This window comes from Chionomys nivalis, chromosome 15, assembly GCF_950005125.1.
Source record: "Chionomys nivalis chromosome 15, mChiNiv1.1, whole genome shotgun sequence".
NCBI classification, from domain to species: Eukaryota; Metazoa; Chordata; class Mammalia; order Rodentia; family Cricetidae; genus Chionomys; species Chionomys nivalis.
Genome location: NC_080100.1, coordinates 65,842,544 through 65,913,700, shown reverse-complemented (window position 1 = coordinate 65,913,700; position 71,157 = coordinate 65,842,544). Strand labels below are relative to the sequence as shown.

General features: G+C 43.5%; 2 protein-coding genes and 1 long non-coding RNA gene across 13 annotated transcripts in view; 2 read left to right on the top strand and 1 right to left on the bottom strand.

Annotated features, from left to right (window-relative positions):
* Positions 1-4,361, top strand: part of Fam172a (family with sequence similarity 172 member A) — a 428,434-nt gene extending 424,073 nt beyond the window's left edge. For 3 of the 5 annotated variants that reach the window (XM_057790095.1, XM_057790097.1, XM_057790093.1), the window contains one exon: positions 1,564-4,360. In XM_057790095.1, coding sequence (XP_057646078.1) covers positions 1,564-1,706 — 143 coding nt within the window. In that variant the 3' untranslated portion in view covers positions 1,707-4,360. Of the gene's footprint in view, positions 1-1,563 lie in introns of all 5 variants that reach the window. The other 2 variants (XM_057790094.1, XM_057790096.1) reach the window with 1 other exon arrangement.
* Positions 4,362-26,424: 22,063 nt separating this feature from the next.
* Nr2f1 (nuclear receptor subfamily 2 group F member 1) lies at positions 26,425-36,139 on the bottom strand. Of its 2 annotated transcripts, none has more exons than XM_057789717.1 (3): positions 35,379-36,139; positions 32,429-32,956; positions 26,425-27,451 (listed from the first exon to the last, which is right to left on the bottom strand). In XM_057789717.1, exons 1-3 carry the CDS (start codon positions 35,830-35,832, stop codon positions 27,171-27,173), a joined length of 1,263 nt encoding a protein of 420 aa, XP_057645700.1. In that variant the 5' UTR covers positions 35,833-36,139; the 3' UTR covers positions 26,425-27,170. The 2 variants fall into 2 exon arrangements, with proteins under 2 accessions (XP_057645700.1, XP_057645701.1); XM_057789718.1 differs by lacking the exon at positions 35,379-36,139 and adding an exon at positions 33,633-35,091.
* Positions 35,306-67,989, top strand: LOC130887333 (uncharacterized). Of its 6 annotated transcripts, none has more exons than XR_009058364.1 (6): positions 35,306-35,481; positions 60,670-60,811; positions 61,388-61,551; positions 62,708-62,762; positions 63,914-63,960; positions 67,646-67,989. It is a non-coding gene; the product is annotated as an uncharacterized LOC130887333 (long non-coding RNA). The 6 variants fall into 6 exon arrangements; XR_009058366.1 differs by having other exon boundaries at positions 35,306-35,536; XR_009058362.1 differs by lacking the exon at positions 35,306-35,481 and adding an exon at positions 39,198-39,356.
* The last annotated feature ends 3,168 nt before the right edge of the window (positions 67,990-71,157 follow it).

The following is a 71,157-nucleotide window of genomic DNA, read 5'->3' as shown; positions in this document are numbered from 1 at the left end:
TCCCCCTAAAAATTCTATTAGAAATTATCAGAATTCATTCAGACCCTTGAGGATTTACCAGTAAAACCTATTCTCATCAATCCCTCCCACTGAAGAAATTGAATTTTGCCAAAAATGTGCAAGCATATAAGAAATGACCTCATTTTTCAGTCTGAATACAGTGATGTGGATATATTTCCAGAGTGCGACTTCAATATTGGATCTTAGTTCCAAGTACAGGTTCATAAGGCCAGCGAAGAGGGAGGTGAAGCCACCCTGTGAAGAGAGGAGTCTTCAGTAAGGACACTTTCCTCAGTTGAGTCACGTGTGCAAACTGGCCAGCCAGTGCAGCCACAGCATCTTTATTGTTAGAATTCCCAGATTGTGATACTGTCACAAAGCTGTTGCTAGGCAACAAATGTGGTTACCAGGTCTCAGCGAATAGCTGAAGGGGGAAGGCAAAGTGTTGCACCATTGTAGAGTAACCATAGCAATGACCTACTATTACAGACTAAAGAATTATCATTAACAATGTTAAAGTATCAGAGGCCCTGAATTCGGAGACTTCTGAGCAGTATCTGCATAATTAAGTGATAGAGGATGAGATTCTGTTTCAAAGCTAACCACTCATAATTTCTATACGAGGGGAGTATTTATAATTATATTTAATTAAAAATCTATTATGAAGTTATTGATTGAATTATTTATCCTATCAAAAATATTTTTTAAAGCCAGGGTTATTCGTATATTTCAATGCATACATGTTACTTGCTGTTTTTGTAAAACTAAAGGTTCCATTTGATTCGAAAAATAGTGTATAATGTTCAACCCAAGTCAAAGACAGAAGCTGTAGTAAAATAACCGGGTAAATGAAAATCTACAGCTCCTCTGAACACCCCGACTGAATAGGGGACAAAAATGCTTTCAGTGGTTCCGCTTTGAAACACTTTTCTGTCTGGTTTTTCTAGCTCTCTCCTCCTAAATTCTGTAAAGTGTAAAGCGTGTGGCCCGCCTAGGATACTTTCAAGGCCCCTGGTCTTCTTTTGAATCTGTCCTTGCATTAAATATCTACAGTGATTTGGTCCCGGTGACCTCTCTGAAGCAGTCGTGTCCAGCATCAGAGACTGTGACGAGCCAGAAAAAGAACGATTTCCCCTCCTCTCCAACTCCCCCCCCCCCCCCCCCCACACACACACACACACGTACACGCTGAGCCTGGGAGCCGAGCCTCCGGGGCACTCTGGGGTGGGTGTGGTAGACTCGGGATCCTGCACGCTAGGGGAAACCAATCCCGTGCCTGGGGAAGTGGGTGGTTTGTAGGCGGGAGAGGGAGTGGCCCTCCCGCCGAGCTACTCGATTGGCCCGGAGCGCCGGAGGCCAGGGCGCTCCTGGCCGCTCCCCCAGGGGCCCTGCGGGCGGGTCCTGGCCCCCGCGGGGAGGCGTGGACGAGCGGAACCCGGGTCCCTGGGCTGGCGGGTGAGCTCGCCGGTGGCTGGGCGCTCCCCGGGAGGGCGGGGCTCCTCGCCGCCTGCGGGTGGCTACACCCCCGCGAGACACCTTGTAATCCCGCGTGTGTCTCCGCAGGCACTGACCGCCACGAGCTAACTTCCTGGAAGAGCTTCCCGTCCATCTTCAAGTTCTTCGCGGAAGCCTCGGAGGCCAGGAGCAGCTCACAGAAGCCCGCCCTGACGCGGCGCTCGCACCGGATCAAGCACGAGGAGCTGTGAGCTCGCCGCCGCCCTCCGCCCGCCGCCCCGCAGCCTGGGGCCCCCTTGAGATTGCTCTCTTCCTCCAGCACAGGGTCGTCCTGTGTTCGTCTAAATAGCATTTTGCATTATTTCTAGATGAGTGCAACTGTCAAAGCAATATGGACTCGGCGGCCGCATTTTCTGCGGGCTAAGCCGGGGCTTCGCGCCGGGATTTCGCGCCCGGGTTGGCGGCCCGCGAGGCTGAGAGCGCCCCGAGCCCCACGGTACCCCGCTTCCACCCGCCCCGCCGAGTCGCGGGCGCTGCTGCCCAAGCGGCGGCGTCTGCGCGGTCCTACAGCCCGCTGCAGCGCGGCCACTGCTGCCCAGCCTCAACCGTGCCCATTTTTACTCCCCCTTAACTTAGCAAGCTTTTACTCTAGACTTCAAACTTTAACTGTAACCAGGTTTTTCCCGCGGGTCATCTTGTGAGCACTCTCTTTTATAGAAGGCCACACTCCCGGCCTTCCCGGTACTCCTGGGTCCCAGAAATGCCAACTTTAAATTGAGAACATGACCGCCGTGATGTACTGTGTAGTTTGGGGAGTACAAATTGTTCTCTCCCAGTAACGACCTATTCCCATTTCAAGACCAAAAGAAAAACTTTGCATAAAATGTTCATAAAGTACTGAATCCGAATTATTTTTTCTGAACATACCTGCCGAGTTGAACAAGAGTTCAGGAAGATGTTCAAATATTTTAGATGTAGGTAAAAGGCCCTGTGTTCACTGAAATTTCTATCTTTCTTGTAAGAACTGACCCTCCTGTTAACTATGTAACATAAGGAGTACATTTAGATGATACACCGAAAGTTTGCTGTCTGTGTACTACCACTGCGCAGCGTCAGTGGTGGTTAGTAATCCGTACTAAGTGTACTTGTACCTTTCATGTAGTAAACCCTTTCAGATACAAGATTTGTTTTTCTTTTTACTGTCGACAAAAAAAAAGAAAAGAAAAGAAATTCATGCCCTCGTCCTTCTGAAAAGCTAAGTAAGGTTAAACTGCTTCAGTTTCCATCTACACTAGGACAAGAGAATCATTCTCTCTTTTAGGTCCAAATATTTAGTGTCCCACTTCCTGTGATAGGGTTTTTCCCTATCCGCGGTTAGGTTCTCTAACCTAACTGGGATCTGGCCAACACTGACATACAGAAGATAAAATAAGTCGACATTTTACTGACTTTCAAATTAAAAAAGAACATTAGTTACTTGAAGGATTTAATTAATGAAGATTATATCCAGTGGGTGAGATTGTGAATTTAATACTAACAGTTCTTTCTTAAGTAAATTCAACAAGTAATGCATCTGCCTTCTTTGAGAACATGTAAAAGAATGTTTGAAATGATTCTGTGGCACTGGCTAAGGCCTCAGAAGGGTAACCTGCACCCAACAAGCTTATGGAGAATTTGTCTTAATATTATGAACTAATTTCAGCAAGTTTTAAAACTGGTTATATCTCGTGTTCTTTGGCATATACATGCATTCAATAGTTCTGTTTTCAGTGCCAGGGAAGTAAAGTGGCTAGTGGTCATGTCTGGCCATCTTCTGAGATTACTTAAACAGAAGCAACTCAAGATGAATCAAAATTGCATTTTATTCAGCTCCTGGGCAGTTTAAAATGTGTTACTTCAACAATGTTAAGCACATTGCTCTGTCATAGTGACCCTTACATTTCTAATTGTAAAAATGATATCTTTCTAATGACTGGGTTTGAAAAATTGCTGTTGATTGATGTATCTTACCAAATGTTATACATTATATGATGTTTTCAGTATATGAAAATATTCACAAGAAACTAACTTTGTGACATTAAAACAAAATCCAACACTTATGCAGGAATAAATTTGCTAAGCTTCGACAGCTGAGTTAAAGCAAAGTAAATGCACTCAGCTTATGAACCAAAGGATTCTTGGTCCTTCTCTCCAGATTTCTCACTTATATAGAGAAAGTCACTGTTTCCTTGGGATGAGTACTTACAATCACTGAATTGTTACCTTGTTACTTGTCTGGTAGAGCGATTTACAAAGTTGTGTTTTGTAAATGTCTGTTACTATATGTAGATCTGCACTGTAGCAACCCAGAGGGAGCAAAGCAAAGCACTTCCTTATAATACAGGATTTCTTAACCTGTGGATTGGGATGCTATTGGTATTTGCTAACAGCTAGCTAACAGTGAGCAGTTGACAGTACCCCGCCTGCAGAGTGGTGGCCAATGGTAATATTTCTTCTCTGGTCTTCTCCCTGTTATTTTCTTTAAAAGATTCTAGGCATGTAATGGTTTAAAAGTAGGCTGTGTCGTCCCCCCCTCCTTAATCATATGCTTAGTTCTTAGAATAAGTAGGTTGAGAAAGACATGAATTGGAGATTCAGAACAGTCCCGTTGAAGCTTCTGTGCCAGGCAGTCGCTTTGGAACTTTCTAAAGGGACCTAATATGCAGTCCTTGAAAGTCACCCTAGGTATCTGGAAGACCATTTATTTGTAATAATTGTTCTTTCCTCAGAGTTCTGCCTTGTGCTTCCTGGAATGCATTTTTGTTTCTATATCAAAAATAAATAAATAAAGCACAAGAGTCTCCTATCATCTCTTTTCTGTTTAACATTTTAAAATAAATAAGGTTGTCAACAAGCAGCTGTGTTTTATTTCTCTTCAGCTCTTTTTTCACCACCTGCACAGAGGCTTTCAAAGCTGAGACCTTGAAGTGACTGGACCATATACATCAACATTATAGGCGTTCGAGCTACTTATTATTACTATTGCTATTGCTATACAACAATATCCTAACATTAGTTGACGATTTACCTGGCTCACATATGTCATAAAGATAACATTTTTAGCCAAGTGTTTTTAATATGTAGATAAGGAAGTTAGAACAACTTGTCTTCAAAATGCTTTAAAAATAACCATTTATATACAGTAAATATGTTTCTTAAAGGGAGCCTAGTAAGATTAAGTTGGCCAAACTGCTAATGATCCGACCTTGATAAAGTGTGTCCAGTTCAAAACTGACCTGTTTCCATTTGTTACAGCCTTTCCTTCCAATGCCTTCCACTACTTTGAAGGGGCTTTGGGTGACAGAGTGTGGCAACTAAATTAGCACTGCTAATTTAAAATTAGATTTTTTTCCTGTTTCTCTGGATTGCACAGTTCCAATTCAAACATGTACCTTACATGTTGTAATCATTGTTTAGATTGTTAACTTATAGGCTCCTGTTAGAAACTGTACTCCAAACTCATTTAAGAAAAATTACTATTAAGTAGTTTTCACAGTATAAAGTAACACACTGCCAAATTTTTTGGAAATTTTTCTCATGTCTTGTGGGGGACAGGCTAAAAAAATAAACATGAAACAGTCATGTATTTGAAATAGGATTGCAAACGGGGGGATAATTGTGGTGACTACTTATATCCACTTTGTCATAATACTGTAAAAGACTCTAAGACATACCCCTTTCAAAAAATGTAATACTTTCCTTACTTCCCTGTATAGAATGACTAAGTAGGAGTCTCTTGAACTGTTCATCTTCATTTTATCTAATATTCTATTAATCTCCAGAAAAAACTGATCAGGTTGAGTCTGAGAAAGGGTTTTTAATCAACACTTCTCAGAGCTTAAAGCTACCCCACCTAAAGCATTAGCTTTGTGAGGTGGTTTGAGATTTAAACCATTGCAACTGCCATACACTGTACTCAGAGGATACTCACCGACTGGAAGATGTTGGAAGAGGGTAGCACAAAATGCATTAAGAGAGGTCCAAGAATAGAAACAGTTATCAAAACAATCCCGCATTTCTCCTGAAATCTGCATTTTTAAATGACAATGATAATTTTTAAACCTCACCCTAGATGGAGTGGATGTTGATTTAATTGATTCATTTGGGTCAATGTCTTCAAAGTTTCACATCACTGCTTTCATGGAGTGACGTCTTTAGCAGTCAGTGGTTTGACAAGAGACTTCTCAGATTTCATCAGTGGGACCCTTCATGACATCTAAAACCATGCAACCACCTCACAATGGTAACTTTGGGACTGGGAAATCTCAAGAAGACTCATGTGACTGATCGAATGAAGAATTGTTGTTAATTCTCAGTATTAAGGTTTGTAGGAACTATAATGGAAAATGAGTCACAAAACCTTAAGAGTTGCTGTTTAGAGAAAACTGTCCTGAAGGTTTGATCACTAACTGGACGTCATAGAATGGCCAGTATTTTCTTGTAAATGTAAAACTTAGAAGATGAAAATTTTACTTACTCCTTGATATCTTTCCAGGCAACTTTTCCTGGCCCTTTGCCTTGAAGGTTGTAAAACCTTTCATTATACTCTTTGTAGTTTTGAAACCGAACATTGTCTATGTTGCTGTGAAACATGTTTCTAGGAAGAAATGTATGAAGGTCCCACACCTGCCTGTCCAGGTCACTCAGCTTTTTCTCCTGTGGCTGTTACACTGGGTGACATACGAAACTCTCATGGATAAAATGATATTGAACTTACTTTGTGACCAAAACAAAGAATCTGAAGTGAAAGACACCCAACACCCCAAGAACGATATGTCTCTTTAAAGTTTACGATTTGAATAATGAACTCAGATGGAAAGTTGGCAGGAAAGCAAACCACGGCACACACATCACAAACCATTTTCCCTTTTCTGTCCAATTTCAGAGTGCATGTGTTTGTGAGTATTTCACTAGATCAGTGACAGCTCTTTATTTGCATAATTATATGCTCTGGTCTGAAGAGAAAACTAACCCCCAAATTTCATGGGTCACCAGACTGCAACAATCAATGTTTTATCACGTATGTGAAGCAAAATCTAAGAAGCTATATGAAGTTTCTTGGGGAGTTTTTACTCCTCAGAAAATTAAAGAGTTTTCCTCTCCTGAATAGATTCAAAATCTTTCCAAGTCCTTTGTAACAGAATTCTGTTTGAAGGCAAAACCAGAGATTACCATGTAGATGTGACTACTGTAGACTCACTAACATCACTTCAAAGTGGCTTAAGAAGAAGAACATTTTTGCTGCACTAAAACTTAAAATTCCTCATACTCTGAGGAAAAAGTATTAGTCAAATTATGATTTGCCAAATTGAAGTCCAAATTAATTACCATTGACTATAGAGTTCATTTCCTTTCTTAAAATACCTGATGGTTTTTTAAGATCAAATAGAAAACTTTATGTATATAAGCATCTTTATGTCTCATATAGACATAGCTTTATATAGGATATTTATGCCTTTCTGCTCATTTCACAGACAACATATACAATATGTGTGTATTTAGTCAGTGCCTATAACATAGGTGCTCTGTATGTGGTGATCTTCATGAAAGTTTGAATCTTTATGAAATAGATTTTTCATATGGAAAATCTTCAAGGCATTGCAATTAATATTTTTAAATGCTCCAAGCTTGTGCTGCCTCTGTAAATATCTGCTAGTATGTAATATGTACTTGTGTGTAAGGTTGGCTTTATTTCATTACAGAAAATTGATTTAAACTGCTAATGTTTTTAGTTTTGTAGGCACTCTGCCAATTTTGAATACAAAAGAGCATAGAGACACATGCAAACCATGGATTGTTGTTGTTATTGTTGTTTATGGGGTCATTAAAATCCTGGAAAATTCTTTCTCTACCTAGGTTCTTACAGAGCAGAAGGTGGGAAGTAAGCTTCTGTAAAACCCCAGGAATGTGAACTTCATGTGAAGTTTCTTTAGACAACCTGCTAGAATCAAGAAGAGGGAAGCACTTGGGGGAAGCTAAGAATGGCTTAGTCTCAAGTATCTTATTCTTTCTGAAGACTGAAAGACCTTTAGAGTTGTCAGAAATTTCCTAAAATGTTGCTATTATTTCAGTGAAAAGCAAATTCCTTTCCCCAAGTTTTAAACTAATGTTGAATTATGAATGAAAACTATTTTCTGGTTCTCGTCATCTGAGAAATCACACCTCTGCTTGTCAAGATCCCTCCCCAGTGCAACTGTCCCCTTTGTATAGATCCTACTGAGATGAAGCTCATACCTCTGCCGCCCTCCCTGGGAGTTTCCATCTGGACTGAAGGCCTGAGAGTCCTCTGGGTGGGAAATCCTCAAACGGAAACCTGTAAAAACCAACAAATCCAAGTTTAGAATTTTCTCTAAATAGAGCTAAAGGTTAGAAAACTGTGTTCTTCTGGATCAGATAAATGGCATTTTATTTTTAAAGGAGAAAATCTAAGAAAAATAATAGACAATATTTATAGCTTCATTTTTTTCCTATTTTACCTTGGTGAGAATATTGCTTAAGTATCAGGTGGGACTCTCAATAATGAAGAAAAGTCTGTTATTTCCCACTCAGTTCTACACATGAGGGGAAGACCAGAGTCTCCCCTTCTATGGTGTACATTTGTGTTTATTCACATACCGCCTAATTCTTACAGTATCTGGAAGGTTGTCTCTCACCCACTCATCCTCATATACCTCCTAGTAATCATTCAAAAGCTTTCTCTCTTTTTAGAAGCATACTTAAATAAGTGCTTTTTAAAAATAAACGTGCACCTTCCCTGAATTATCAACTAAAGAAACACTCATGGTGTTTTGCAGCATGGTGGTGTTTCCTACCACCCCTGAAACCCCTCCTCTCTCACTTCTGCTTACTTCAGTAAGTTACTTAATATCATCCCCTGGAATAACCAGCTTTAAAAAAATAACAGTAGTTCAGAGTGACACGATTGGCTTTCATGCAGTTTTGAAAGAAACCCATTAAAATTTCATTGATCTCACAAATATTGATCTAGTGCTTGATATCAAATATCAAATGCGATGCTGTCAGCTGCTGCTGATCACTGTGTCAGCTGTTTGAATTCATGTCCTCTTCCTTCTTCATTGTCACGTGGATTCAAGTTACTGAGGATACATAAGATTTTAGTGATTAAAACAATGTCAGTCCTTTTCCTGTTTCTCACAATTCTAGCTTTACCAAGCATAGTGAATGATCTATCTGTTATAGCATGTGTGTACAGTCCTTTTCAAGAATACGGCTCTTTAGTGGATAGCTTACATTTCTATTTACAGGCCCTTACCTCAATATTGAAATTATTTCTATCTGCACCCTGCTTTCTTGCTAATCACAAGCCTCTTTTAAAAAAATCAAGATGGTTTGCTTTATAGTAATGCAATCAAAAGTATTGCTTTATTACAGAGAATGAATTCTTAGTCAGACACTGCAACATGTAAGTTGCTCCTTTTATTCTTGTTGACAAAAATATGACTACAGTATTTCACAAACATAGAACTCAAAAAAGTATTTAGGTGAAAAATACCTTTCTCAATAAAATGTGATAGCAAGTTTAAGCCACCGTCTTCCTCGATTCCCTAGCGCCCTGGAAATAGCTAATTATCCTATCCTTGGGTATATTTAGAATCTCAAGGCATAGTTTTCATTTTTCTTTTTCCTCTTTATTTTGCACATCAGCAATTGCTGATTACATACTTTGAAATGTGATACACTTTAAGAAGGAAAATAGCTGTCTACACTGTAATGACCCAGAAATAAAAGTAGGACCCGCCTAGACTGCCACATTCGTATTTCCCACATTTCCTAAGAGGTAAATTTCCTTGTACCGTGATTTGGTGTCCCTTTTCATTTTTTACACCTCGCGGTGGTTTGGAGACAGCGAAACAAGGCAATATGAAGGCTCCCTGTTCTCCCAGCACCATGGACAGCACCCAGCGCCCCCTTCCTTCTACCCCTTGGTCAGAACCCCCAAAGTTGCGCCTAACGGGATTCCTCACTCTGGCCACTCCCGCACCATAGGATATTCCCTTCTAAAAACCTCAGGATCTCAGCCCAAAACCACAGTGAGCTTAAAGACTGTGGTTTGTGGAAGGAGAATCTTGCCTGCTCCCTGCCTGGTGTTAATCAGAGCGCCCAGAGTTGATGCTCCATTTGTCAGGGAGTATCCCGAATTTGCATCGAGTCTATGCTGTACGTAGCTCCACCCCGCAGTCACTGCTACGGTAAGGGTCTTCCATTGCACAACCCAAATTTTCTTGGACCAACTTTTCATCACCACCCTTTAGCTAGCAAGATCTGTATCAACTCCGCTTTAAAGGGTTTCTGCGGGAACCGCTTTGTTCATAGGCCTATAATCTCAGTCGCTACAGATATGTGTTTCAAAAAAAAAAAATGTAGATGCAGCCCCGACAGTCCCTGGTACCACCACCCTGCTGGTGGTTGAAGTTTTCTGACTCACTCTGGGGCGCCTAGGCACTGCTTAATCACTCCTCCAAGCAAGCGGAGGCTCTCTGCAGCAGGCTCTCGAAGGCGGCTAAAGAGCCTGACAGCAATTTGACAACACCAAAAAGGGGCGCCTCTGGCTTGTACCCGTCACTTATTCTCCTCTACAAACTTCAGTCCTAGCTGTTTTCACTAAATCTCCTTATTTGTCTTTTTCCCCCCAATTGTCGCGTTGAGCAATAATGGAAAACCACTCCCGGTGGCATCTGGTTCATTGCGTAGTCTCCCTAGCAACCCCAGCCGACACTCCTAAGACAGATTCCAAATATAACACCTTGTTGTATTGAAAATCTCGACTTATTTGTTTGGCTTTGAGTGAAATCTCGCCCCTCCCTTCAGAACGCAGTTCGGATCATCAGCTGTCCTGATACTGCAATTTTTTAAAAAACACTATGTTTAGGACGGGTGAGACAGTCAAAACCAATCTCTTATTAAAGATTGGATGAAATCCGTTCCAAACCAACTTACTGCAAACTTTTTGAGTAAGAGTGATAAGTTAATGAAGTGAGAAAAAACCCGGGTATCTCCTTAGCAAACGGGATTCCACCGCGTTCTATGTAATCACAGGAACTACCCAATACATTCAGGAGAAAAAGTTTTCTCTGGCACGGCATTGCAATTAAAAAAAAAAAGTCACCGAATTTCTCCGTTGAGAGGCAAGTTAGCCTTAAAACGCCTTGTTTTTCTTCCCATTGACTCACACAAATAACTGGTTGATAATAATCTTTCCCTGGTTAGTAATTCAATCTTTTCTCTCGGAACTGCTCTGAGCAGCTTCCTCTCTTGTCCAACACTGTCCACGGGAACTTTATGCCTTTCTCTCTCTGTAGAGTCACTCCTGAGTTTGCTTTTCCCAAAGAAAAATTTCCTCATAGTTTGAGCATCACTTAAGTCACATTAGTCGTTGTGTAGAAACCATGCTACTACAGAAAAGCATTCAAACTGGAAGCTGTCTAAACTAGCAGCTGGACCCTCTATGAAAGCTGATGGGGACCCACCAGGCTTAATGCAATTTGGCAGCTGAAATGGGGGGAGCTACAAAGGAAACCTGTTGAACTTAGTGACTTGGGACTCAGTTATTATGGACTAGACTGCACCTCTCCCATCTGTCACAACTCAAGTATCTCTAGGTGTTTGCAAGTCATTGGTCATTTTTTTTGTTTTTTTTGTTTTTTTTTTTTGATTTGTTTTTGTTGTTTGTTTGTTAGTTTTTTATTTTTAAATTAACTGAGTTTCTGCTTTGGAAAATGTTTCATTCTAGCCTGTTCTGCAGCAAAGGGGAGCTGGGTGCAAGAAGAGACAAGGGTTTTCTTTGTCAATAGGAAGAGAGTTGTGGAGGCTTGGGGTGACAGGGATGGCACCAAGTGAACTCCTAGGAGATGGACTTTGCTCTCAGTGTGGATGCCAGGAGATCTTTTCCTCCATGCAAGCTTTCCGTATTAATAAGCTCTTTAACATTGAAGGACACTATATTCCTGATTCAGTTTCAGAATGACTTTACTTTCCTGGGTTTCTTTAATAAGTTAGAAACTTCCAAACATGTGCATATATTTTAAGACCATTTTTGCTAAAGAAAACCATGAATAAAAAAGTATAATCTAAGTCTAATATTGCAAAATATTGAAGATATAGATCAAGTAATTCTTCATGAAGAAACATCTCTATCAGTGTTTACTTCCTACGGGTATGTGTCTTGTGGAACTTTAAAACTTTCTAAAGCATACATGACTGTTGTTTTTTTCTCTCCTTTATTTTTTTCGAGTTTCATTTCAACACTCTCTAGTGGCTACTGATGTCCTGGTCATTTTTGTCCTTCAAATCTTTAAAATTTTTCTGCCTTGACCATTTTTCAATGCCAAATATAGAGTACCTAGTTAATTAAAGAAATATATTGATACATTATAAAAGAATAAGTTCTGTGAATGAATCAGGGAGAACAGAAATTAGTAAGTTCTATTTGTGAAGAGTCCTTGGAAAGGAAGAAGGATAAGTCATAACTACCAAATGTCAATAGGGCAAGCAAGAATAGTTTAAAAGCTGCTGGAAAGATCATCTGGAGGCAGAGAAGATCACTCTGGAAGTTATCCAGGTTACCTGATGCCTGGCTTCCCCCTCTGCAGCTTGCCCATGGAGTTACCTTAGAAACTGAGGGTAAATTCTATGCTTCTTTACGGAGCTCCCTACTAACTTTCAAATAATTCAATTTGGGAGATGGCTGGGTGACTGCACGGGGGTTACTCCTTTTTTAAAAGAAGCACTATGATTTCAGCCTTTCTGACATAATTAAAACCTCTGGTGACTCCACGGTATGGAAAAGAAATCACAATTCTTTTCATGAGTGAAACTTTCAAAGAACTTTAAAATAAAGTGCATCAGCTTCTTAATGAGAAGGCATATTAGGAATTTAGACAAGCCATTACAGTAATGCTTTAGCTGTCCAGTGATTTGATAGTACAGGGACAAATATGCTCGGTTTGCAATTTATCCAATTTTTACAACTACACATGTTTCTGGAAAATAGCACCTGACTGAATTCAACTGCAAAAGAGTCTAAACTAGTATCTCAGGAAGGTAACAAAATATTAAAAGTCTTTAAGTAAATGGTTAGGGGGAGATTTGTAAACACTTGAGGACCTAGTGATCCTTGGAAGTTCAACACACTTAAATTTAAATTTTCATGATCATTTCAACCTTGAAAAAAATGAAAGCCATTTGCTTAACTTAATCTGGAACATATGTTCCCAACAGTAGCAGGTTTTTTGGTGTGTGGCTGGGGATGATCAAGTTGTAAATTTTTCTCTTTTGGTTTTCAGCGCCTGCTAGTTTCAGCCTAACACCTAGAGAGAGACTTTGCCGGAATCTTCTCTAAAGCAGCCAAGATTTTACCAAGGTTTCCAAAGCACTCAGTTCTGGGTATTATTAATATTTCCAAAGTGGAGCCTTCTATACAACTCAGTTCCCAATGCCTAAAGACAAGTTCAGCCTCTGGTCAAAGCATCTTGTGTTTACAGAGATGCATGGACTTCACTGTGAGCACTGCCCTTCTCACCTGAAGCCCTCTGTCTAAAGGATAGACAAGGATTCTGGAAAAAATGGCACCTTCATTTAGCAAAGCAATATATAGGTCCTTTAGGACCATCTTCATTTTTCTATCAGAACTATTTGTTCTCTCTTTATGCTTCAACACAAAAGAGTTCCCTCCCCCCCAAAAAAATGTTTTGAATATTTGAGAAAGGCTTAATGGTTACATTTTAGAATCCACAAATCGCTCTTTCATTTTTAAAAGACAAACTGTGTGGTAATTTTTTCATGAATAGTATTTAAACATGTGTCTGTAGGCATTGGTTTTTTTAACTTTAGGCTTTAAATAGAACAGAACATCAGAACATATTTTATGTCAATTAATGGTACCCATGATGGCAGATGAGATAGGAGTGAGGGTGGTGGGAGTGAAGGGTGGACTTTGGACTCTGCTGCCCTACCTCAAGGGTTTTGAGCAAGTATCTGGACTTGCTTAAATCAGAAGACTGATCTATCTTCTTCCTAAAACCCTCCAACAGATTACTAGAGAAAAAGTTTAGATGCTTTTTTAAAATGTATCAGAACAAGTAACTGAGCCACAAGTATGCCATAAATTCAGAGATAGAATTTTCCTGTACTCTTTTGCTACAAGGATTAAGATGGACAGCTCCCACCTGCGTGCTGTCTTAATACAAAAGAGAGCAAGGCTGAGAAAAGCATGGACAATAATAACATTACCAGCACTGTGCTAATCAAAATGCCCACAACTAGTTCAGATTTGTGCTAAAAAGCCACTTTAATTCTGAACTGGAAGGTCTTGAGACGCCGAGCGCCATCTAGCAAGCAAAGTTAGAATCTAAGAGTCTGTGTCAGAGCACGAACATCCAGAGACCAGGAGATAGGGAGGAAACAGCAACTTGAAGGTGTACTTGCCTTGATTTAGCTATAAGCCTGGTCTCACCTACAAACAAGTTCACCTACAAGTTTCTGCTCTTTACCTCCCTAGCCAACTCAAACTAATTACTGAGGTGAGGTGGTTTCTGCCTTGATCTAAAGGATAGCTCCTCGTTGGCTTGCTTGTTGTCTTTAATTAAATTGTCAGCCTCTTCATCCCTCTCTCTTGCATTTTCTATCGTTGGACCAGCATCTAATGGTTTCAGCACCCTTCTATCCAAACAAGGACAAAGAGAAGTGGCCAAAAGGCTCACCTTGAGCTATAATGATCCCCAGGGCTTCGGCGCAAAGAGAGCACATCCCTGGACAAACCTAGCAGAGCTGGAGAAGTCATTTGAGTTTCTAAGCCTGCCCAGATGTCTCCTGACAGGCAATCTGAGATATCTCTGACTGACACGAGGTTTACTTAACAAGCCATAAATGGTCCTGGAAACTGAATGGTGCCATCTAAATATAAGTAATATAACTTTTATTCTTCTTCTTCAGGCAAGCTTTGACTGAAGGAAAGTCAAAGGCGGCTAGGGTGCTGGACAGTCACCCCTGTTGGTTTGCAGTGCAGGGAATGAAGCAGCACTTTCCAGCTTTTAAATCTCGATGTTACTGAACTGTGGGAACATTCTTTGGAAGTGGGCTAACAAGACAGCTATAAAAGAAAATTTACTGGGAATCAATATGAAGAGAGTAAAAAGAACTCTCTCCTGTGCCCTATATAAGCAGGAATCAAATCTTTTTGTTCTTTTCAATCAGTGCCTAAGAAAGTTCATCTCAAAAATGTCTCTCTTCTAAAGAACTGATAACCCTTTTTGTGATTTGATTTAGTGACTACAAAAAAAAAATCCACCCATAAACTATTCCTAATTTCCTGCTATTTTATGTCTACCTCTGTAAAAATGCATTGGTTCACATTGTTTTAGAACACAGAGCTAAAGCTTGGGATTTCTATTGTTCTCTCCCCTCTCTCTTCCCGTATCTCACACAATATCTCCCAGTGAAGACTTTTATAACCGGATAAAAATAAAAGGAGAAAAAGAAATACTAAAATATTATAGTTTAGCTCTAACACCACTTGAATACCAACTTTTTCTTGATAAAAAATGTGCATAATATGTACAAAATAATAATATTTTACCATGTCTTTTGCTGTGTAAAACAGACACATTAATACGAGCGCCAGGCATGCTACATATGCTCATTACAATATTTCTGGGATTAAAGTATTTATAGAAAAATGCAAGAGTAATTTTAAAAAATGACCACAACATATCCAACAAACTAAACCAGAAAACAGGATTTCAGAGCCAGGCTTTACAATGTAGAAGAATCTAAAACAGTTTATCAGAGATTCCTTGTCTCCTTACATCTGAAAGTGTGTAAAATTCTAATGATGGGTTGCAGAGTCGTGTTCTCTGCTCTCTCTTTTCCTCTACCTGTCTGAAGTTCAGGGGAAATGTTGTCAGAGATACCTTGCCTCTGGACCTCCCCAAAAATCTGAGGTGGATGTTGTTAAATAGCATATTTCTCCCCTCAAGGTCTTCTTAAACATGGAACCTTCTCCTAGACCGGGTACCCAGCTGTTTAATTTAACATTGATTTATTGCTTTTAAAAGTAAATTTACACACATGCCAGCAGCGCTCCGTTTTGTTTCCCCAGACTCTGAGATTTATTTTCTACTTAGCGCTTGTCTGACAAAACAATGTCCTTTAACTTTATTACACATCGATGAGGAAATCTGTCTTATTTTTGTTCAGATTTATTGCTGCATTACTTGTGGGGACATTTGTGATCCAAAAAAGCTGAGGTCCAAAAATAAATAGAAAAGTAAGCAGAGTTGATCACAAAATAATAGTTTAAAAAAAAAAACCCTAAGAGTATGGCCCAGTATACACAACTTGCTAGGCGAGGTAGAAGGGAGACCAGGGTCTCTCAGTGAGCAAAGTAACCAAGAAAGGGAAGGGATCACTTTAATGAACAGGTCACTGTTTCAAGTGTGTGTGTGTGTGTGGGGGGGGGGTGTTGCTAAATCTGAGTCCTGTGATACAGCAGGCTGTTAGTTTAAATGTGTCTGGAATCAGAGAGCAGCGAGTTGCTGCTGAGTGACTCGTCACCCATGGGTGCCTTACCTCCATGAAGAGCTCCCAGCTATCACATGTGGGTGATGACTGAGCCCAAGGGAATTAGGTAGACTTTGAAGCAGGTCTGGTGGTATACTTCATCTAAATTTGAGTTTTCCTTAATTCCCAATAAAAAAAAAAGGCCACAGTCTTCTTTTCAGTGATAAACTGTATTCTTCACTTCATAGTCTTTAAAAAGTTCTCCCATCAGATCAAAAGCCAGAAGGAGGTGACATAGTAACCATCATATTCATGATAACAACAAACCAAGATGAGTTTAAGTCTGCTCTAAAAGGCCCTCTCCTCTCTAAAGCATGGTCTTTCAGTTTGGGGAGGGGGAGCTAAGGTTGGGAATGGACATAATAATAGTACTTTTAAATGTGATGAAAGCGGGCTTTTGACTAAATCGTCCTGCGAAATAAGGTTTTCTTTTCCGTCATGATTTCTCACAGAGATATCTAACACCAATTTACAGGCTTTCGGTGAGAAAACGAGAACAGGGGTCTTCTCTGGTAGAAAGCAAAGATGTGACCAGACTTGCTGTTGGGATGAAGAAGAACTTTTCAGAAGTCCCCTTTCCTTTCTCCCCAGCTACACCATCTTTAACGACCTTTTGGGTGAGTTCCTGTCTCCTCTGCGGCTGCTCCAGTCAGTTAGGACACAAAAATGTGCTAACATGTTGGCTGCAGTAAATTTATTCCAACACAGATATATATAGATATTTTAAGTGAATGGCTCACGCTACCGAAAACACATCAAAGACATGTTTGTCCAGACGCTGCTAACCTAACGTGAAATAAAAAAGAAAGAAAAAGGAGAAAAGAAAAGAAAATCTCTACAAAGAGAAGGAGAACTGGGAAACCCTGAAAAATCTATTCATATTAGGACCCCCCCTCTTCCCATTTGCCCTTTGAAAAAGGGTCCTGTCACTCAGGAAGAGCCGTTTCTTCAACTTCTCCGCATCCGCCCACCAGCCAGCTCTGCTCGGCCTCGCAGCCCGGCCCTGGCCCACCCCGTGGCGCTCCCCGGGCGCACACACAATTTTCTTCCAAGTACTGTAGAGATGAGAGGTGCAGCTTCTCCTTAGCCAAGCCAGACAAGTACTTCTCACCCCGACCCAGCGCTCTCTCGGCCCGCTGAGGCCCCCGCAGTTCTTTTTATGTCAAGAAGCCACCAGGCACCCAGGGCTGCCCGCCCCTCCCGGTTGCGGGACAGCAGCGCGGAGCTCAGGCCTGTCACGTGGCCGCGCCCGGAGCCCCCGCAGAGTCCTTTGTTAAGCACCTCGGTCCCCAAGCAGTGGCGGGGTCTGTGCGGCCAGGCCCAGACAGATGAACCAACTGGGCGATCCTGCTACCCTGGTTTGGCTTCGGCTCACAGGATAGCCCTGTAACACGTTGGGTGGGTGCTCCGAAGCGCTTAACAAATCGAGATTCCCAGCCCTTTAGGGGAAATCGCTTGGGCCACCTCCAAAGTTTCGAACCAAAGGCACAAAGAGGCGAGGGGCCCAGTGGAGGGCGCGCCTCAGCGCACAGCGGCAGTAACCATTGGGCCGACTTCTCTCCTTCTTATTCCGCCCTACCGGTCCCCCACTGTAGTCTTCCATCAGGCTCAACGACTCTCTCTCTCTCTCTCTCTCTCTCTCTCTCTCTCTCTGTGTGTGTGTAAGTGTATGAGTGTATGGTGTGTGCAACTGGGTGGAAATTTCAAAGGGTATATCTGATGCTTACAGAGGATGGGCCCTGAGCCTTCAAGCGACTTCCGTGGGAGGAAACAGAGGGTCAGGTCTGCTCTAAGTGGAACATCTGCAAAACATTCAAGCCATTTACTGTAGAAATAATAAAAAGCCGCTAATGATTATAGTTCCCACCCCTTCCCCCAAAAGGCCAAATCCGAATGAAATAATTCAAAGGTAGGCCTCATTTCCTAATAGTGGAATTAAACAACAACAAAAACCAACTAAACTTCCCAACTCTCCTTCTGAAGGGCCTGGGAACCTTAGAAGAAAGTAGGGAAATAAACAGAGCTGCTTCTGCGGGGAGCCACGGAGCTGGATTTACCAAGGCTTGAAGCCTTGGTGCACAATTAAACTACAGTAAATTTCTCTTTAAGTAGTAAAATTCGGAATACTCTTCAGAATTCAAAGATGTCTAGGGTTAAGTAATTTTTAAAACAGTTTTGAAACGCCTTGTGCCCCAAACTATTATAAATATGCTATACATCTGGGTGCCAGGCTATCTCTCCATATTTCTTTCTAAAATGAGGAAAGCATTCATAAAAAACTACTTGGCACACTTTATTTTCGGAAAGCAGATGTTAATTTTTCCACGTATCATTTTATGACCAAGTACATGTGTAGAGTTGGAAGGCATCCAGGACGCCTCTATTATTTGCTAAATGACTGTTAGTTGAAACATATTATTCTCGGCCTAACCATGGTATAGGTTATATCAGTAAAGTAAACATCTGTGGTTTTTTTTAAATCAGGGGAGGGGCATAAAGAGTTAGTATAAACGACCGAGGAAGGAAAACAAAGAAGAGTTTGCGAAGGAAGAGCGCACCTGTGCTGTAGAAAATGGGATATTTATATTGTTCGGTACAAAACAAAGTCCCCCCCAATCGGGCACTCGGGGATATTTACATGGCGGGAGATAAAGTTGAAAGCCTTTCCTGGCGTGCCAAATGGGATTCTCCCTGAGGCCTTCTGCGTGGCAAGATAACAGGTACTGAGCGCTCCTGGCGGCTGAGGCCTTCTCCGGCTGCCCCGCCTCCTCCGCCCCCCCTCGCCCCCCCCCCCAGCTCCCGCCCTAGGCCTGCCGGGCTCGGAATTCCCAGGCACCGCGGAAATTTCAGCGGGGTTCCCAGCCTTGGAGTACGCTCCGGAAACGTCCTCATTTGCCCTGCGATGCTCGAGGATGTCGGGCGCCCAGGATAAGCGAGTGGCCTGATAATTAATGGAATACAATATTTATGGCCCAATGTATTGACTCCGAGGCAAGCGCGCCTCTTAGATAGTCCGTGGGGGTCTGGCAAACAGGGGCGAGTGAGCAAACATAATGACCGGAGTACTTATGTCTATCGGGTTTGCTCACTTAAACCCGAGCTATGTAACATCATGATAAATATTAATATCCACCTTTCCAGCTCCTCAGCACCGCCGTCCTAACTCTCTCTTCCTGAGCGTTGCCCTTTACAAAAAGGCCAAAGAGGAGGTTTTTAACATAAAACACTGCAAATATGAAAAATAGGTCACCAATAAAATTGGTCTCAGCATGGAGTGTAATTGCAACAAAGTGCCGCCGAGTAAAACCGCGGAGTGAGCTGGCTGAGGCGGCACAGTCGCGAACCATCTGGTATGTATTAAAAGCGGTGCTGTAAATATTGCTGAGAGCTAATGCATTATCAGCTTCTATAAGTGCACAGGGCCTGTGAGCTTTCCATATGTTAGAACATGTAGATCGGTGAGAGCAAGGAAAGGTGTTCTTTGAATCACCAGCTGCGAAAACATCGTTTTCCCCACTTTTGGTGGAATTTCGGCCGAAAAGTGTTGAATGTACATCTCCATTATCTGCCCCTCCCAGCACCCCTTGCCTCTTGTCTCAGATCCTCTTTCTCTTTTTCCCTAGCTTTTCTCCAGCTCCCCTTCCAACCCTCCTCCCCTTTTCCTACTCTCCAAGGGGATAGGGCAGGCATTGCTGACGTCACTACACATCAGTAAAAAAGAGTGACTGTTTCAGAGAGAGGAAGAAAAAAAATTCATGTGTTTTTAATCAGTGCTAAATTTTTGCCTTTTTAATAGAAATGAGCCGCCCAGCATGGGTACCCTCCTGTTCTGGGGCTTGTAATCAGCACTTCTCCCTTTTATGGGGTGGTCCATGAGGCGGGAAGCCGCTCTTCATCCTGGGAGCTAAACGGTCCTGTGCGGGTTCTAATGGAAGAATCGGGTCTTTCGGATGAAACCGGGGGAAATAAAGTGCAAAGAGGAAGAGCGCACATCCACACCTCCCAAGCAACCTTTGCCAAGCCGGCTGGAGGGACTCCTGGCTCCGAGGCAGTTTTGGTTTGCACCCCAGAACTTCTTTTCTCTAGTTCGACCCTCCATACGTCCACCCCCCACGTACTGAATTGCCACACACAGCACAGCTAATAATTTTCCTGCTGTCACATTTCTTTTCCGAGGAAAACAGCTCACGTCTTCTCTTTCCTGATGATACCCCATATTTAAGCGTTTACTATAATTACTCTCTCCTCTCCTCTGAGCTCCCCCACCCCATATTACTCAAATCTAGTGGTCGGAACTCCCCCTGTGTTGTCTCGCAGAGAGAGATCACGTCCTCTCAGAGTTGGCCTGATCTCTCTTACCCTTCCTAGTTCTTGCTACCCTTCCCTCCCCCTTCTTCTTCCCTTGCCCCTCTCACCTGTACACTCAGAACAACCCTCAGACCTGAGTGTGGGTAAACCTGCCGGCCATGACAATCCAGGTTCAATCAGCAAATGAATAAAACTCTTACTTTCTTTGATTTTGGCTGCAGGCTGCTTTCCCCCTCGGCGGTGGCCTCCTTTAATTATAGGAGCTATATTTCTTCCCTGGGAGACATTCAGGGGGATTTTTAGTTGGAAATTTGTGTCTGCTGAGTTATTTTGGATCCTGGACCAGTGAGTGAGTGGCCAGGACGCAGAGGCTCTGAGCGAAGAGCAGATTGAGACATATCGAGTTTCTTCTAAAAGGATCATTTCATGTGGGAGGTTGGACACAAAGTTTGCACTCGTGACTAGCATTCCAGTGAGAGACATGCATATTTTAAAACAACAAAGGGAGCTGGAAAGAAGGTTTGGGGGGGGGGGCTGGAAAGAAGTTACTAAGTGACAAACATCTGTCAACATGGAATAACTTGTACGCTCCAATGCAAAACTTTCCGGGCAGCTCTATAGAGTTCAAGGAACAGAATCTAAGATAGTAACATCGGTACATATTTGTTTATGGGAGATCTAGTAAAAAAGACCCCAGTCCATAAACATGAGGACAATTAACACTGCACAAGTGAGGATAATTTTACAATTATGTTCTCCTGAGCTAATGGAAAGTGAGATTCTGTGGGACTTTTGAGAAATGAGCTTTACTTTATTACAATGGGGAGTGACAAAATAAACAGGGAGTCTAGGATACACAACAAACCGGAGTAGAAGAAAGACAAAGCTCAAACCTCCCTGCTTGCTGTGTCCCAGCCATCTTTAACCAAGGATCACTTTTACATGTGTATGAGAACCAAACACATAAACAGCCACCTCTCTCCTTGTCAACGAGAAGAAACGGCAAAATGTTTCCACGGGGATTTCATCTCTCATTTAAACTTGGACTTTCAACAAGCATGTTATACCTTTAAAGAGAAAAGAAAAAAAAGTTCCTTCTTGAAGAAGGAACTTATTAAAAGCAAGCTAAAAGATGGTGCAAAATGCTGGTAGGCCTCTCTCGAAATACTCACATACTCATGTGCAAATGCACACACACACACACACACACACACACTGAATATCCAACAATCACAGAGAAGTTCAGACTCCAATTTCCACTGAAAAATCTTTTTCTCTTCCATCTTCCAGATCTGAAGACAAAAGGAGAGAAGGGCTGGTGGTGCAAGGATGTCTCTGTTAGTTGTCAGCGCAGGTTCATGGGTTAGGAATGCTAATGAGCCTCTTGGTCTGCTCAAGACTAGGTTCTGGCTTTTGCACAGCACCCAGCACACGCTCCTACACATTTGGGTCCTGCATGCTGGCTGACAGGCACACAGACAGAACATCCTGCCCGACCTTGTCTCGCCTTTTTTCTCTGAGCCCAGAGATCGATCGCTGACCCCACTATTGGGCCAAAGCTTTATTTATCTGACTGTTCAATGATATTATCAGCCTTAAATGTTATATACAGCAAACGTCTTCCTAAATCAACACAGTAGGATGGCTTGTAGAGATCAGCCTGTTCTTTCTTAAAGAAATCTCTCTCTCTCTCTCCTTCTCTCTCTGTCTCTCTGTCTCTCTCTCCCTCCTCCTCCTCTTTTCATTCTTCAGAGTTGGGGCTATTTTATAGGCTAGACTTAAGGATTTGATCCCTAGCTTGGTTAGAAGAGATCTTAGCTGTTCTGAAGATGTATAGAAATCATTATTTAGCTATCACTGAGATTCTCTTGTCAGCAGAATCCCACTGCCTAGACCCACTCTATTATACGTGATCTGGACTTCTCAAATTCAGATAGAAGGGAAAACAAGGGGTGGGGAGTCTGATGTGCGACCTTCCACGGTGTTAATTGTTTTCTTTCCTCTCAATTACATTTATAAACCTATTTTCTGCATTGCATGTTATTTCTTTGTGCTTCAAAATTGAAACCACGTGCTGTCTTTTCCCTCTGCACACACAGTAAATGCATCGACCCCTCCCCCAACCCATCACGCTACTATTTACATCTTGGTTACTCACTCTGTGATCTGGCCCCAGAAGAAGAAGGTAAAGCTTTGTCAAAGTATCTCTCAAATCCAAATCTCAAACCCTAATCTCTAGAGAAGACTCCAGGTTTTACTTCCCTGCCCTCGGCCTACCTCTGAACCTTGCACAGGTGTTTGAAGCTTTCTTGGGGAGAGTTAGCAGGGAGAACGTTCATGAAGAAAGGCAGCCCCATCCACTTTGGGTCTGCCCTACAGACCCACCCCAGCCCTTGCTCTCGAGTCAGCTGGGGGTCACAGCAGCAATCACAGCATAGCAGCTATTATTCTCCGCTCCAAGTTCTTGGGCGTAGCAGGCCCTGTGCCTGAAGGAGACACGGGCTGCTCCCCAGGGAGAGGGTCTTCCCAAGCAAAGAAGTCTGAAGCTAAATAAATAAATATATAAATAAACAACTCTGGAGGGGGGAGGGGGAGTTGGAAAATGGATTCCCTGACAAGAAGAGATAATAAATGAGGGGCTCTTTCAGATAGATATCTCAGACGTGAAATTGCGCCCAGCTGGTTGTGTAAGCAAACAAATAGTTTCATGTTAGGAACTCTGAACTTGTGGCTTGATGAATAGAACACGACAGAGGTAAATGGGACTTTAACTCATTTAGGAATAGGACTCTTTGGCTTCCAGAGTAAAAAGCCCAGTGATGCCACAGAGTCCAAACGAGCTCTGTAACAAGAGTTTTATTAATTCCCACGTGTGTGCCCCCTCCCCCATCCTGATGCTTCTCTGTTTGCAGGGCATTCAGATGATGTGTTCTGAGTAACAGGGCAGCACCCCAGACATGAGTCAGCCAGTGGAGGAATAGAAGGATTGCCTATGCATGGATAAAAGGAGAGAGAACATTTTCAAAAACAAACATATTTAATATTTTTGCACAGCCCTAAAGAGCTTTGGTCTGGGTTCCAGCTCCCCAGCATCTCCAGGACCCTGTGCCGTGCTACTGCCAGAGGCCCCAAGCCCCTTATAAGGAGGGGCAGAGTCTAGAAGTACAAGGTGAACAGGAAAGGATCCACATTTCTGCCTGGACTTCCTTTCACCCAGCCTGATAACAAGCTAGAAGTGGTGTGGGAAGAACAGAGTATGTCAAAGGTCACACCTTCCCATTCTGTGGTTGCCCTAGGAGCTGCGAGGGCACACCCTGGTTTCCCTAGCGATTTCTCAAAGCAACAAGTCCCCAAAGTGGCCTTCTAATAGTTCCAGCTAAGGTAGTTTAAATCTACTTCAAAGTCCCTAAAGTTCTCCGGTACCCAGCAAGTGTTTGGATTAGAAAAGAGCATTAATCCTTCCTAAATAGGTAATTTGAAGATAAAAGTCATTTTACGTGTGCTGCCTCCAGTTTTAAGACGTATTTCCACTGACTCTGGAGAACTCATGTTTTCTCATGCTCCGTTGTGAGGGGTCTCCATTTTTCCAACTTTTGAGGGGCAGACTTTCGTGCTACTTCTCCTGAGCCATACAGGGACCTGGACACTCACACCTTGCTTCCATGGCTCCCCCTGGCGCCTAGCGTGAAAGTGGTTCAACACAGAAGACCCTCCAGCGGGCCACCCAGGCCACCCAAACAGAAGCCTGCTCCACCTGGCTTCGGGTTCAGGCCCACGACCACAGAAATTATCAGAGCCAGAGAAATCACAAAATGCTCAGCTCAAGCAGTCTGGCTACTACTGGAACCTATTCCTGGAGCTGAGAGGCCCGAGGCTGCTGTCCTGGTCCCGTGTGCACCCATAAGGCCAGCCAGGAAACATAGGATCCTTCTGGGTAGTAGGTTTCAGCAGAAGTTTAGGTGTCTTGGTCTTGGTTCCTCAACATTCCCTCAGGGTGGGCGGATTTGTGTGTGTGTGTGTGTGTGTGTGTGTGTGTGTGTGTGTGTGTGTGGCCTCTGTGTCCTATGCTCCAAAAGAGGAAAGTCTCTGCGGGTTCAAGCAGCTCAGCAGCCTAGCGTGGGTGAGCGACTCCTGAGTCTCATGGAGTTCTTCTTTATCTTAAGAAGAGACCTAGATCTCTGATTCTAGAAAGACAACTTTGTCTCCGTATATATTGCAGGAGGGCAGAAAAAAAGTACTGCTTCGTATTCCCAAACGGGCCAGTGGGCAAGTATTTCTGCCCACCCCCCACCCCACCCCCCATTCCAGGTTTCCTGGCTCTTGGAGGTGCCTCTAAGGAGGCCTGAGCTTCTTTCCACTTTGATTGGCTGGGAGGTTGGGCCCAGGCTTACAAAAGTCTCTGGGATTCCTGAGCACCCTGCTGACCCCAGTCTGCCAGAGTCAAATCACCGCTGACAGCCTGGAATCCTGAGGAAGTGCCTTGTTCCTCTTGAACCTGTGCTGCCTGCCTTTTTCTACACTGAGCGTCTTGTGCTTGGGCCTCCATATTGAAATTAATTGAAAAGTACATTTCTGAACTGCGAAAAATGTTTATCTGTTTTCATCAGAGGGATCACATTGTAATGAATATATTTACATCTCATTTCAAGAAGGCAGGAAAGATCGGTGAACTCTCCTGGAAGCTCAGCTCCCCTCCCCTCAGTGCCCTAGCTGCAGCCCACCCACCCTTGAACCCACACTCTGCCACCGGCCAGTCTGTGAGGGTTCCCAGTACTTCTTAGGAATTCCCCGGGTTAAACATGACCTTCTTTCTTCCCCCCTCTGCCTCGGGTATCCAGACCCGAAGGAAAATGAATTTAGGCCCAAAGACTCTACGCCCTGCCTGTCTAGTTGCGCAGCTTAGGTGGTCCTCTAGCGGCCTGGTTTGAGACCATTGACCTCCAGTGGCCTCGCGCTTCGCAGAGGCTGTGCTGCATCCAGATCATGAAAAACGTCAAGCAGGTGGGTTCGCCTAAGAATTGTAGGGACCTGGAAACTTTCATGCAGCAAACTGAAAGCACAAGAATACCGGGGATTCCTGAAAGTGAGCTCTAGCCTTATATAAGCCTGTCTGGGGCCAAGGGTGGCGGAATGTGTGCAACAGAGGGGTTTTATTTTGAAAGATCTGGCGTTATTAATACGTTAAGGAAGCGCTCCCTTGGCAGTATGTGTTCTCACAGCTTCAACTCAGATCCCATAAAACATTCAGACGCTGTCACAGAGCTTGTCCCTCAACGCACGCCCAGCTAGATAAACGCCTCAAGGAGAGGCACTTTCGGGAAGAACCCAATCCCGTCCAGCTTCCGGACTCTTCGAAGTCCCATGGGGGAGGGGTTAGGAGGAGTGGAAGGGTGGCTACTGTTCTTACTGGGAAGCCTGGGACAAGAGCCGGGAGAGAAGGGCAAACTATAAGTACGTAGATCTCCAGAGATGCCCAAGAAGGAACAAAGTCAAAATTCCTGGTGCTGACGTCTCAGGTCTTGCCCAGAGGCAGGGAGAGGCAACACCTAGCGTATGACCGTCAGTGACCCATCCAGACTCAAAAGCTTTGAGGAGTCTCTCCCCACTCCCATTGAGGGTCAGCTAAGTAAACCTTTGCAAATCCTCCCCAGCTCAGCAAGTTTCCCACAGCAGTTAGAATGTAGGTATACTCGCACTGGGGTCACCGCGCAGGGGTCTGTAAGCCCCAAGTTGCCTGGAAATTGCGCCCCAAAGGCAAGGCAGCCTGCCTAACTGTGCTTAGGGTTGCCCTTGAAGTGATATCACAAAGACTGCTGTCTGCCACCGAGACTCCCCTCTGACACATCCCACACAGCCTGGCCTTTCCTTCAGCTTCACAAAAGTAATGCAGCGACTGTTGTAAAAAACATGCAGCCAACTTCGACTGGGCCTCAACAGTCCCCTCTCCCTCTCAAAACTCCAGATTCTAACAATATTCAAGACAGAAATTATCCAAGGGTTTCTCTTTCTCTGATGGTATAAAGTAACCAGACACATGGGTTTTGCTAAATTCTTTTATTTTTGTTTAAATTTTCACTTCAATTTTAATTCTTGAAGAACAGCCTCGACAACATATATCGCACTCATTGTAAGAAGCAAAGGGTTATATCAAAAATTATTAGTATAGAATCACAGGAAATCTGGTTTGGAACCAGAAAAAAATACAAAACAGATATAGATACATAGACACAGGACATTTTTTATAATTATTTGGAAAATGTTATTTTCCCCTAATCTTGTTCCTTTTTTCTTTATGTGCATACGATGTTTAAATTTTACAAAAAATGAAAATAAAGACTAGTATTTTACAAAATGAATAACAATGTTCAGTGTGTGTGTTTCTACATAGAACTCAGTCCGCTCCCATATGAGTTGTTCTCTGTACAGAATATATCCACATCCATCCACAATAAATCCTGGAAGGTCCATTAGAATCCTTCGATTTTATTAAATTTCTCAAGGTCCTCTCTCCGAATTTGTTGCCATTTTCTCACCAGACATGAGGTCCTTTTTCTTTTCCTTTTCCAATATACTTACATGACAGATCAGACCCTAAATACGTCTCTGTTCCTAGTTCGCAGTTTAGGCTGCCTTGCTGCAGAGTTGGCTGCCCTTGTCCCCAGCCTCCTCCCCTCTGTCTGGCCTGTCTGGTCCATCCTACCAGCATCCCAAGGCTTTGGAGTCCTTGGTCTGGGTGAATCCTCTTAGTCTCTAGGGGGTGGGGGCCAGGAGCAGTTGGAAATGCCCAAAGTCTAGGAACACTGGATGGACATGTAAGGCCAGTTGAAACTGCTCCCAGACAGCAACATATCTCGGATGAGAGTTTCGATGGGGGTTTTACCTACCAAGCGGACGAAGAAGAGCTGCTCGATGACAGAGGAGGACACTGTACGCAGAGAGGGCAATCGCAGCAGCAGTTTGCCAAAGCGACTGGGCTGGTTGGGATACTGGCTCCTCACATATTCCTCCAGTGCACATTGCGATTTCTCCTGCAGGCTTTCGATGTGGGCAGCATCCGACAGGCCACAAGCGTCTGCCAGAGCAGCCACAGGAGGGAGAGACAGGGAAAGGGGGACAGACGATTAGGTTAGTGAGCAGTAAAGGCACACAGCCATTAATGTTTTGAGGAGAAAAGGAAAAAGAAATAGGAGAAAAAGAAAAGCGGTCCTTTCTTCTATGCAAAGAGGCTCCTTTCTAGGCCATACTTTCCCACCCACCATACAAATAAAAGTCAAGCACCTCCCCACGCCCAGGGAGCGGGAAAGAGACACACATGCACACAGAAGCACAACTTTGCCATCCCTTTGTTTTTGCTCTTTCACCTTTGGATTAAATAACGTAGGATGGTGAATCCATGTTTGCTGCGTATAGCAACCTGTTCTCGCCTGTAGGGGAAAATCTTTCTGGTTGTGCTCATTAAAAGAAAGGCATTTGTCCCTTTCCCTCTGGATTTTGGGCTCTTGGAACCCCGGAAGAAATATGCAGACTTGGATGCAGTTTTAGGAGGCTTCTTGGAGTCTCCTCTCAAACCCAAATGACCCCAACCAGCAAGCTCAAGGAGAACCTAGATTGTGTAGTGAATACACATGGCTGGGGGGGGGGGGGTAAGGGATCACAAACTGTCAAAACTGAGAATCAGATCAAGTCCATGCTATAGCAATACAGGATTTGAGATCAACTATCTATACAAGCAAGGACTGGGCAACAAATCCTCAGTGAGGGTGGACACTCCTATCTGTTCCTTAGGTCAAGTAATTGAAAATTGGTCACATCTCTGCAAGCTATATAATTATGAGAAGAAATACTCCAGGCTGCAAAAAAGAAACATCTACAGTGATCAGAAACAACGTTATGCTAGAGGCAGCTGATACTCTGTCTCAGAACTGGGGGAGTGGAGGATTAAGGATGGCTTTGTGGGAGAGCTGGGTTTCCTGTGGCAGGACTAAAGGAGATGGGACAAGGCACTCATACTATGATGGCAACCAGAAACCTTTATGCTTCTTTCAAACCAACCAAAACCCTTTAGGTCCAGACAGCAGATTATCCTATATCCGCTAACCAGGGCCAAGCAAAGGGGGAGCAACATGGAATCAGGGAAATAGAATGAAGCTTCTCCCTTACTCCCTATGTTATTTCTTAATATTAATAACACATATTTTAAAATCAGGAAGATCACAGAGGAACCCTTAGTCGTCAGGAGGTTGACTAAGGATCAAAGATGAAGTTTGCTAAAATATAGATCTAGGAAGGAATTTACGTATGACAATACTTGTAAAAGGACACTTTGTAATGGGGAAGTATGACCCCAAGGAAACAACTTATTCAAATCCAAATCTGTGTCGACTGTTTGTTTCCATGCTGTGTATTCTTACAGTTCAAGAGCTGGAGTCACAAAGCCCTCTTCCCCCTTCATCTACAAGGGTATGGCCTCAAGCAAAGATACAAATAAAACCACTGAGAACTCAAGAACTTCTGAGGCAAGCCTCCTCTGACCTTGGGTCCATACTGCGTTCCTCTCAGATGGCTAACTACTCCATCCAGCTGATGCAGTACATCCACACTGGCCTGAGTTGGGAAGCCAGGGAGTTATTATGGTCAGCATGGCCAGGAGAGGAGCACATTGGGATTTCACTGCTTAGCGTGGGGACTCTGAGATCTGCCCGTGGACCTGCTTTCTAGAAAAACCTTGCTAAAACAGACTTGTATTTACATATATCTCGCATTACGTATATTTTCTGTCCCTCGTACCGTGTGATAGTCACAGCCACAGACAACACCACAGGAGAAAGACCCATTAACATCCCAACAGACTTTCCCTTAAAGATCCATATGACATGCCCTCAGGTGAGTAAAACATCACAGTTCCTAAAGTGCAAGGTGTCTTCCTCACTCACATATAGGTGACTCCAAGGAGAAGCCTGGACAGGTATACTAGGGACCTGCACTACTGCTTCCACCTTTGAGACGGAATTCCTATTTCTAGGTCTGTCTTTTATCCATCTAGCTCTAGCCCGGCCTCACACACTGTGTAGTCGTTCATCCTGCAGCAGAATTCTCCCATCTGTGGACAGGCAGTGTGAGTGTTTGAATCAATTGGTGGGTTGTGGTGGCACAGAGAGGTGAGCAAAGGGTGTAATTTAGTACATATTTGCACCTGATGAATTATATTACAGATAAGAAAAGGAGACAGACTATACAAAATCCACGTCTCACTTTTTATATGGTAGTGTCAATGTGGGAACCTTCAATATTTCTTCTACAGTATATGGAAAAGAAATTATGTAAATAAATAACCATTACTGCTCAGGCCCTCCCGGCTTAGCCTTTGTAGTGCAGAGAATGTATTTCATGTTGTGCATTCAGAAGAGTTTAGTGTTCAGGAAATATAGATGTAATCAGCTGCCATAACTAGAAATCAAAGTTATTATTGTGCTGAAAATGGATTTATTGTATTTATGTTAACTAGATGGCTCTTTTCAGAGTCAGTCTCATTTATTTGAAGTAATATTTAGGTATATGAATTAAAGAATTTTCTTAAAAGCAAGTTCAGGTCATGACCTAGACTTTGGATGCTGTCCAGAATATTAAGGATTAAACATACCATCCGGAGGCCAAATGTGAAAACCACCACAGGGGACCCCCATGCCAGCTTCAAATACTTAGCCAGAACAAGCCACATTGGACAATATGTCTAAAACTGTCTTTTCCATCATTCAAAGTTTGCTTAAAAGTTGGATGACTTTTGAGAAGGCTTCCCATGAATTCCCTTCTTCCCATGAATTCCCTTCTTCCCATGAATTCCCTTCTGGCTAGCAATCAAAACAAGTTTAGTCAAGAGTGGAAATGTGCTGTATGGAAGGAAGGTGGGTAAATTACTCCTGACAGTTCTGTTTCCATGCTCAGATATTCTGCCTGTGATTTCCCAGCAAAATAATGTTATTGTTCACTTCTCAGCACCCCTTGCACCTGGAAAACATGGCTCAAAATACTTCTTTGGATTTTTTGAAAAAGAACTTCTCACAGAAATGCCTTAGGATGGAAAGTTTAAAAGTGAAGCCTGCATAATTCTGCAACATTCCCTGAAGCAGGCACAATCATAGGCCTCTCCCTGGGAACACGTACCAGATCAGCAAAGTCGAGGGGATTCAAAGAACTTCAAGGACTTCAGGGAAAGGGAAGAGAGACCTTTCCTGAGAAAACCCCTGTCCAGCTAGCTCCAAGTCACACTTCTGCTTTAAGACACTTAACTGGGTGAGATTTTGAAACCCTAGTTTTTCGTCCCTGGCTCCCTTCCTGATGGATTTGGCTAAAGCCATGAGTAGGAGAATGCCAGCAAGGCCCAGGCCTGCCAGAGTCAAAGGATCCTGGTCGCTGCTTCCCAGGCTCTTTGTCACTTTTGAAAAACACATTTCCATCAAGGAAACTTATTAAGATAAAATGCATTCAAACACCGAGGAACCAGTTCAATAAATCTTCCATTTGTTTTAAGTTTGCACTTCATCCCCTTGCAAAGAATAACCCCACTCTCACCAGCAGACCTGCATTTGCACTGAAAGTAAAGGGGGTGGGGGCAGCCCAAGTCCAAGACTCTGGCCACCTTGCATACAAATGAGCTGTTCTTGTCTAAATAAATTATCTGCTTCTCTGATCGATATTAATACTATATTTGCTACATTACAATATTGTGCAAATTTAAGAGTCATTTTGATACAATGTAAATATGATTCTTCATGCATGGAAGTCAGGAAATATTGATATATTATCCGACTGCTTACTGTTCAACAAGACCTTGTTTGGGAAAGATATTTTTGCCATCTCTGCTCAAGGATGTTTTTAATTTGGCTTTGGAGGGCTTGGCTCTAGGATAGATTTATTAGAATGGTTTATTTCTTCTCCTAATGGAGAAATTAAAAACAATAGTACCAAGAGCAGTGGTAAAACTGCAGCTAACCTTCCTCACAGTGGGCAGGGCCCAAGGCCCATCTAAGCAGCTCTGCTCCCACCAGAGCCCTTGCGGGCTTTGTTTGTGTTTCCGCTGTTACCTGCGGTCCCTGGTATTTATATGTTTCCCTCTTGCAGGTTCCAGTAATAAAAGGCGGGTAGTGTTCTCACATACTCAGACCAGAGCCCTTCAAAGGCAACGTTAATTCACTTTCCTGGAAGTTAATTTGAACCATCTATCATAAGAGAGATTGTTAACAAGCCTGCTACCACCGCCTACACTTAATTTGATATTTTTAAGGCATCATTTAAAATTTCCAATGTTCTTGTGTTTTGCATAGCTATGAAATTTATCTCCCGGCCCGGAATCCTCTCATGCTTGCGGGCTTTACAGTATTGCTTTTGTTTTTTATCTTTCTTGTTTAGATAGAATCCGTTTTTTATGACCCTCAATAACCCCAACAACTGCAAACATGAATGGTTTCCGATAAGGGAAAATCAGGCAGCAATAAAGCGGGATTATTTATGATTTATTTGTGCGTATTCTTCTCTTTCTGCCTCTGTCTGTGTCTCACTGTCGGGAAACTCATCCAAGGAGAGAGCCACACAGAGTAGGAAGCCACCTTCCCACGTTCTCTTCCTTCTGTAGCGTTCCTCCCCCAGAAAGACTGAGCTCTGGCACACCACACACACACACACACACACACACACACACACACACACACACACACACACACACACGGAGCCACTATCCTCAGAGTATTGCCTCTCCCCTCCCCAGACCGTTGCCTCGGTCGAAGGCGCGCGGGGGTCTAGGTCGTCAGGCCAAGCCGCCGGCCTCACCGGAGCTCCTCCGCTCCCGCACCGCTAAGCTCCCAAGATGGCAGCGACGCGGCCCGCGGCAACCACGGACTGGGGCTGCAGATCCTGGGCAGGCCTACGGTGGGGTGAGGGCCGAGCCTCACAGCGGCAGTGGCTGCGCGGGAGATGCGGAAAGCTAGGCTCCCGCCGCACGGTGCCTGCGCCAGCTCCCGGCACAGCCTGCCCTCCCCCGCGACCGCATCCTCACCTGACGTGAACAGCACGATGGCTTTGAGGCAGCTGTACTCGGCAGAGTCGACGTGCAGCGCCTTGAGCTTCTCCACCTGTTCCTGAAAGATGCGGATGTGGTCCATGAAGGCCACGACGCGGTCCGCGGACATGGGCGAGGCGTGGAGGCCGGCAGCAGCCAGCAGCGGCGCCACGTGCAGGGGCATGGAGCACTGGGCCGCGTTGAGCACGAACAGCTCGCTCCAGGTGAGGCGTAGCAGAGACACCTGGTCGGTGATCTGCAGATCCGGGAAGAAGGGGATGTTGCGGGCCCACTCGACGGCACTGAAGAGGAGGCGCGCGGCCAGCTCGCAGATGTTCTCGATGCCCATGATGTTGTTGGGCTGCATGCACTGGCTGCCATAACGAGACGTGGGGTAGGGCTCTGCGCGCAGCAGCAGCGAGATGTAGCCGGACAGGTAGCAGTGGCCATTGAGGGGGTCCCCGTTTGTGAGTGCGTACTGGCCTGGATTGGGCTGGGTTGGAGGCATTCTTCCTCGCTGAACCGCTGACAAAAAGAAAGAGAGAAAAGAGGCAATGTGCATCCAGGGGGCTTGTGAACATTGCCGAGCCGCAACGCAACGCGCACCCAACGCAATGCAGTTCTTTCCCGCAGTGATAGCTCTCGGAGCATCTTCTGCTGGTTCTCACTCACAGACCATATTTCCAGGAGCTCTCGGTGAAGCCCTCAACCTTCACCGGCTCGGTGTGTTCATCCATAGCCTGCCCCTGGCTTCCTCAGCCAGGGAAGAACTAGGCCTGACTTCAAGGCCCTTAGCTCTGCTCGGCCAAGAAAGTAACACCCAACCCCCCAGCTACTAAGAAGCAACACACAGATAAATGAAACCCCATTCATCCTTCCACAATAATACAAATCGAGGTTAAAAAAAAAAAAAGTGAAGCCTGAAAAAGGCTACAGTACCAGGCACAAGCCTTAATGCACTCTTCACTTGCAAAGCAGCGGCGTTCAGTGCATAAAATGTTCCCATAATCGCTAAAGTGCCACAGAATTACCTTTAAAAGAGATACAAGTTACATATCTTACTGACCCCTTACAACTTTTGACCAGAGAGTAAGCACTCCCCACACCCTCTCCCATTTCCCCCTTCTGCTTGCCCCATACAAAGCTCTCACTATTAAAAGCAACAGAAATTTGAAATATTTCAAGAAAAAGTTGAACTTACAGTAGCCAAACATTATTGAAAAAAGTAGGAAATATAATTAATGTCTGTCTGTCCTGCGCGGTGCCACTGCAACCTGCAGCCAGCTTTTGCTCAGTGAATGCACCAGCTTGCAACTGCAAAAACACTGGATTCATTAACCATCTGAATGCAAAACGTAAGCATGCTTTGAGTTCTTAAAGCTGACCAAAGGGTTTTTTTTTTTTTAATGTGTATGTTTTACTTCGACAGTGCCAGCATTTTAAACCGCCATGTAAACAAAGCCAACTTTAGGGAAAGTTAGGGCTTCTGAACTCTCCCTCCCACCCCACAACAAATTAGTAGAGATGGTCCATGTCCACAGAGCTCTCCTATTTCAGGTTGGGCCGTGTTGCCTTTGGTTCTAATTCCAAGGAGAGTTCCAGTGCAATTTAACGTTCTTGAAACACAATGGTTAGAATACTTTTTCTAATTATAGTTTTGAACTTGGCAGTTATTTTTCAATTAAATGAGAGCACAATTCAAAGTTGTTTTTCTTCCCAGATGCCTATAGAATCTCCCTGGAGCTAGAAATGAAGTCGTCATATTTGCCTTCTCCTTGAGATCTGAAGGAATTCAATTTCTTTCCTTGTGACATATAAAATATAATTTTGAAGTCAATTACAAGAAGAAGTAATCTACACCCTGCAAAATTGACTGGTTCACTAATTTGACTGTAAGATATCTTTAATGATTGTCAGGAGATAAACTTTAACTATAAACCGCTAAATATATTTGTAAGAAAAGTGCTCCATCTCAAGCCATATGAACATGAAGCATATCCAAATTCAACATCAAAAGTTGTGTTTAATAAAAAAACAAAAACCCATACAGCACATCGACTAAATGATGCAGAAAAGCCCATGCCAGCTGCAGCCTATGCATTATAGCCAAATCAGAAGGATCGGTAAATGCCGTTGTAAATTGTAATTTGTATGCAGTATTTAAGCAGAGGGTGGAGTTTGATGAAGAAATAAAACGAGTATCAAGCTCTAAAAATGACAATACTATGAAGGCAGGGTTCAGTCACAAACTTTCCTTTCAAAGTCGAGGGGTGAAAACAAGGCCACAGCTCGGGAGGAGGCGGCCCCAGATCCCTGAAGAGGAGAGGGAACCAGTGAACAGGCCAGAAGCTCCCCTCCCCCTAATTAGACCTACAAGTGCAATAAATCTCACTCCTCTTTTTCCAAGCTAAGCTTCCTAAAGGATGATGGCAGCAATGAATCTATGGTTCAGGGTCCTCCAGCCCCAGTCCTCTCCCATTATACATAAAGGGTGCAGTAAGGTGGAGGGAAAAGTGAAATGAAGGAAAAAACAAAACCAACACGGAGACAGTTTTCTGCGAGGAATAAGCACCCCTGCCCAAGTTCATGCCAACACAGCCCCAAGCATCCTCACACACAGGCGGGAGCGAGACACACACGGAGCACATCCAGCAGAGGAAGGGAGGGGATTTTAAAACCACAGCTCACGATCCCAGGGACACAATCCTGAGCAGGCAGCGGGAGGGGTGGAGGAGCCGGGGAGAGGAGCGCAGGCCGGGAGGGGGAGGCAGCGGCAGCGAGCTGGAAGGGGGGGGGGGACGTTGGGGGAGGAAAGCAGCCAGGATTGGGAAGCCCGGACCGGCTGGGACCACAGGAGTCCCATCCCCACAGCCACAACCACCCGGGCGAGGGAGAAAGAAAGAGCAGGGAGGCGCAGGGAGAGAAGAAGCAGAGAAGAAATATTCACCTTCCCGCCTCATGCCCACTTTGAGGCACTTCTTGAGGCGGCAGTATTGGCACTGGTTGCGGTGGTGCTGGTCGATGGGACAGTTCCTGTTGGCACGGCATGTGTAAGTTAAGTTCCTGCGGACGCTCCTCTTGAAGAAACTTTTGCAGCCCTCGCAGGTGAATTGGCCGTAGTGCTTGCCGCTCGACTTGTCCCCGCACACCACGCACTCGATGTGCTGCTGGCTCTGGCCCGAACCGGGCGGGCCCTGGCCCTTGTCCCCTGCCGTGCCGGGGGTGGCGGGCGCTCCAGGCTGGCCCGGGGTCTGCGGCGTGTGCGGCGCGCCGGAGCCCGCCTGCTGCTGCTCGCCGCCGCCGCCGCCGCGGGCTGCCTGCGCTGCGGGGTTGGGGCCGCCGGGGTTGCCCCCGGCCACGTCGTCCTGCGGATCTCGCCAGCTGCTAACTACCATTGCCATATCTTTGGGCCCGGGGAGCGCTGGGGGGAGCCGAGCTGCTCGCCGAGGGCCGCGGGGCGCGCGGGAGCGCTGGGAGGGGAAGGGGAAGGGGAAAGGGGGAGGGGGAGGGGGCGGGGGGCCCACCGGGCGCCCCGGGGTCGCCGGAGCCGAGCCCGAGCCGGGCACCGGCCTCTGCCTGTGCCGCCGCCGCTGCCGCCGCCGTTACTGCCTCGGCCGCCCCGCTGCTGCTGCGCGCCCGCCCGCCCTGCTGGCGTTTTGTTGTGGTTCCTGCTGTTTTCTTTCTCTCTTTTTGCAGCCCCCCCAGGCTCTCAGGCTCCCCCCCCAACACCCCTGCTCCCCTCGCCCGCTCCCCCCGCGCTCCGTTCCTGGGGGGGCCGCGCTCTCTCTCCCCCCTCCCCACCCCCTGGCGAGCGAGCTCCCTTCTCTCGCTTTTTTCTTCTTCCCCAAGTTGCAAAATCAGAAATGGCACAGGCGGCAGCCGGGAGCGGCGCGGGGCGCAGCGCCGGGGGCGGCGGGCATGGGCCACGGCGCGCGCACACACTCGCCCTCCGCCTCGCCCGCACCCCCGCGCACACACACACTCTCACACACACTCGCTCACCCGCGCCGGGCGCCCGCCCGCCCGCCGGCCGCTCGGGCTACGCGCAGCGCGCGGGCTGAGCCGACATAGAGGAAGCGGCGAGGGCGGCGGCGTCGGCGGCTGCAGAGGAGGAGGTCGCGGCTGCAGGCGCCGCTGGAGGAGCCGCCTCGGCTGCTGCTGCGATCGCCGCTGGAGGAGCTGGGGCCCGGGTCGGAGTCCGAGCTGGAGTAGGGGCCGCAGCCCGAGTGCGAGCCGAGGCCGGGGCTGCCCGCACCGCCGCCGCTGTCCCGGCGGGAGCCCTCGCCCGGCTTCAAGAGTGCGGGGAGCTGGGAGAGCCGAGCAGGATGCGGGGCGAAGATGCAGGCGACGATCAGGGAGCTCGGGTGTCGGGGGGCCAGGTCCAGGGCCGGACGCAGCCAGCCATTCAGGAAGGCAGCGCTGGAGAGCGGGAGGCAGTCGGCAAGGAAGATCACACACTTTGCTCTTTTTGTTGTGCGGGTGGCGCCGGGTTCTCTCTGCCTTCTTCTTTCGGGAGGAGACGGAAGGGGGAGAAAAATACGAGATAATTCACGCCGGCGACGAATTCACAGCGAAATAGGAAAAAAATAAAAATCAGAAGAAAATATTTGAGAAAAAAACGAAAGAAAGAAAGCGAGAGAGACATCCAAAGTAGGTCGAATAAATAATCCTCTTCTTTTCCTCTTTCTTGCTTCTTCTGCTTCTTCTGCTATAACACACAGAGCTAGTTAAAAAACCCTGGAGATCGCCCAAAAATGTTCTTTTTTTAGTATTTTAAATAAGTGCTCTTCAGCCGGGAACCAACACCCTCCCTCCAAAAAAAATCATATATGTATAAAATAACGATAAGAAGAATACGCAGGGGGTGCCTCCTCCTTTTTTTTTTTTCAAGTTTAGTCTCTCTTTTTCAGGCAAGGAGTGAAAGAGAGGAGGAGGAGGGAGAGAAAGAGAAAGGGGGACAAGTAGCAGACTATGTAAGAAAAAGAAAGGGGAGAGACAGAGCAAGAGGAGAGAGAGAGAGAGAGAGAGAGAGAGAGAGAGAGAGAGAGAGAGAGAGAGAGAGGAGGGAGAGGGGCGAAAGAGAGGAGAGAGAGGAGAGGAGAGGAGAGGAGAGGAGAGGAGAGGAGAGGAGAGGAGAGGAGAGGAGAGGAGAGGAGAGGAGAGGAGAGGAGAGGAGAGGAGGAGAGGGACCAAAAAATTGAAGGCGTTTAAACGGGAGGACACTCAGAGCAATGTTTCCGAAAGGGGGATCTGCGCGAATGTCTGTATATAGTGAACTTTGACACTACTATTGAAACTGACACGTTTCTATGGAGATCGCTGCCTTATATGGAGCTCGTGTCAAGGAGCCAAGAGAAGGGCTGCTGGCAACTGATAATCAAAGGCGACTGACTGGTCAGAGCCCTGAATGGGGTGGGGGAGAGAAAATGGGAGGCTAAGGTTAGCCAAGCCTCCTGCACGCCATTGGTTGGAAATCCCTTACCCCTCCCCCCTTAGCTACCTACAGTAAGGGGTGTCGAGGGGAGGAGGAGAGAAAGTGAGGGAGGGGGGTGTGCTTCTGACAAGCACAATTTACATTGAGATCGCCCTGCGCTGCTATTTACTCTGAGACCTGATTAGTATGGGTCGTGTATGGTCACACACACACACACACACACACACACACATCAGAGGGGGAAGGGATGATGAGGGAGAGAATGCGTTGCGATGGGAAAAAACGAGAATGAGAAAGAAATTATTTTATATCTTCTGAAAACTTTTTAAAATAAGATTTTATGAGCGTCACTGAAAACGTTAGAAAAATTAATGAGAATGAAACCACCATTTTAATGATTTGTGAAATATAATGGGTCTAGAGTCTTCGTTCACATTCAACATAATCCTAGTCTGGATCCTGCTAATTTGATATTATTAAAAAGTCTCCTCATTTAAAAAATTTGAAGTATATCATAGTTTTGAAGGCGTAATTACTACAAAGCTCTCAAAACTGCAGTTACTGCCACAAATTCGATCCGAATCGATGGTTCCTATTCATCCCAAACATGATCTTAAAATAAACTTTCCAATCAATCCTGTTTTTTCTTCATCATTTTTATCCCCAGGATGCTCCAACTCTAAATAGTGTTTCAATAATTATTAATAAAGCATTAGTTAGTCCTCATATTGTCGTGGGGCGGCTGTTAGTGCTGACAACTCAGACTCACAGGAAAAGAGCAAAGGAACAGAAGATGGGGAAGAGAGAGAGGGTGGGGGGGGACAAGAAAGGGAAAGAAGAGAAGGAGGAGAAGGGGAGGAGGAGGAGGGGAAGGAGGGGGAGGAGGAGGAGGAAGAGGAGGAGGAGGAGGAAGAAGAAGAAGGAGTCAGAGTTGTGTGTGTGTGTGTGTGTGCGCGCGTGTGTGGTGTATGTTTGTGGGGGGGCTGTTGAGACCCCATTTCCAAAGGTGATTGGTTGCAGAAGGAGGGGCAGGCGGGAGGAGCGGGTCCCGTCGTGGGACTTGCAGGAATCGCTAGGTCCGGCTGCCACCTAGCGGACGGGAGCTGGCTCCCAGGCGGCAAGCAATCGAGTCCCTCCTCCCCATCCTACAGGCAGCCAGTGTCTTTTCTCCAAAGGAAGACAGCACTTTGAAAATTCTTTCAATGGATTTTTTTTCCTTGAAAGATCGTACTGGGGGAAAACGAAAACGATACTTCTATTAGTTACATAGTCTCCAATCCCACACTAGCACCCCCCCCCCCCGTTTTAAGATCGCTCTCCTAGGCAGGCTCAGAACAGCGGTGACAAAGCCGCGGCTGCCACCGCCCGGAGTGGGAGTCCCTCTTGCCAGCCCACCCCTTGACTCGTGAGAGCGTAAAAGTTTGTCTCTGCTCAAGCGTTCCGAGCGCCCCCAGGTAAAGGTGGAAGTAATGGCCAAGCTGTATTGAAGAGGTAGGGTTTCGTTTTTAATATTGAATCCCATTTTAAATCTCACTATGTGTGTGTGTGGGGGGGGGCGGGAGGTGGAAGGCGCTGCGTGTTTGCGGTACGCTTTACAGGGATCGTGGTCTCTGGAATCTACCGTTTAGTGGCCAGTTTTTTTCAAAGAGCAGAATAAAGACTTTCTTATGTGTACCGCACAGCTCTTCTATCTCTAATAATGGAGACTGCACCCCGTGTGCTGCGGCCCATTGTATGCAGCTGATGGAGAGGTGGACGGGGGTGACAGGGGCTCCTGGCCTTAGCCCCTCAGCCCTAATATTCATGTTCAAGTCTCCCGGTTAATTAAAAGGCGAAATTGATATGATTAAAAATACCCCCCCAAAAGATAAAAAAGAAGAAAGGAAGAGGGAGAAAGAGTAGAGAGCGCTGTTTATATAAAAATTCTAAAATTTACTCCCCAAATAATCAGAGACGGAGTCATGAGCAGCTGAACGGAGCAGAGAATGGGAGTCTGAGTGTGTGTGGGGGGGTGGGGGGTTGAGAATCGCAAAAGAGTGGGAGAGGAAGCAAAAAGCAAGCGTCTGGGAACTGGAGGCCTGCTGGATGCCGGGTCCCCTAGTCCAGCGGTCCTCGGACTCTGAACTGTACACTGTGGGCACCGGAAGCGAGACTACCCAGGCGAGTAACGCAACGATAATCGTTTCTTTGGAACTTGGGGTCTGTAACCTTCAACAGCGTGGTTGGGCAGAAAGGCAATCTTTACTCGACCTCCGCAGCCTAGAAATGCAGTCAAGGCGGCCAAGGTGGGACCGGGAGAACTTTTGCTTGGGCCTACTCAGAAGCTACTCTCGCCCTTCCTTTCCGCTGCACTTCCTTGGAGGTGAGGATCCCTGCCAAATCCAAATTCAAAGCAGGTCCCCCGACTAGCCTCTCCCACCGGGGGTGGGTAGGGCTGCGTGGGCAGGGGACCCGAGACTGCGTCTAGTTTCGAACCCGCTTGGCCAGCCTGCAGCGTGCGAGGCGGGAGCTGCGGTGGAGCCGGCTGGCCCGGGCACCTGTGCTAGCCGCGCTCAGCCTCCCGCCCACGGTCGGCGCGAGTAAAGTAAAGCAATCGATGACTGCCCGTTTGATGTGGGCGATTGTGTCAGCGGATTAAAGGGGATATCAGCGGTTCTCCCAAGCAGAGAACCCGCGGCGGCCGCGGGAGAGCAGCGAGGTTGTAAAGATAGACTCCGCACGCTGGGCCAGGCGGCTTGGGGGCGGGGAGGGGCTCGCCTCCCAGGAGTGAGGACCGAGTTTGAGTGTGTGAAAGGAAGAGCTTCAATTAAAACCAACAGGAGCGCTCCCTCTACCCCCACCTTCGCCCGGCAGGGGCGCGCCTTTGCGTCAGAGGGCGCGCAGGGCGGGCTCGCTGGGCGGGGGTGGGGGTGGGGAGCTGACATTCGGTACTGCGTCCCGGGGCTGGGGGCTGAGTGGGCTCTTGAATGAATCAGCCCTGCTTAGAAGGGCTAGTGAGGGGTGGGGGGTCAAGTCCTGCAACAAAGCTCAAGGACTAGCAAAGACTCGCTAGGAGAGACGTCACCCACTGATCCTTACTGTGGGCCTTTTCTTCCCGCGTTCCCTCTCTGCCCCAAGCTTCCAAATTCGCCAAAAGGCCTCTGGGACCCAGAGTGACCCCCCCCCTTTCCCCCTCAAGAGTGAAGGAAATCGGCCTCTTCAGGCCTTAGGTGAAGCTACCAGCTCCTCTTGAATGAGGTCGCAATTCTCAGCCTTAGCTCTAGGAGTAGGCACGGGAGGCTATTTGTTGGTGCCCATAGTAGGCAAAGTCTCAGGCTTTTGGAAAGGGGGAAATGCTTGCATTCTTTTGAGTCAAGTGTACCCAGTCTCTTGAGAGGAGTTAGCATCAAGCAGAGACATTTTGAGGAGGGCCTTGACTACCCTTGGGACTCAGTCTAGTCCAGTAGCACCTAGGACTCAACGTCTCCAGTGTCTGTGCTCTTCAGATTAGCCACTGCCTCCACCAAAATGGCTTCCGTAGAGGCGCTGCTGGTCAGCCCAGGGTCTGGGAACTTTTGGCCTTGTTTCTTAAAGCCACTGTGGTTTGACAACAGTCTAACTTGCCACAGTCGTCCCTGGTCCTAGTATCTGTGGTTGGATAACGCACCTCAGAAAAATGCTCATAGTTTTTCAAGGGCACCAGAGTCCTCAAACTGTGAAATTACACACGCATACCCAGGCACGCTCAAATGCTGAAATGCTAGAATAGAAAGAGCAGTTGCGATTTCCATCGTTTCCCTCCCATTCTCTTTTTTCAGCGTTCTTCCTCCTCTTTGCACCCACACTGTCAGCCCCACGCCAGCAAGCTCCCTTGAAAAGTTAAATTGAGTTTGAAAGTGATTGCTGGACAGGCACCCGTTGTGAACTTTGCCTCAGCACCCTAAGGGTCTTGCTAGTGTGGGGTCGAGGGCAGGGACATGGTGCTTAGCTTTCCCCAGGGTCACTCCCTTTGCTTAGACAAGTCTGGGGACTCTAAGGGCCTTGCAGGGAGGCCTCTGGAAGGCCTCATCCAGAGGGTTCTTTTTGTAGCTTTCTTCTACTTTCCTAGAGACTATGGAGAACTGTCCAACAAACAGGGGCTCCAGTGCAATTCACCTAGATTAAATGAGAAGGTGCCCTCTGCTTGGGCAGGGGAATTAAGCTGTGAATTTACTCCATTCCTTATGCTCTTTTAGCATCATGGTTGGGTCTTAGTCGGTTTGCCTTGATTTCCCAGCCAGCTTTCTGGTGAGTGACAGGTAGAGGGGGAGGGATGCCGAGTCTGTGGCTACCTACACAGTGGGAACTGGTGTTCGAAGCCCAAGTTCCTGAGTCCAAGCGGCCTCTTTACCCCATTTACATAACCTGCACAGCTTTTTTACCAGGTAGGTAAATAGGCCAACCTTTTCTTCTCTAATCTTTGGCTCCTTTCACACTGTCAGTTTGTTCTCTAGAAAGACACAGATCACACGCATTTTAGGTTTCTGTTAAGTTACGCTGAAAAAGAGAGCTTTGTAGAGACATTTCATAAATCTAGCCCAAGAGCCAATGAGACTGTCCAATGGCACATGTGTATAGAAACTTCTCCTGTCCAGCACGTTCTTACCCTTAAGTCGTTTAAACAGTATTATTCTGTCTAGAGAAACCACAGGACAGAAGCAACCCTTTTACCAAGCTCATGTGGAGTGATGAATGTGCTTGCAAACCCTTCGAGAGAGGTCAGTGCTTCTGATCCTGATGTAGGCCTTTCCCAAAGAGCTTGTTTTAAAGTTTCCAAATCAAGTTATCTCCCTTGGCATGAGGCTAAAGTCAGGGAGAACACAGTTGAAGAGACATGATATAAACATGACAGTGAACAGATCTTTTGGAGGGAAACAATGGGGAGAGGTACAGGAATGCCCAACCAATGTTTTAGGATTACTAAAGCTAAAATAATACGTAAATAAATATGTTCCAGCTAGATCAGAAATCTACCCTCCCATTCCCAAGACTGACAGTAGTCTGCATTATAGCTGCCTATTGTTAAAAAGTTATGCCTCTGTCAACATGAAGGCCAGGGTGACAAGTCCAGGCTAGGATTTGGGCTTCGGTTGACCTGAGGAAATGGATCTAGTAGCCCATAGGGTTCAATGAGCCTTGGAAATACTAGGCTTCCATATCCATTGTTACTCTGGTAGTCCAGACATTTCTTCTTAGTCATCTTTGAGAAAAAAAAAAGGCTCAGAAAGAAGTACTTTACCTTAGTAAGTTGTTTAGTGTTCTAACTCAAACCAAGACATTTATAAAACATATTTTGGGAAAGATGAGAGAGACATCCCAGTGTGCAGGGGGTTTCAGTTAGAGAGCCCAGGATTAAGAATTTTTGGGGTGGGGACAGCCAGAGGGTAAAGCAAGAGCTGACATTTAGATGCAAACCAAGAGGAAAATAGACAGTCATTCCCAGAACATCAGTGAAGTCAGAGTCAAATATTTACCTTTTATAAAATCCAAGTATAGCCTAAGAAATACTGCAAGAAAGAAAGGAAGGAAGGAAGGAAGAAAGAAAGGTTGCCTTTTAATGTTACAATACACATACTTTTATTTTTAAATGCATGACTTGGCTGAAAAATAACTGGATGGCTAGTCTTTCCAAAGAAAATGGGTTGGTTTCAGTGAAAAGATGAAGTTTTGAAATGAGTTTGAAGGTTGTTAGACTATCCTGACAATACAATCGACTGTACTATATAATCATTTTCCTTAATAGTTACCTGTCAGAGCACCCCTTTCTCTTGCTACAGGATTAGCTCATCAGAGGTAGAGCTGAGTTGGACATTTCACTAACTAAAGACGGCTTGAATATGTTTAAATCTCTAATTCCATTTTCTTCACTGACTATAATATAAACTAGTGATGGAGGAAAAGCCCAGCAAATCTAGTAACTGCATTCTTATTACAATTGTGTTTACCTACCAGAAAACTGATCAAAATAGGAAACCTAATAATTTCTTTTAAACTGTCAGTAGAAAGACATGTTTATTACAGTGGCCTCCATGTTTGAGGGGGTAAAGGTTCAGGTAAAGTTTAAATAAAGAAGAAAGAATACAGTATATCTCTGATACAAACCGTACAGGACAGTAAATAGTTATGTTCTGTGTGAGGATATGTATATTTTATTTTCCCATGTCAGAAGTAGAAAATCCATGTAGCTCATCCACAGGAGGAGTTAATAAAGTATTCCAAATGCATGACCTAACAAAACTCAGGGTAGTTCTATGTTTTATTGTTAACCCCTTGCACGGAATCTTCTGAAGCTGAAAGGAGGAAGTAAAGGGCTTTTGTGTGAGTTGATCCTGGTCTATTCTAGGGCTCAGGTTGGTGTGAAAGGGATGAGGAGGTCACTTGAAATCTCCTTTTATCTACTCTTATTTTCTCTGTGGATCAGCAACTTTGAATAGACATCATCTAATCGCTCTTAATGGAAAGAAACTATGGGAGCAACAAAAATGCCTTTGCTCCAGAAGGGAATACATGCTTGCAGACAGCTAGCTGGACTTGCAAAGGACTGCATCTCTGCACACACGAGCTTAGGTGTTTGGGGTTCGTGGATGTGTGTATATATTTCACACACTGAAGGGGCTGAGTGGATTCTGTTGCTCTTTGTGTACATTTTAATTTTCTATCACATCGGGTGACACTTTTAGCTGACTCTTCCTTAAGTTTGTTCTTGTCTTCAGTTTCTGACCACATTTAAGCATTATACAAACACAAATAAGAACTCAATTGTTAGTCTGTTAGAAAAGACATCTTATTTCCTTTCTGTTTTCCACCAGAAGTTACCTGATAGAAGGGTCTCTTCTCAGAGGGTGGAGATGATATGACAGGTGGGACAGACTGGTAGCAAGCCTTTTACTTTCAATTTCTCTTGCTTCAAATTCAACTACACAAAACACAATAAATAAGTGGAAAATAAAAGCTGAACATAAAGTTCATTAAACAGTTTCTTTCTTTATATTTCTATTTTCAACTCCTTGAAGCTGATGATTGATTATAAATTATTTTAAAATTAGAATTATTTAGTAAGACTCAGGCTGAGTAAAACAGAACTGAATGCATCTTCCTTTGGGTTTGCTACATTTACTTTAAAAAGAAATACGAATAGCTATCTAGAAAAGGACATGTGATTTCTAGGACTGAAAGCAACTGCAACTGGGCTTTCCCTCCCTAGGAAGCACCCCCCTCCATGTTCTTCTAAGCAGAATTCTAAGCCTGGGACACTGCTATAAATTCCTCTTGGGAAATACTCCGTTACCAGGGCTACAAGTTCTCATGTCAAACTGCCAGTCTCTGCTCCCTGATACAGATACCCTTGGCTGTAGATACTGGGAGCTCCAGCTGCCCTTCTCTGTCTACCAGCCTGCTGAGGTTGCAGCTCAGAAGTTAGAAACTGGATGGGGGCAGATTAATCTCTCTTTACCTCTTCTTTCCCTCCCAGGATTTGAACCCCAACTGATATATTTCCTGGGGTTTCCTGGGGAATAGGAGCACAGGGGCAACCCCGTCCACTAAAGATTAAATGAAGTAGAAGATTCTTAGCTGTGGGTACTTGGAAGCTGCTGGTGGGGCGTCAAACCAGCATTTAACACATTGTTTCCACTCAATGTACATACATCCTGGGCCAATTGGGTTTAACTTTGGGAAAGAAGGAAGAAAAAGATCTAGAAAGAAAAAACAGCGGAAAGGGAAACAACCAAGAAAAGAAAGTTAAAAATTATGGATAAATCCCATTTTCAAGGGGTACATGGTTTTAGGCTCAGAGCCGCAGCAGACAGAAACCAGGCATCTTGGCCTTTCTAGCCTTTTCTTTTCTGGAGTCCCGTTGGGAACTGGTGGCTGCTTCCTCCAGATGCGAGCTCAGAGCTCTTCTTGGGTGGGTGTTATTTGATTCACATTTATCTCTTTGGGACAGTAGGGGTGGTCCTGGGGGGGGGATGGGAGAAGGGGCGTCATTTAGAACTCATTGTTTCCTTTGTATTTTGATTTAAAAATTTTATTGGAGGTTTTGGTAGCACAAACTGCTTCCTCTGGTTACTGCTTAGCAGAAGAAACAGTGATTTCCTCTGTAGGTATTCGGCCTGATGGACACTGACCTTGAAGCTCAGACTGTATGGGGCACCGCCTCCCCACCTTGGTCCCGGAGCCACCCTGGCCCCCAAATATCATCTGTTTGCTCCCACCTGCTTTTCTGGCTCCTGGGTGCAGTTCAGAGGGGGCAAAAGGCAAGTCCCTTTGTGGCAAAGACTTGTCCATGCAAATTTAACGCTGAATAAATTAACCTCAAACCAGCAAGTTGGGGTGTAGTAGTTTAGCAGACTAATTGCAGACAATGTAGCTGAAATGACTTTTCCAATTAGCTGCTGGTTGGAGTTTAGTTGGAGGAACTGTCAGCTCCAACGATGGGTAATTGCTTTATTGCTCACAAAACTATCATCTATTTAGAACATATGTGCTAATTACTCTAGATGGGCGTCGACAAAGAGACCATAAATCTAATAGCACTTTAAAAAGTCTACGGTGCTTGTAAGCAACCCCAGCCCCTTCACTTTCAGCCAGGCCCCGGTTAGTGTGGTACGTGACTTTCTGGGAGGTACAGGTTGGACTGAAGGAGCCAACCGGGGTGCTGCGGTCAAATTGAGCAGAGAAGAGCAAGCGTTCCCTGCTCGCGGCTCAACGTGAAGGTAGTACATCACTGTCATCAAAACCAGATCGCTGTTTAACCGCACACTTTTAAAGGTTTTTTTCGTAAAAGATTAGTTTAGAAATCTTTTAATTGGATTATGTTGGGAAATTAATCTCCTTTAGCCTTGGCTTAATTTATTGTGGATAGTGTCACGAAGAAAACCCTGTGACTGAAGTAAGGGCCGTGTTCCTTTGTTTCTTTCCTTAGCGCTCCAGGGTCTCCCAGCTGTGGGAGACAGTGGTGCCTCCAGGGCCTGGAGTGTGAAAGGGTGGGAAGACACATGTGGCTGCAAGGCCACAAGAGTCCCAAGTTAGTCTCCATTGTTTTAAGTGCACCTTTCTGCTCGGGATTCTGAGGCTCCAAACCCCCTGTCTCCACCGCACCGCGCCTTGATCCACAATGTGTTCTGGGTTTCTGGGGCTTGTTAGCCAGGAAAGAGGTTGCAGTGGATGGAGGAGGAAGAAGGGCATGCGGTAGGAGTCGGTCAGCCACACTTAGTTTGTCCTCTCCCTCGCAATCTCCTCCTTCTGCATCTCCAGGTGAAAGCCGACTATGAACAGATACTCTCCACTTCTCGGAGCAAAAAAAAAAACAAAAACAAAAACAAACAAACAAAAAACCGCTCAGCTAGCTCTTGGCATCGTCCACTCCACTCAACTCTGGAAGACACTTCTTATTGACGAGCACAGCACTTACACTACTTGAGATGGCCTAGGGTCCATTCCTAGCACCAGCGCTTTGTTTTGGCTGCGACCTCCGGTTCAGCTTCTTCACGGCGCGCTGCGCCGAAAGCCGGGTTCGTCCTAGCTGGGGAGCGGGAAGCCGAGGTAGAGCCTGGCCGGCCGCGCCTCAGCGGGAGATAACAACATCTGCCTGAAACGGGATACCTACTTTTGCAGCTCAATTTAGCTCTTAATAGCAGTCCTCTGAGGTGTGCTTAATTGATGGGGATAAAGGCGTAATGACTTGACAGGGAGACGCCAATGATCCTTTAATATACTTTTAAAAGAACAACAGCCACCCCAAACACCCGCGGGTCCTCGCTCTGTCGGGTGTGTGGGAGGGGGAGAGGTGAAGCGCCGAGGCTGGAAAAGTGCGCTGGTGCTGTTACTACCTGGAGGCACCTGTGAGTCCGGACTGTTAGGACCCACGCACTCGGGAGCTGACCCGGTGCTTAGGTCCATCTGGCTCGATGTTGTCTTGTAGTTGCTGGGAGGTAATCGAAGCCGAGTGAGCTAAGGCTGACTAGTGGCGGGCTGACTGTCAGGGAGGAAGCTAAAGGCGGGAAGATGCTGTTTCTTGCTAGGCTCTGAATGACCTCACGCCTTCCGGACCTCTTAGGCCAGGGTGACCTCGGGTCTAACGCCAGGGAAATGGGCGAGTGTGGGTGCTCTGCGGGACCTCGCAAAGTTCCGCTGTCCAGGCAGCCTTAAATGGGCCCCAGGCGCTGGGACCGAGAAGCACGCGCCGTTTGAGTGCTTGCGCGCGCAAACCGCCCCCAAATGCAGAGCTGGGGCACAGCAGCCCTGAGCACGTGGCGGTATTTAGGCCGGGTGTGACAGAGCCCTGAGGCCGGACACACAAGGATTTACCTGCTCTGGAGGCAGGTTCCGAAGCCGGGTCAGAACAACCCCAGCTTCCTCTTAGGACCTCTGTTCATTGCCCTCTGCGTAGCAGATTGCCTGTCTTTGTACTACTTTCCCTTTGCGTAGTTCCAGATGAACCACGAGGGTCAAAGGAATGTTTCCTAGGATACAGGACAGAAGTGAGGTTCACATAAGCACAAAAGTAAACGGGGTAAAAAACTGGCTCGCCTTTTCTGTTGCAAGGGGGAAATCTACCCAGGATATGGGCGACAATGTCTTTAGCTGTTTTTTGCAAACCTCTTGCCCACACCTTAGAGAGGTAACCTCACTGCTTCAGGGTTCTCTCCCTCTGGATGCAGAAGGAGAAATGACTGAAATGACTTTTCAAAGTGATTGTTGTAAGAGATCGCAGGTGTTTAGGCTGCAGTCATTGTATACCTTAAGCATACATAACAGGGACCAAAGAATGCCAAGAAACTGATTTTCCCCAGACCCTCTTGTCTCCGGAGGGAGTACATGTTGCGGGACCAGCAAATCTTCGAGGTCAAGAATTTGAAGACCTGCAATTAAGAATCCTATCCCCAGGCATGTGTTTTCTCAGAGTGGTCCGTCCTTCTGTGGTCGCTAGCCAACCTCACCTAGAGTGGTTCCACCCACTAGAAAATCAAGGTCCACTGTAGCTTAGTGTTGAGCTTGGGACCCCTCCGCAGCAGTATGGGCAGAATGGTGAGTTGCTTCCTAAGACCTGGTACGGTTCGGTTCTCAGGCCCTGGCTGATGACTCCTGTTTAGACGTTACACTTCTCCCCCAAGATGAAATAGGGGGCGGGGCGGGTTCTCTCTGAAGAATTGCTTAGACCAGGGTATCCAGGGCTTTCGGGAAGGCCCAATGCTCTTTGGGAGGCCAAGGTCCTGACCTGCCTGCGGTGCATCCTAGTAAACTGGAGAGGTGAATCAGAACATCCTTGCTGCTGGCAAATCCAGACCCCTTTGGATCACAGACGAGGGCTCTTACTCTCCTGCGTCTTCTTATCCCTAAAGGGCAGGCCTGGGGCGAATGATTTGGTCTGAGGATCAGGCTTTTCCAGCCCCAGCAGAAATGCAGACTCAAATGCCACTCTGCCAAGAGCTGCTTACGCAAGAGAGATCCACCCGGCCCTGGGTGCGAGTGCGGCGCCCAGCAGGGCAGGGATCCGCCCCTGCCAGAGATCCGCAGCACGTTAGGCCTCCGTGGCCCTGAAGGCCGCCAACGGATGAACTGGCCCAGTGACAAAGACAGCCTGCTCAGAGGGATTCAGAAAGGAACCCCAGCCAGGTGGGGGGGGGCACACGCTCCCCAAACCCCGTGAGGGAGTCTGGGTCCTCACTGCCAGTTTGCAACTCCTTGGGTAATTACTGCAAAGCGCCCAGGAATAGGGCCCGAGGGAGTGTGAGCTGTCCCAGCCCAGTCCCATAGTAGTCAAAGATCTGCCTTGTCTGAAACTGCTTTTGGGAGTCATTGCAGTTTCTGCAATTTGACTCTTTAGGGGCAGACAGAGCTTTTTAGGTGCTGTGTGTGTGTGTGTGTGTGGGGGGGGGGGCTCGGTGTCAGCGCACGTTTGGAGAACCACAAAACATATTTTATATTTTATTTTAAGGAAGATCCTGGGTTTAAGAAATTGGAGAGCTAGTGGAAGTTAACTTTAGCCTTTTTTCTTTTTTGTTTTTCTTTTTTAATATCACCTTCACGACATGCCTTGGTACTATGTGGAGTTCAGAGAACAACTTTCAGTATTCCATTCTCCTTCCAAGGGGTTCGAACTCGTGTAGACAGGCTCGGTGGCAAATGGCTTTTTATCAGCTAAGCCGTCTATCTCATGTGCTCCTTCTATACTTTAAGGCATTCATTTGCCAGTTAGGGTCAACACAGAAAAAAAAAACACCGAAAAACAAAAAACAAGAAAACTCTGCAATGTAGTTCAAGAACTACCAGACCTTTACTGTGTTTCCAGTTACTGCTTTATAGTCTTGTCAGGAAGATGGTCTGTAGGGCACACTAACACAGTGGGTAGCATCCTTCTTCAGACAGGTATTGAGGAGTGCTAAATACCACCACCTTCCAACTAACTGAAGTGCTTCAAGAATGATTGCAGGGGAAATGGAACTCCAGATGTTTCACTAGAGGGGCTGCAAGTGTGAGCAGGTAATACGGAGAGAGTGACATTGTTAACAAAAAATATCTAATTAACAATGACTTCATTTGAGTGGAAGGATGAAGAAGTCTTTTAAATCAATCCAGATTTACAGGCCTAAGCACAGCCAATTTATGAATATGGAGCCCAACTGGGGTCTGTGTTCCTTCAAAGATGTCATCTCGGAGGCAATGGCATAGGTGAAGTCATTTGGTTACACTGTGGAAACTTTTATAGTGTCTTCCTCGGGAATTTTATTCACTGCTTCTTCATTTTATTAGGAACAGACTGACTCCATCAACCGGGCTCTCCCTGTTTAGAGGCAAGACTGCTTGAAGCAATTAGGTTCACAATTAGCATGGTTTTACTGACCCCAGCAGCAGCACCCCTTCTTAGACTAGGCATTTCTTCAAAGTGAGGGAAAACCTGAGGCACACCATGCTCAGGTGCTAGGTTGGGGAAATAAGCAGACAAGCAGGGTGTCACAGTACCAAGAGCCTGGGTGCTTGCTTCAGAAACTTTGATGGGGTTTGGCGCTTTTCTGATTCTGACTTCGTTTAAAAACTTCTCTTCTTTGATTCTATTTTGTCAGAACTGCCTGTAAGAAAATGAATTTCCCCCATTGTCTTCTTTTTATGTGTGTAGTATTGCTGTGGAAAATGTTAGGATCCAAGGGAAGAGGACATTGATTGACTCCTTGAAATTCTGTTAGGTGATAAAGTTTAGGTGTGTGCTTGTGTGTGTAAAATCCAAACTGACAAGGATCGAGCATTCAGGAGACTGATTCAAGAGGACCAAGAGTTTACAGTCAGCCTGGGCAGCAGGCTGAGCCACATAATGAGTTCAAGCCTGGTTGGCCTGCTGTTAGGAAAACAAAAACAAAATAATGTGTGAGGAGAGGCTAGAAGGGAAGTGTGGGGTAATACATTTGTTGAAGGGTCTCAGCAAAAATTATTCTGCAGCCCGTTCACTATCAGTTAAATCAGTTTGTAGGCAACATCCTCAGAAAAACAAAATGTCTGAAGTTCAAAGCCTTTGGGAAAGAACAGTTTTTGCTTTTGCCACTATCATGAGAAGCGAGTGGTTCTGTATGCATGACTATTGCTCCTTTTCTATCTCTCTCAGTCCTACACACACATGAATATCGCTTCTTTTCCATCTCTCTCAGTCCTACACACACATTCCCCTGTAAGATTTCACTAGATTACACGGCTGACAGTTCATCAGTAGCAGCAACAAGGTAATTCCCCTAATCTTATTAAATCAATAAATACTAGATTCATGCATTGAATTAAAAATGCATCAGCATAGTCGGGAATTGTGATCACATGGCTACAGACCTTGGGATTGAAGACGACACTCAAATACTAAATGCTTAGGATTTATTGAATCTAATTTTCTGTTTGGATCTGTGATAAAGTATTCTAGGGTTTCAGCATTCCAGGAGCTCATGTAGTGCTGTTTGTTTGTGTTTTTCATTTTTATTTGTTTAGTTATTTAGAATATCCTCACTAACTCCTCATGTATAACTACAGAAATCATGCCTACATGGAACAATAGTAGTATGCTGTGATGCCATAGTTCCTGCCACTACTTCTCCTTAGAAGACAGTAGCCAAGTAAGATACAGGCATTTACATTGATTTATACATTTATCTCTTAATACCATTAACTATTATAAACAAAATGATTATTTGTCACTTTAAAGATCTATTTATTTATATAATCTGCTTCGTTTTGTGAAATCCACACTATAAAAAGTAATTAAAAATCTCAACTCCTTAAACTTTACATAGCACTCAGAAAATTACATATATTTCTAACATTATATTTGATGTATAAACACTTCATATGGAGTTTCCTAAGAAATATTGTGTAAGTTGCAGATTTGTGTGTAAATTTACAGTTAAACCCTACTGAGAAGGGGACACATATGAAAGTTGAATAAAATGGTATGATTTCTCGTTAGATATTTGACCATACTAATTAACAATGCAAATGACTTAGTATGCATCCCCTATAGGTGTCAGATAGTATATTTGGTACTGAACTCTAAAGTAGTCATGGCTCTTAGGTTGATCACATTGTGGAAGAAAAATATTTATTTGACAAAACAGGCAATCAACTGAAATCTCTTCTCTTTAAACCAACTGATTCTTCAGTGTTTCCCAGTGTTGGTATAAGTTGTTGTCTGTGATGTCCCCCAGGGCTCTTTCTGCTGTTCTCTGATTTGGTGTGGAAAGCAGCTCTGAATGATGGATTACTGTGTCATTGCAGCCAGCGAAGGATTAATTTGTTTCATTGATTTCTCTTTAGGCAGATTGCCAGAATTTGCTGCTTCCCACCTTTCCTCGAGACTTCTAGAAGTAATAGACAGTAATAGTCTAAGACAAATCAACCCCTTCTTGTAAAACAGAACAAGGAAACTGAGAGTCCTAGGAAAGCTAGAGCAAATATTCTTATTGGCCTGTAGAGGAGAGCAATTAATAAGCTGCTTTATTGGTTTTAGAAATACTTTTAATTACACAAATTCTGGAATTGATGACATATAACAAAACATGTAGATTGCAAGTAAACATGTTTGTTCTGTAAATGTTTTATAATTTGTAGTCAACCTGTTTCATTAAGGGGAGAATGTATATTACCTATGTGATTGGCAAATGATTTTCTTTCTCTGCTAAACTTAGAAATTAATTACATATTACATAGTTTTGAGTCAATTTACCTTATCAAATTTTTTTGGTAGAATTATTTTATCCAAAAATATTTTGGAAACTTTGGACAATGACAGTTGTATCAAAACATAGAAATACAACATATAAAGAAAAAAAAGAGACTCACAACATTTCTTGATTTAAAAACTAGTGTGTCTTCATTAGAGAGAATTTGTAAAAATTAAAAATGACATTTTTGTGTGTTTTTCCAACCCATTTTCCTCCAAGAAGTTAAATATGATTAAATTATTATGAAAGGCACTTATATTTACTTGGCTGTGTTTTAACACATGTACTGTAATTAATCATTGATCTACTTTTGGAGAAATAGGATTTCTAATTTCCATTATTATAAAGTTGTGCATTTTAAACACATCTTTAATCATATATGTCTATTTCCCCACAATATATTAGTAGAGAAAAGTAACTACTCAGACTGAAGGTACAGACTGTTTCGTAAATTCTTCGCATTGATTGCCAAGGTACTTTCCAGAAAAGTTCTAGCCATTATACCAATACCCTGGAACGAAGTTCTCTGTAAAGGCAGTGTTCTAATTCATGCTGCAGGACCAAAGATGACAAGATAACCTTGCTTTCCTTGTGTTCAGAAAGCAATGGTGGCAATGACTATGCCTAGTGTCTCTGAAGGGCTTTGCCAACTGCAGATGTGAAATGAAGCGTCTGCTTATACAAGTCTATTTGTTTCCCTTCTGTAGTGCTGGAAAGCGTATTGATTTAATGATCTCAAGTTATACTTTTTGTGCAATTCGTTGTGTAGTAAAAACTAATATTGCCATGTGCTAATGTCTTTTCTCCTCTGTTGTGCTGAGGTGTCCACGCGGCATCAGCAGATTTACACGTTCCTGTGTGCTGCTGAGAGGAAAAAGGAACATGTGCTTCCACTAAGTATCTGCATCATAATGACAATTAACGAGTCATTATGGTGGTATACAGTCAATATATTGTGCTGAATGATCTACACTTCCTTGGTGGAAAGTTTTAGACCTATCAGAGGCACTTGGATTTTGCAGGTAGTTCCAGGTAGACGCTGAGAAGAGCTTTGCTTAGTTTAAGGTAAAGCATCGCAGTCATGACTTGTCTTAGTAAAAACAGCCTTCCTTAGGCTTTCAGACGTGGGTCTCACATGTTTTGCTCAGGCATATGTTTAGAATGCAGCTTACCGGCATCATCTCTCTCAGTATTCTTAAAAGGGCTTATCAAGTTACCAGTACAGCTTATTTTGTCTTTATGCCTTTTGCAAACTTTTTGTTTTTACTACATGGAAGAGAGGAAGTTAACATATCATATACTATCTACCCCTAAAAATGTAACCCAGGTTCTTACACATGCTGAGCACATGCCTTAGTGAATGGCATCCCTACCCCCAATATTTACCTTCTAAATTCAGCCGGAGAATGTTTGAAACCACACACAACTCTTTCCCCTGGCCTTTAAAATTCCAAAGAAATATTTTCATTTATTTACCTTTTGGTAACAGACGCATTGGTGGTTATGTAAAAATGATTAAAAAGCATTTCATATGAAAAATGATTGAATGTACATGTATGATTATATATTATGTATATTCATCTACTCTAAACTTGGTTGAGAAATAAAACATTACCAGTAAAATTGAAGCCCTATGGAATATGTTCTCATATGGCTTCTAAAGACATAACCTTGTTCTAAGATTGCTTCTTGTTGTCTATTTGTCTTTTAAAAAATACAGTTTAAATGTGACATCAGTGATTTGTGCTTAAACAAGTGAATTAAAAATGTTGGGTCTGTGGCTGCTGTTAGAAAGGCTCATCACTCCTGAGTAGGTGCGTCTCTGCTTTGCCATGTTCATCCAGGAAGCTGGTTTCTGCTGTTATTGAAGCCATACTTAAAAAACCATAAATTATCCTGTGTTCTTACTATTTAATTATCCATATTATTAAACAAAATGGAGAAATAAAGATGGAGCTTAGAGAGGTTAGCTACTTTGACCAAAACACACAGTAAGTCAAAGAGCAAGAACCAGACTCACCTCTTTCAAATTCTGTTCAGGCCCTCCTTTTCACTCCAAGGCACAATGCTCACACATTTTAGAAGAAGGGGCAGATTCCTCCTTAAGGAGACAGAGGGGCATAAGAAGGGAGGGGGTGGTGTGGCAAGAGAAGAAAAGAAGTTTTTTTTCCCCCAAATATTTTAATAATTATTTGGGAAAAAAAAAGCAGAGTTTTATCAACCTAGGAGCTTCATATAGAATAAGAAGACCATGTGTCTTCGAGAGCTTTTGAATTGCTTTTGTATTTTTCAAAAAAATGATAATTTGGATACTAAGAGAGTTTTCACTAGTCTCTTTACCTTCAGTCAATTTTCTGACCTCTTTAAATACTGGACCAGAAAAACACACATGTATGTCTAGTTTTTGATATATTTTATCAGTCAGGACTTTAATTACTTTTCCCTTTTTATAGTTTGTGCTATGTTCATGGCAGAAATAACTTTCTATTTGGAAAGCATTTGGGTTTTCTTCTTTAGTACAGGCGCACGACAGTGAAATCGGCACAGTGAGATGGTTTTCAGATATGCTCTTAAAATCTCTTTGGAGAAAAATCTTCTAAATGTAGCCATGTAGATCCACATGTATGTACTTTCTTTTTGAGTCTTTTACTCCTGGAAATTCAATTCATTTTTAGCTAAATGACTAAACCCGACTCATAATGTTTACACAGGGCCATGATCCTCTTATGAACAAAACTGCAGTTAAAGTTCACTTTTCTCAGATCTCTTCCTTCAAAATCAAATAGCTGGTTTAATAAATTATTTGCTTCCTTCCACATGGACATATACTTGGGAACTTATAAAACTAAGGAATCATACTCTTTTTAAAAATGATTTTTTATTTATTCTTTGAGAATTTTATACAATATATTTCATTTTTAATTTTTTAATTTATTTTTCTCTTATACAATATATTCTGACCACAGCTTCCCTTCCTTTATTCTTCCTAGTCTCCCCCACCTGTCCTCTCCCCCACATCTACCCCCTTTCCCCCCATAAAAGCAGGCCTCCCACGGACACCAACTCAACACAGCACAACAAGATACAATAAGACCAGGCACAAACCCTCACATTGAGGCCGGGCAAGGTAACCTTGTAGGAAGAAAACAGTCCCAAGAGCAGGCAAAAGAGCCAGGGACACCCCACTTCCACTGTCAGGAGTCTCCCCCAAACACCCTGTCAACAACATATCATCTGTGTAGAGGACCTAATGCAGACCCATGCAGGCTCTAAACGGCTTCAGTCTCTTTGAGCCCTCATGAACCCTACTCAGCTGATTCCATCCATGGTCAGTGCCGTACCAGTGTCCCTCACTCTGGCTCTCACAGTTCCTCCGCCTGCTCTTCTGCAGGGTTCCCTGAGCTCCAGACCACGAGGAGGGACCCAACAGAGAACTAAACCTGGTTTCTCTATCCCCGTCTAATGTTAGCCAGTGGGTCTCTGTATCCCCTCCCATGTGCTGCTGGGGGAAGCCTGGCTAATGATGACTGGTCTAGGCATGAATCTATAAGTATAGCAGAATATCATTAGGAATCATCTCACTGAATTCTTTTAAAGTCATGTTTGGTTCTGTCTGAGGTTTCTGGGCTGACCACTCTCTAGTTTCTGGCCATCCAAACAGTGTCAGGCATGGTCTCCATTTCATGAAGTGGACTTCAAGTTAAATAAGGCATTGGATGGACACTTCCACAAGTTCTGTGCTGTGACTTCTCTAGCACATCTTGCAGGCAGGACAGATTGTAGGTAGAAAGTTTTCTGGCTGAGTTGGTGCCCCAGTCCCTCCACTGGAAGCCTTTCCTGGTTACAGAAGATGGACAGGGCAGGACAGTGTATTCTCCATTACTAGGAGTCCTCTCTGGGGTCACTGTCATAGATTCCTGGGAGTTTACACTGCACTAGTTTTCCATATTGACCCTCAAATACCCCCAGTTCAAATCGTCTCTCCCCATACATATCCTCTCCCTCCACACCCACTTGATTCCTCCTATTCCCATTCCCACTCTCCCCGAGTTCACCTCCTTCCCCCTTCCAGGTAGATCCATGTGTCCCCCCTTGAGGCCTCCTTGTTAATTAGTCTTTTGGGTCTATGGATTGTAGCATGAGTTTCATTTACTTAACAGCTAATATCCACTTATAAGTAAGTACAAACCATGTTTGTCTTTCTGGATCTAGGTTATTTCACTCGGGATGGTTGTTTCTAGTGTCATACATTTGCCTGAAAATTTTATGATGTCATTTTTTATAAAACAGCTAGTAACATGCCATTGTATAAATATACTACATTTTCTTTATCAATTCTTTGGTTGAGAGATACCTAGGTTGTTTCCAGTTTCTGGCTATTATGATGAATAAAGCCTCTATGAACATAGTTGTGCCAGTGTCCTCATGGCAGAATGGAGCATCCTTTGGGTACATGGCCAATAGTGATATAGCTGGGTCTTGAGGTAGATCGATTTCCCATTTCCTGAGGAATCACAATATTGATTTTCATAGTGACTGTACAAGTTTGCACTCCCACAAGCAGTGGAGGAGTGTTCCCCTTGTTCCACATCCTTGTCAGCATGAGCTGTCACTTGTATTATTGATCTTAGCCATTCTGACAGGTGTAAGATGGAATCTCAAAATAGTTTTGATTTCCATTTCCCTGATGGCTAAGGGTGTTGAACATTTCTTTAAGAGTTTCTCAGCCATTTGAGATTTCTCTATTGAGAATTCTCTGTTTAGGTATGTACCCCATTTTCAATTGAATTGGTTTTTTTGATATCTAGTTTCTTGAGTTCTTTATATATTTTCAATATAAGTCCTCATCAAATGTGGAATTGACAAAGGTTTCCCATTCTGTAGGCTGCCATTTTGTGCTATTGATGATGTCCTTAGTCTTTCAGTTTCATGAGGTCCCATTTATTAGCTGTTGACCTTAGTGCCTGCGCTATCGATGTTCTGTTCAGAAAGTTGTCTACAGTGTCTATTTGACCAAGGTTATTCCCTACTCTTTATTCTACCAGGTTTAGTGTATCTGGTTTTATGCTGCAGTCTTCAAATCAGTTAAACTTGAATTTGGTGCAGGGTGATAAAGATGGGTTTATTCACATTCTTCTACATGTAGATATCCAGCACCATTTGATGAAAATGCTTCCTTTGGCCGGGCGGTGGTGGCGCACGCCTTTAATCCCAGCACTCGGGAGGCAAAGGCAGGCAGATCTCTGGGAGTTCGAGGCCAGCCTGGGACGGGCACCAAAGCTACAGAGAAACCCTGTCTCGAAAAACCAAAAAAAAAAAAAAAAAAAAAAAAGAAAATGCTTTCTTTTCTCCATTGTTTTTTTCTGGGTTCTTTATAAAAATCATATATCCATAGGTGTGTGGATTTATGTCTAGGTCTTCAATTCAATTCTATTGATCAATCTGTTTTTATGCCAATACCATTTTTTTTTATTAGTGTAGCTCTGTAGTAGAACTTGAAATCAAGGATGGTGATACTTCTGGAGGTTCTATTATTGTTCAGGATTGTTTTAGCTATCCTGAGTTTTTTTCTTCAATAGGAAATTGAGTATTGTCCTTTCAAGATCTGTAGAGAATTGTGTTGTAATTTTGATGGGGACTGCAATGAGTCTGTAGATTGCTTTTGATAGGATGTCCATTTTTACTATATTAACCCTACTGATCCATCAGCATGGAAGATCTTTCTACCATATTCTGATGTCTTCTATTTATTTCTTCAATATATTAAAGTTCTTATCATACAAGACTTTCAGTTGCTTGGTCAGAATTACCCTGAGGTATTTTATATTATTTGTGGCTATTGTGAAGGGTATTGTTTCCATTATTTCTTCCTCAGCCCATTTATTGTTTGTATGTAGGAGTGCTACTGATTCCTCCTGAGTAAATTGGGAGCATGGGGACCTTGGGAGAGGGTTGAAGGGGAGGAGAGAGGCAGGGAGGGGAGCAGAGCAGAGAAAAATGTAGAGCTCAATAAAATCAATAAAAAAAGAAATACAGGGTCAGGATGTCAGTTGATTGGCTTATTTTAAAGCTGCCACAGAGACTCTGTTCTAGGCTCCTTCCTGGAGGCTGTTTGGGAAGCTTTGGTGCTTTTGCCTTGTAGATGTGTTACTTTGGTCTCTTCCTTCATTTTCACATGCTTTCCCTTCAAGTACATGTTTGCCTCTGTGTCCTTATTTCCTTATTTATAAACATCTAAGTGTTATTAGAATAGAAGCCACTCTTATGACTTCATTAGAATTTGATCATTTGCAAAGACTCTATTTCTAGTTAAGGGTATGTTCACAGGAACTAGAGGTTAGGGCAGCATCATCTTTTGAGAGGATATTCAATCCATTAACAGTATGTAATATTTATGAGACGGTACCCTTGAAAATTCATTGGTAGTGGTTTTATATGTAAGTTTGAAGTTTGTCGAAACATTGGTATAATTATATGAGTGTGTGCCAATTGATGAATCACATATGAATATTTGTTCTTGAGACAGGACTTGAATGTTCTTAGAAAAACTCTAATTTAAAAGAAGATTTTTCTACTTTGACTGACCATTTCCTCAGGAGCCATAGACTAACAAAAACCCATCACCAGGCATACCATCTCTTTTTTGAATTGTTGGCCACTGTTTTCAAAGAGACTCCCAAAACATTATAAGTCATTATATTGCCTTTGTGTATCCCCAAAGGCAGAAAGTAAGTTCCTATTGTTGAACACGTCAAACTATCAGACACAGAACCAGAGGAACAAAGCTGCCTGCAACCTGAAAGTCCCTTCCCTGAAGACTAGCTTCCATGATATCTGAAAGTGTCACACATTTCCAAAGGAGGAGAGCAAATAACAGTCTTGTCTGCACTCACCTATGACACTTAGAAACCGTAACAATGTCCAGAGTTGCATGCTAATGCTAAGGGTATTCCTTGTTGTTAACCAAAGGTAACCAAAGGTCTCTAATTGGACTAAAGGCCCACTCAACAAGAGGGAAACCCAGGCAACTACTCAGGGCTATGGAAATCATGTGTCTTGAAGGAGAACCTACAACTGCCACTTTTCTAAACTGGTACAGTCCCTAACTGCATTCTAAATGTCTCTCCTTATACCCATAGCAAGTGCAGTTCTTGCCCCACATCAAGGAAACTTCTCTTTGCAACATATGAAGACCATTACAGAAAATCACAAGCAAACAAAATACAGAGTTGTGGAGCTTAGACTCAATTCATATATCCACAATGAAATCATTACATTTAGTATTTGTATCATGTCTTTAACCAGAAAAAGCATGACACATACCTCGAAGATAGATGTTATTAATGTTTCTGAATCATCATATAATACTTGTCAAGTTCTTGACACATTTTTCATTGAAGATTATATTACACACAATTTTCTAAAATAAGTTATATTCCATAGTACTCTAAATATATATCTGAACTTAATATCCATTGGATCATTAACCTGATGGTCATTGGTGGTGGGTTGTGTCACTGTATTTTAAAGCATCAAGTTAGCCTTGTCTTGTGGGACTGAGTTCTTTGTCATCCGTCTTGTCCCTCTTTTAGGCCGCTGCCCGACATTTTCAGTGATCACATTGTTCTCCCGGCTTAACTTCTCTATGAGGACAGAGGTCTAGCTTTTTGGTCTGTTGCGCACTTCCGCAATCTTTCTCATGTCTTTCTCATCCCATCTTCTACTCTCCCAAAGGTACGTGACATTTTCAGATACTTAATATCTTTTTCACTGCCACACCTTTCGCTTCTTCCTCCACCAAGAAGGCCTTTCGGCACACTTGATTCCAGCTCGCACTTTCTTAGTATTTGTCTCAAGTGATATTTTCCCTCTGAAGATTTGTAGGCCAGTTTTTCTTTCTTTTAGTATCTGTAGTATTATGTATAAAACTTGTCTTGGAACTGATTATATGATGATATAGTATCCTGTTTTCATATTTTTTGTTCTTACTGGACTTTAAAAAATAACATATTTAATTTGTTCTTTGAGAATTTAATGCAAACATGGATATGATATATTTTGATCTTATAGACTCTTTTGTTTAGTGTTCTTCCAGATATTGTAGAAATTGGAAACCAAATGAAGAACTGTATTCAGAGTTTGTAGCCTAGTAGGGGACTCCCAGTCTCTATGACCTGGAGGATGGTGGAGAAGGACTTTAAGAAGACTTCATTAATAAAGAGAAGAGAACTGGAAAACTTTTAAACATGCAACTGTTACTGTGCATATTTTTACAGTGCTTTAATACTAACAGAGCTGATTTGTTTACAGGTGGCCATGGATTTGCATCGCAGGTTGCAGCAGATGGGTGCCGTCAAGAGGAACCCAGACTTGATCTGTGGTCATTGTTATCTTCTAGTACGACACTCTACTTTCCCACTGAACTCTTCCTGCGCAAGCTGAGAAGCTTGGCTATAATTTGGTCTTTTATTTTTGTAAGTAGCTATACATAGCTGAGAAATTTTTTTCAAACTACATTTTTTATTAATTTTTAAATTATATATTTTAAAGCTATATTTTAAAGATTCACAGGTGTCACTCTTTTGATCAAAGGATGTCTTTTTAATGTTCTCCTACATGGTTACATTAGTAAAATACATACAATATATTTATTTACTGCAAATAACAACTATTTTAAACTCTTAAGAACATATAAATCCAGTTCCTGTAAGAGTATATTTGATTTCATTTGTGCTAATGACAGACTTGGGATTTGTTCATCTGATTTTTTCAAAGTTTTTTTTTGAGACAAATCTTTCAGTAATGTCTATATTGCTACTGTTCTGAAGTTGTCCAGCAAACCCCCTTGTTCACAGGATTCTCAACAGTGATGTGATTTTAACACCAGGATTTCGAGTTGTATTTGTTAACTGCTTCTTAAGGATTTTTAAAAACAGTTTTCACTCGAATATATTATCCTTTTATGTAATATAGAGGCATAACATTAATTTTACTTGCAACATTTTTCAATAATGTCTAATTCTTTCCCCAACCCCCATGAAGCAGAGTCAACTAGAAACTGGTAATATTCAATTTCAAGAATTGGTAGGAGCACTTTATAACACAACTTCTGTATTAAGTAGAATAAATACAGTAGAAAAATTAAAGTATTTTTTCTTCATAAAAGTTGTGATATTTTTCAGAATTCTGGGAAATGTCTAAGTAATTTTGGCTACAGTCATATTGCATTTAATGCTATTGAGAATATTGCTAACATTAACAAAAATTTTCTGTAATTTTCCCAGTTATTGCTACTGGTGATGAGGGATGTGAAGTTGGCATACATCCATGATTTGAGCAAGATTCTACGTGTCAGAGACAATCTTTCTTTTTAAGACAGCTGATAACATTTTCAGATGGGGATAGTGGTCAGGGTTGATTATTCCATATCTGTATAAATGATATCTTAGAGTATAACAGATGTTTCAGAATAAACACAACTATAAAGTTTTATTTCTTAGACAAATTTTAAACATTTCTGTTATTTTTTAGTTTATTAGACTATAATAGTTTGGAATCAAAGGTGACTTTTATTCTACAATAATTATTTTGTCTTTTTTTTCTGTGACATTGGCAATGCTCATCTTACAGATAATAGGCTGTTGTTGAGAAAGGAGCTTTGACAATAGAAGTAACCAACCAGCAGGTCCATTTCTTTTTTTTTTTTTTTTTTTTTTTTTTTTTATTTTTTATTCTTTTTTAATTAAAATTTCCACCTGCTCCCCGTTTCCCATTTCCCTCCCCTCCTCCCAAATATTGCCCCCTCCCCCCACTCCCCTCCCCCTATCCCCACTCCTCTTCTCCTCCCCCCACACCATTCCCCCTCCCTCTCGATACTGAAGAGCAGTCCAAATTCTCTGCCCTGCGGGAAGACGAAGGTCTTCTATCTACGTCCAGGAAGGTGAGCTTCTAAACAGGCTAAGCTCCCACAAAGCCAGTTCATGTATTAGGATTGAAACCTAGTGCCATTGTCCTTGGCTTCTCATCAGTCTTCGTTGACCGCCATGCTCAGAGAGTCCGGAATCAACCCATGCTTATTCAGTCCCAGACCAGCTGGCCTTGGTGGGCTCCTAATAAATCAGTTCCACTGTCACAGTGGGTGGGTGCATCCCTCGTGGTCCTGATTTTTTGCTCTTGTTCTCCCTCCTTCTGCTCCTCATTTGGACCTTAAGAGCTCAGACCGTTGCTCCAAATTGAGACTCTGTCTCTACCTTGATCCATCGCCAGATGAAGGTTCTAAGGTGATATGCAAGATATTCATCAGTATAGGATAGGGTCATTTCAGGTTCCCTCTCCTTAGTTGCCCAAGGTACCAGCTGGGGACATATTCCTGGACACCTGCGAACCCCTCTAGAGTCAAGTCTCTTGCCAACCCTAAGATGGCTCCCTTAGATAGGATATATACTTCGCTGCTCCCGTATCCATCCTTCCTATATCCCAACCATCCCAATCCCCCGAGCTCCTCCCATCCTCCCCTTCTCATATTTCTCATCCCATTTCCCCTTTGCCCCATGCCACCTCACCCGCAAGTTCCCATTTTTTGCCCTGCAATCTTGTCTACTTCCCCCTCTCCATGCGGATGACTATATGATTTTCTTTGGGTTCACTTTCTTATTTAACTTCTATAGGATCGCACATTATATGCTTAATGTCTTTTACTTATGGCTAGAAACCGATTATGAGTGAGTACATCCCATGTTCCTCTTTTTGGGTCTGGGATACCTCACTCAGGATAGTGTTTTCTATTTCCATCCATTTGCACGCAAAATTCGAGAAGTCATTGTTTTTTACCAGCAGGTCCATTTCTACTGTGGAAAGCAGCTGGAAACTCATCCCTATGGATGGTGAGTCAGAGCCACATTCATCCATCAGAAATGCTATGAATATTACTCTGCTCAGTGCACTGTTGGGATGTTGATGTATGAGCTTCATCAGTTGAGTGTAAGCAATCAAAGTAAGACTGAAAAAGAAAGAAGTGGGGCCTAGGCAGATGCCCAGTGGGTAAACTGTGACTATTTGTGGCACAGATCTGAGATGTCACAGGAAGCCAGATGTGGGGATATGTCTAGAAACACAGTACTGATATTGGATGGGGACTAACTGGTCAGTGACTAGTCAAAACGGGGACCCTCAGGTTCACTAAGAGAACCCATCTCTTAGTAAGGTAAAGTGTTGGAATGGTGACAAATTGGTTAAGAGCACTGACAGATTTCCCAGAAGACACAGGTTCAACTCAGCAACCACATAGCAGTCAACAACTGTCTGTAACTCCAGTCCCAGGGGATCTAATGCCTTCTGTCTTCTATGGACATTGCATATACATTGTGCACAGACATATTCAGGCAAATACTCAGACACATATAGACAAATAAAATCACAGAAAATTTGAGAAGAAATTAGATGGAGGGTGATTGACGACTGCTTATCAACCTTTGGATCTTGCAAAATGGGTTTTACACACACACACACACGTACATACATCTGTATTATTTTTTGTTGTTGTTTATTTTTCTTTTTGTTCTGAGACAGGGTTTCTCTGTAGCCCTAGCTGTCTTGGAACTCACACTGAAGACCAGGCTGGCCTTGAACTCATAGAGATTCACCTGACTCTGCCTCCTGTGTGCTGGGATTTAAGGCATGAGTCACCACCAACTGGTCTAAATCCATACTCTTAAATATATAAGTACAACCTGTTCAGTCTGTATAATGCTATTTGTATGTAGGTTTTCTGGGTTGCCCGTTTGGTGTTGGAGGACCAGTTGGAGTGCTCTCACTGGACCAGACTATTTCTCCCATTTTCGGCATTCCTTAGTTACTAATAGTTCTTTGCCTACGCTGAGGCCTTGTGGTCTTCTCCTGTCTAGTAGATCTACAGCTGTTTTCATTAGGCTCATGTTTAGGTAATCATGTTAGTGATAATTTATGCGTGTAGCCTCTTACACCAGTAGGAGATAAATCTCACAGCAAACTCTCTGATTGTGACTTTTCCAATCTTTGGGCTTCCTCTTCCTCGTGGCTCCCTGAGTCTTAGGTAGGGGAGTTTTTCTATAGTTGCATTCACGAAGCTCTGCATTTGATTGGTTATGGTTTTTTGTAGTAGTCTCCATCTATTGAAAAGAGAGGTTTCATTTATGAGTGGTGATGACGACTTATCTGTGGATATAATTATAAACATTTAGAATGTGGTGAGGGAGTATGCTGGTTTAGTAAAGTGGCAGTTATGACTTCACCAGGTATGGGAGTTGGCTAGGTTCCCAGTACTAGGCATGGCTTACCTCTTGTTGAGTGGGTCTGAAGTCTACTTAGAGAGCTGTTGGTCACAAACAAGGTAGGTTATTCTATCATGCTGATTACTTTTGTGGTTCATAGGCATCATGACTAGTTATGGGTAGGACTATTGATTTCATGTCAGTTTCTGGCTGGAATTCTTTAAGCAGAACCTTCATGGTATCTCTTTTGTATATTTAAGAGTACTCTTCAAGTAGTAGAACAAGTAGTTAATTCTCAAGTTTTCTAGAGGCTGAGATTAGGATTAGGGGAAATACATTTAAATATAAGACAGGTCCCAGCCTCAACTGAATGTGCCAGACATTGTTGACTCCCCATGAGTGGTCTTACTCTTTCTGAGATGTGGTTAATGGAGTTGGGAGGAGGGGGAGAACTGTGGTTGGTATGTAAAATTAATAAGAAAAATAAAAAATATAACCATCTAAATGGTAGCCAATTGGTCACCTAGCATATATATCATGAAATATGAAATGTTTGACCATTGTCTTAGTTTGGGTTACTAGTGCTATGATGAAACACCAAGACCAAAAGGAGTTGGGGAAGAAAGGTTTTCTTTGACTTACACTTCCACATTGTGGATTCCAATAGTCTATCCTTGAAGAAACAGGGTGGGAACCTGGAGGCAGGAGCTGATGCCGAGGGCATGGTGGGATGCTGCTTACTGGCTTCCTCCCCAAGGCTTTCTCAGATTGTTTTCTTATAAAACCCAGGGCCACTACCAGCCCATGGATGGTCACAACCACAGTGGGCTGAGACCCCCACATCAACCACTAATTAAGAAAATGCTCTACATGCTTGCCTACAGCCCATCTTACAGAGGCATTTTCTCAATTGGGATTCCCTCTTGTCATATGACTCTAGCCTCTGTCAAGTTGTCAACAAAATGTACATACTTGTTTAGAAATTTTGGAAACTTGTGTTTCTGTAACCTTTATTTATTCATTTGTGGTTATGTGTATTGAGTCCTGGGTCTTGCACATGATAGGATAGTGCTCTGCATTAAATGTGGCCCCAGGTTTCTGTGATTTTCATACTAAAAGTCTTTTGATGACTTTTCTTGTTAATAAAATATATAGATTCCTTTGGATATATACCCCAAAGTGGTATTACTGGGTCTTGAGGAAGATTGTTTCCTAATTTTCTGAGAAATCGCCACACTGACATTCAAAGGGGTTCTACCAGCTTGTATTCCCACCAACAATGCAGAAGTGTCTTCTTTTCCAAAGGATGCTCAATTGTGTCACAAGAACATGTGCTCAACTATGTTCATAGCAGCTTTGTTTGTCATAGCCAGAACCAGGGAACAACCTAAATGCCCCTTGACCAAAGAATGGATAAGGAAAATGTGGTACACTTACACAATGGAGTACTACAAAGCAGAAAAAAATAATGACATCTTGAATTTTGCAAGCAAATGGATGGAGCTAGAAAACATTATTTTGAGTGAGGTAACCCAGGCACAGAAAGACAATTATCATATGTACTCACTCATAGGTGGTTTTTAAACATATAGCAAAGAAAACCAGCTTACAATCCACAATTCCAATGAGGACACTAAGAGAGACTTACAAAGATCTAATCTACATGGGAAATAGAAACAGACAAGATGTTCTGAGTAAATGGGGAGCATAGGAACCTTGGGGAAGCGTTGAAGGGAGGGGAGGTAGGGAGGGGAGCAGAGAAAAATGTGGAGCTCAATAAAAAAGAAATAAATAACTGGGAAAAAATAAAATATATGAATTCCATTCCTTTTAGTCTTCATTCAGGTTTTCTGCTATAAGTCACTACAGATTGCTCCAGCCTCACTCTGACAACCCTTTGTTTTATCATTTCACATCGCGGGTAGTCCTTGCATACTAGCCAATTCCGGGAAAACTAAGTAGCTCCAAGTTGTGCTACAATGACGATCTGTTCTGTACTCTTGCATTCATTCATATTTTTGTCTTGACCATTGTGGTATTTTTACTATGCTTATCTTGTAAATAGCAACTTTTCATCCAGCAAGTTTTCTTGATCACTTTTGTTACTGAGATTTCCAGTTCACAAGTCTGTTGCAGAAATTGTAGTTTATTGTTCATAGCTGTATGCCTTTTTTTTTTTTTTTTTGCTGGACTAGATTTTTTTAAGGGTAAGCACAAAAGTCACATGTTATGGGTATTTGCATTTCCATTTTTGGTGTGATCCATGAGATAGGATGTTTAATGAACAGCTGTTGAATTAAAGTCTGGATGTTCTCTCTAGAAAAAGAGAAGGGAGCACCAATTGCTGCGATGGAGTCTGTACCGCGGATTCTGAAGGGAGCTGTGAAGGTTCTTCTCAGAGTCGTCAGTGTGTAAATACTGTGCTCCCAAGGTCTTGCTACAGTCATACTAGCATCTTGGACTCCATGCACAGAACTTGGCAGTTTTGAACAACTACTTGTGATTGAAAAATGACCAACAAATTTAAGGTCCCAAAGCTCAGTTTCGGTACCAAAAAAGCCACTGTCTCGCTCGCTTGCCCCTCTCTTCCCGTGCTTCACACCTAGATGTTGGACCCCCATTACTGTTCTGCGAGTTTTTATTAAAATAAAGAAAAAACTTGGTATACCCTATTTGGAGCTAGTGTGGGATTATTTGATTCGCGCCCCCCCCCCCCCAATCTGTCGTGTTCCACTTCAGTAGCTAATTTTCTTAACAGATATTAGGTTTTAAAGATTGTAGACCTTAACGCTATTGTTTTTCTGAATAAGGTCTCCAAATGCTTGGGTATTAATCAATTCAAGTTGGGAAAGGACATTTCTGTCTGAAAATTACAAAGGAGAAGTTAAAGGACGTCCCGTTTGTTATCACATTGAAAGTTTCACTTGCTTTAAAGTTGCCATCCTGATACCATGCAGTCTTGATTAAGTGACTATTATGTCTAGAATTACTAAAATGACACAGTTTTGCATGATTCAATAGTTTTACATTTTAAAACCACCATTTTATCACATTATTCTATTATCAATATGTGAAATTTTACATTGGCTTTGTATTTTGTCTTTATTATAATTGAAGAAGTGTATATTAATTAATGGTTAAATATTCTTTTTAGCATCTGGTTATGTTATAATCCTGACTGAAGAAAGAATGTACAATAATGACATTAAAAGGAAGCTTAATGTAATATGTAAATTATATTACGTTAAATGACATACTTTAGAGTATATAGAAGTAACTTAATGAGTTATACAGAACTGAAATGAACTTTTCTGAACTACATATTCACCAGTTAATTTAAAAATCAATGGGGAAATGGTTTAAAAATAAGGAAACTTGCTTAAGCAAAAATACTAAGACTTAATTTTGTAGGAAGATATTATATGCTTTGGGCATTCAACTTTTATAACCTTTAGCCTAGTTTATAGCTAAAAAACTTTTAAGTAAATATGTGTGTTCTAATTTTAGTTGTTAAGAAACAGTGATCAAAAATGACAATGAAAGGTATAATGAAATACAACACTAAGAGGAAAAATCAGAGGATCTCACTGGGCCCATTATTCATTCAATTACTAGCAGTCTTTATGATTACAAATCACTCGACTGTCTAACTAGACATTCTTAGAATGAATTATGTCTCAGATTCATTTTACCTGATCAATTGTTGGTACATGCTGTAATTCTACTTTGTGATATATCAAATTTTCTAATAGAATAAGATATACAATCAACTCTTTATTTCAGAAAAAGTAAATTGACTTAAAAAAATGAAGTGCTCTTTCGAAGAATTTTAACAACAGTATAATTTCTGCTTTTGCATTTCAAAGTGAATTTATGATGGTGAACTTATCTTTTCAGATAAAGAAATCATTAGGGTAATTTGTTAATATTCATACAATTTCTCTAAAATGATATCAGTTCTATAGACCGTTTGGGCAGTTGCCTAAACCCAGGCTGTAAAAATAAGTTGTTTTCCTTTCTTTCTTTCTTTCTTTCTTTCTTTCTTTCTTTCTTTCTTTCTTTCTTTCTTTCTTTCTTTCTTTCTCTCTCTCTCTCTCCCTCCCTCCCTCCCTCCCTCCCTCCCTCCCTCCCTCCCTCCCTCCCTCCCTCTCTCCCTCTCCCTCTCCCTCTCCCTCCCTCCCTCCCTCCCTCCCTCCCTCCCTCCCTCCCTCCCTCCCTCCCTCCCTCTCTCTCTCTCTCTCTCTCTCTCTCTCTCTCTCTCTCTCTCTCTTCCATTCTTTCTCTTTTTCTTTTTGAGACAGAGTTTCTTTGTGTATCTTTGGAGCCTGTCCTGGAACTTGCTCTGTAGAGCAGGCTGACTTTGAACTCATAGAGATCTACCAGCCTCTGCCTCCTGAGTGCTGGGATTTAAGGCTTGGTTCACCACTACCTGGTTTTTGTTTTCCTTTCTTAATATCAAAGAAAATGCACAGGGAAGAACTCTGGCATTAAGAAATTCTTTTGCTAAAGGAAGTGTAGTTTCCTATAAATGTCTAATTTGCAAAGATATCATGATATTGCAAATTTTAAAAGAGGGAATATTTTAATGGTTAATAGGGAGGGTCTCTTTCTGAATAGGGAAAAAGATCCCCAGTGACCTGAGTCTTGAGTTTTTACATTTATAAAACTGAACCAATAAAGTCAATTCTACTTTCAAATATATCTGTTCTCTTTTGACTTTTAGAAATTCTTTGTACAGAAGGATGCTGGCAGAAAAGTTCTTTGCAACAATGTTCACATTGTGTGTTTAACTCCACACATCCAAACATCCCAAAGAGAAAGAGTGCATGAACTCTATCTATCTACTTATATGCCCTGTAAGACTCCAGTAGAGAAAAATGAATTATCTTTTGTGAGCAGTTGTCAGCTGGAGATGGCTTCTGAGTTAGGAATGGGAGCTAGTGTCTAGTTCCCCTCTAGCTTGGACTTCCGCAGGTTCTGTGCATGCTGTCCAAGATTCTGGCAGTACGCATGTGTTTCAGTTTTATTGTGTCTGGAAGGCATGCTTCCTTGACGTCCTCCATTCCCTCTGGCTCTTTTCCCCTTATCTTTGTCATAGTTCCCTGAGCTCTGATTGGAGGGGTTTGATGAAGCCATTCCATTTAGGGTTGAGTGTTCCAAGGTCTCTCACCCTTAGCGCACTGTCCATTTGTCTATATTGGTTCTCATCTACTGCAGGAGGAAGCTTCTCTATAGATGGTCGAGTGAGATGCTGTCCTATGGGTATAACAAAATATAATTAGGAATCATTTTATTGCTATGTCCATTTAGCAGAATGATAGTACTTTTAAAAAATCTAGATCAATGTCTATCTCAGGTTCTTGGCCACCTGAGCCAGATGTGGGTACTATGTAATGGAGTGAACCTGAGTTCCTGATCAGAGAGTGGTTGGTTATTCCCACATTTGTGACACCATTGAAGGAGCATATCATGTGGACAGGTCACCATTGCAAATCTAAGGATTTGTAGCAGAGTTGGTGTTTATCTTTGTCTTCTGGTAGCATGCAGAGTACCTTCAGCACCATGAACACTAGTCAGCAGGAGTGACAACTTGAGGTAGGCACAGCTCATCTTCTTCCCGTTCACTGAGGTATGTAAGTAAGCTAATTAAAATAACTGTAATTAGATTTAATATGCCTTAACAGAACTGAGGCTCATATGAACTCACAGAGATGATGACAGAATGCACAAGACCTGCACAGTTCAAGTCAGAAAAAAACCACACTGGAGAGAAGGGAAAGTGGGCTTAAAGTGCCACCCTTACCAAAAATTCTCTCTGCAATCCATACCTGT

What these genes read in the sequence shown, in the direction of transcription:
- Nr2f1 (XM_057789717.1), bottom strand. Translation starts at nt 35,832, where the DNA reads ATGGCAATGGTAGTTAGCAGCTGGCGAGATCCGCAGGACGACGTGGCC. An exon ending in AGTGGGCATGAGGCGGGAAG is followed by an intron (nt 32,957 to 35,378) that starts GTGAATATTTCT and finishes TCTTTTTGTCAG; the next exon opens with CGGTTCAGCGAGGAAGAATG. An exon ending in CATCGTGCTGTTCACGTCAG is followed by an intron (nt 27,452 to 32,428) that starts GTGAGGATGCGG and finishes CTGCTCTGGCAG; the next exon opens with ACGCTTGTGGCCTGTCGGAT.